The following is a 60,948-nucleotide window of genomic DNA, read 5'->3' as shown; positions in this document are numbered from 1 at the left end:
CCACATCAGTGTTTTGGAGTAACTATCTTATACTGCCAACTTGGCAGTGTTCTCTAAACCAGCTGAAATCTTCTAAATCTTCCTCATTTGTACCTAGGCAGTCAGATCTTTATTTCTAAATGTAGAAAGTTACATTCATCTCTGTTAAGTTTCATCTTAGTCTACTGCTTTAGTTTTTAAGCAACAGAAACAATCTTTAATAGAAACTTAATTTGTATTTATTTGAGACAGGGTCTTGCTCTGTCACCCATGCTGGAGTGTAGCAGTGTGATCATAACTCACTATAGCCTTGACATCCTGGGCTCAAGTGATCCTCCCACCTTAGCCTCCCAAGTAGCTGGGACTACAGACATGTGCCATCATGCCTGCCTAACTCTTGTTTTTTTTTTTGTTTTGTTTTTGTTTGTTTTTTTTTTTTTTTTTGTAGAGCTGAGGTTTTGCCATGTTGCCCAGGCTGATCTTGAACTTTTGGGCTCAAGTGTTCCTTTGGCCTCCGCCTCCTTTCAAAGTGCTGGGATTGCAGGAGTGAGCCACTGTCACAGCTGAGATTTTTTTAAAAAGATCTTTACTGTTATCCTAAGTATCTGTAGCAAGTGATAACAGCATATCCTGAGAGCTAAAATATTTTTCTTTAATTTTTCACCACTGTGGCATGACTATACATACATCACTACAATCAGACTTTTTCTCAACCTCACATACTACAGAAACATGTGCTGGAAGGATGAGGAGAGGGTGCACTGCTTGTGGCTCCTCTCTCATCTAGTAGAACTAGCTACTGATTTCAGATACAGACTCAAACGGAAATGAGTGGTAAGAGTCAGGAGTTTTAGGTATGAGGCTGACGCCAGGTAAGTTTTTATTATATTTAGAAAAAAAAAATGTAACTGGAAATAAAGGTAAGTCATTTAAAATGAATAAGAGTTTTTAAACCCCTAAAATTCTTTAATGGCAGCATTTGGATCCACTGCCCAAGCCACTTTTAACCCAACCAAGATGCTGGAAAGCAGAGCACACGGTTGTGCCCACCAAGCCCAGGAGGGCGATGGACCCCAGGGCTCCTCGACTACGTTTGCTGGGTTCTGAAAAAGAAGAAAGAACAAGTTACCAGGAGTGCTCCAGAATTACGACGCTTTCAACATTCTCAAGTCATTCTGTCATGGCATCTGAGGTTGTACATTAGACAAACTGGCCTTAGGAGGTTAACTAACTCTTTAGCCTGAAGCTGTTGGCAAGTCAGATACCACATGCCAAGTAATGTGCCACAGTAGTATTGCCTGGATCTTAGAAAATTATGGGATAATAATTACAGCAATTTGCTCCAGGACCTTTGGAAGGAGTTGCCTCTGTTTCAAAGAAATACAGCCAAAAATGGCTTTTCCTCCTCCTTACTCAGATATAGCAGGTATAGTAATGATGAGGCTCTGGAGTTGAACTGCATGGATTTGATTCCTAGTTTACTAGTTTATGCTTAGTAGCTCTGTGACCTACAGCTTTAATCATGCTGAGTCCCAGTTTCCTAATTTGTAAAATGCAGTATCTATATTACAGAATTGTTGTAAGGTTAAATAACATATGCAAAGTTCTTATAGTGGTTGGCACATAGAAAATGCTCAATCAAAGTAAGTTTTGTTACAATTGAAAGAGTAATAAAAAGAAAAAAAAAAAAAAAGAAAACAGACCTTTTACCTAAATATCAAGTGACTTCCCCTTTTCTCGAATTCTCAAGAAGAAAAATACAGTAGCATAAGATTTTATTTTATTTTTTTGAGACAGGATCTTGCTCTGTCTCCCAGGCTGGAGTATAGTAGTGTAATCATGGCTCACAGCAGCCTGAAACTTCTGGGCTGAAGCAATCATTCCATCTCAGTCTCCCAAATAGCTGGGACTACAGGTGTGCACCACCAGATCCGGCTAATTTTTGTATTTTTTGTAGAGACAGGGTTTCACCACATTGCAGAGGCTGGTACCCAACTCCTGAGCTCAAACAATCTGCCTGCCTTGGCCTCCCAAAGTGCTGGGATTACAGGTGTAAGCCACTGTGCCTGGCCAGCATAGGATTTAAAATTTAAAATTTGTTTCCTTGGCAAATGTCAATATATACTAACCTCCTGTGTAATAGCCATAAGCATAAAGAACTCGTCCAACAATCCAGGCCAAGCCCAGGCCGGAAGCTATACGCTAAGAAAAAAGGGCTACATTAGTATTTGCCTGAAACAAACAAGCAAACCTTTATTAACATCTAGGGTTGATTACACAATACGTTAGCAAAAAGTTAGTAATTTCATGGTTTGGCTAACCACTCCCCACCCAAACTAGGTAGAATTAACTTAGTTTCAGTCAGGAAAATAAAATATCTGTGATTCTTCTATGACTGGCTTGGCTTGTGGACCTCAGAGATGAGTACTGGCCTTCTCCTAGACAGGTGGGATGGAAGGAATCCCCCCACTTGCCCTGGGCATCTTGGGGAACTTGTGCTAGAGCAAGAGAAGGACATGTGGGCCAGGCGGTCTCAGGGCAAGCCAGAAAAGGGAACTGCCCCAAAGTCAGGACTAGGGGAAATGCCGTTTTCTCAAATGGGCCTCTGAGCATGAGACTGACTGAAGACTCAGCTGCTGTTCTATGTAAAGTCAGTCACTGGCAGGGATGGGTACAGCTGGTTCTGCAGGCTACACTAGGGGTGTAGCTCCACTAGAAAGAGGGGGAGAGCTTCTTGTATTGTGAACCCCAGAATACATGGTCTTTGAGAGAAAAGTCTTCCTGTTTCCAATGCCCTTGAGCAGAGAGAATAAAAACTTAGAAGAAAAATCCATCCCTTTGGCTGCCATGCTGGGGTGACTTCTTTGGTTAAGAAAAGCAAGGAGAGAACACAGAAGAGAGCGTGTGAGAAGGCCGCCTTCCCCAGTGTCTTTCCCACTCAGCAGTGCTACTGGTAGGGAAAAGGTTACTGCATCCGGGTCTTTGTTTGTTTGAGTTGACTTTGGGTAACGTTAAATATCAACAGGAGGGTAAAACAAATGAAAACAAACGCCAGTCCCTCAAGTCACGATGTAGCAGCTCTAGCCTCTGCCGGGCCCTTCTTTACTATAATGTTGCCTAATGACTGGCAACCTAGGAACAATTGTTAGGTGCTTGTCCCCAGACTAGCTCTTATTTTTCAGAACGACCCACAAGGAATGGGGTCCAGGGATGTGAGCTAGGAATGGGGATGGAGTGGGGACACCAAATGAGGCCTAATCTAGAGACCTGGGCTATTCAGATCAGCTAGTCTAGTCACTTGCTAGGAATGGGGGTCTTGAGAGGCACCAGAAAGATACCCTTTCCTAAGAGACACAAGAGCAGTAGATGTTTCTTTGAAAAAAAATGCCTTCAAGGTCATGAGCAGTAGATGTGCCACTCTGGCAGCTTTTTAAAAAAAGTGCCAGGCATTCAGGTATGGACCAGATGGTTAGGAAAGGCTTAGCACCAGAAGTCTGAAGGGCCACCACTCTGGTCAGGACTCAATTTCAGGAGATAATCTGGCCTCGGAAAAGGGAACACTTCTGTCCAAGACAAGACCCAAATGACAATTAATTAGAGGCAGATAAACGTGCTTTATTTGGATATGTTTAAGTGCAGACTACATCTCCAGCCCACAGGGCCATCTATACCGCAGAGGCCTGCAAGGCCCTGGTGATCTGCCTCCTCACCCCTCTGCCCTCTGTTGCTGACCCTCTCCTGGCTCCACTGGCTTCTCACTGCTCACCAAACAAACCAGACAGGTGCCTGCCTCGGGCCTTGCTTGTCTTCTGGCTGGAGGTTGGGAGACACGTGCAGCACCTGCTCCCTCACCTCCTTTTACACTTGCTTAACTATCATCTCAGCAAAGCCCCCCTCCCTGACCACCCTATTCAAAATTATCCCACCCCACACCCCCTTTCCACCTTTGCTACTTTGTTTTCTTCTCTGCACTCACCACCTCCTAACACATGATGTCATTTACTTAGGTTTTGCTTTTTGTCTGCGACCACCCCATCCCCTACAACAAAAAGGCAAGCTCTACGAAACCAGGGGTCTTTGTCTCCTTTGATCACTGCTTTACCCCAGGTGGTGAGTGACAGTTTGCTGTGTGAATGAATTAATATAACAAATGAACTCTTACAGACATGAAACTTAGAACCAGACAGACCTGGGTTCAAATTCTAATCCTTCTACTCTGTAGCTCTTTGACCTCGTGAAGTTTAAATAGTATCTGAGAGGCTTTACCTTATCTGTAAAATATGAGGAAAATCCCACCTACTTTAAAGAACTCTGTAAAAAATAATTGAATAAAATCCTTTTAAATATATGGTGCCTAGACACTGAAGATATTCATTGCATGTTTATTTCCTCCTTCTGTCCCCGATAATAGCTCAGTGAACTACATCCAAACAGATGGACACCTCCTGGAAAACTTACCGGGTGGTAAACACCTCCAACAGCTAGAAAAAATAAGAAGGGAGGATACACTTCCAACCTGGAATTGACAGAAAGAAACTTTTAAAAAGTGCCCTTTTTAAGTATGCCTGTGTAGAATTGTGAATCTTTTTTTTTGTTTGTTTAGAAAAGACGGAGTCTCTCTGTCGCCCAGGCTGGAGTGCAGTGGCGCAATCTTGGCTCACTGCAACCTCTGCCTCCCGGGTTCAAGTGATTCTCGTGCCTCAGCTTCCTGAGTAGCCGGGATTACAAGTGCCTGCCACCACGCCTGGCTAAGTTTTGTAGAGATGGGGTTTTGCCATGCTGGCCAAGCTGGTCTCCAACTCCTGACCTCAAGTGATCCACCCACCTCAGCCTCCCAAAGTGCTGGGATTACAGATGTGAGCCCACCTCACCCGGCCAGCACTATGAATCTTTATATCTTCCTTGCCAAGTTAGAAGCTTGGGGTAAAATAAACATTGACTGCAGGGAGAACACCTGGTCACTAACATCCACCCTCCTTTGCTCTGGATGGGATTAGAGGTCACTTGGAACATGCTGAGTAAAAGGACCTCACATCTAACCAATGGAAGTGGAAGGTCCTGGTGAGTCACAGTGGGTTTCCTTACAGCATTCAAAACCTCTTTACTCCCCTGGGAGAGTCAACATCAGTTTAGATGGGTCATGCTGCAAAACTGTAGCAGGTAATGCAACCATGAAGACACTTTTTGAAAAGAATATCCAGAAATCCCACCATTCCAACCACTCTTCAGTTTGCTTAATAGTCAATGTGTTCACATACATAATTTGTGAAGACTTTTAATGAGGTGCCCATGATTATCACCGTCACTATGACTCAGCAGATACAGCGCACTAAGGGCTGACCCACTCTGCAGATGTCTTTGGTGCCCGGCAGGGCCGACACTCACGTGTTCTGGTGGGCTCGCTGAATGCAGTTGAAGAGGTGCCCATTTTCAGGGTCCGTGCTGTACATGGTAGGATACTGTCACAACAAAGCACATACTGATTAGATGGTCAAGAGTAGCATTCAGTGTTGCAAGTTAAAATCAACCTTAAAAATAATATATTCCAAAGTATCTTCTTTCACACCCTTGATAGATGACCAGTCGATTTCTGCTTAAATATTTGCAGTGACAAGGGTCTCACTTCTCAGACGCAGATTCAATGTTTCTATTAAATATCCAGGAATAAGAATGTATGTCTGCGCTGTAGCTGCACAAGGGAAAGAGGCAGCTTTGTGCCAAACTCTGCTTTTCATTGACGTTAAGCATCAACGGTGGATTTCAGATGCATTACAAAGATACCGTAGGGAAATAGAGCCCTCCTAAGAGTCATCAAATACCACATCCTTTTAAGATTTCCCTTAATAGAAGAACAGAAATTGAGTGTGTGAGAATCTTAATGGAAGTGTCCATTGGAAGGAAAAAAAAAAAAGAAACTAAATATAAAAACGTAAAAGAAGCTCTAGTAAGGGAGTTTAATTATTAAGTTGCGAAACAGAAACAGACATTTAAAATTGCTCACCAGGGACAACCTTAGTAATTATCCCTTGTACATCACCTAAAACTAAAGGAAGTATTTAATAGACCACCTTCCTATGTCTAAGTCCAGGCTAATCTCAACACCACATACCTCTTTTCTACTTGGAAAACAGGAAAATCATCTTACAACATCATTTTTAAAGTGGCACACCATGAAACAATGTTGCTATTTAGCCCACTGTAGAAAATACAGTGACTTCCTAGCAAATAGCTCCAGCCAAAAGTGTACTATTGGAATCCCAGCATACCTGGTCTTTCTACAGAAGAGACAAAGTCAAACAAGATGGAAACTACTCCCTAGCAGGGCCCCATCACGAAGAAGCAGAATCGCTAATAGATCCAGTCCTGAAACTGCCACTTTTCACAACTAACTCCTTGCCTCTCCCTCCATGGCTGAAAACAAGTTCTTGGCTAAGCCTGTGGCCCCCAGACAAACCTACAAGGGTACCAGCTTGTGTTCCCACTTACCTCCACTTTGTACTTCTTGCGGGCCTTGGAAACATTGATGGCTAGGTGGGCCACCATTATAAAGCTGGCAGCACCAGTTAGAAGCACAAAACCATATTCCTTAGAGAGGACAGCCATCTTGCGTCTGTGGAAGAAAGAACATGTTGGGACAGCCCCCAGCACTGTGGCTATTTCATGGTGTGAAGCCTTAGGGAGCAGGATGCTTTATTAATAGGAAATGCATAAATAGAGACCAAAAAAAAGGTGTGAGCCAATCTGATGTTTCTAAGAAGTCATCAGAGACAGTACTATATAAAATAATTTAAAAATTACTCAACTATGCAGTCTATACACAGAAAAGTATACAATCATGTATCTTTTTTTCTCTTTTGTGCCTGGGAGATTCTGATCAACATTATGAGATTTATCTACATCACTGCAGTAGTCATTGCTGTAGAAAAATATAGCCAACAAAAATCACATGATTGAAAAAATATTTAACCTGGTAAAATGCTAAAGTGTACATTACATTGGGAGGGGGGGGAGGGAGTGAGGGGAGCAGAGCTTGGTGGGGAAGAGGGATGGAGAAGGAAAGAGAGGGAGGGGAGAGAGAGAGAGGGAAGGGGAAAGGTGGAGGGGGGAGAGAGAGAGAGAGAAAAAGAAAGCAAGAAACCAAGCATCCAAAATAGTATATGCATAAGTGATTCCAAGTTTTTTGCCTTCAGGCATGGGGGACACTGTGAGGGCAGGACCCCCGAGGCCTCCCTTCGACCCTGGGGCATGTGCAGGTGCAGGAGCAGACATCTCACACAGGTAGGGGAAGGCCCAGGCTGAGTACTTTGAAAGCAGAGCATGGCTCCTGAGCCTATGAGGCTTTGGATAGCTCCTAAGAACTCAGATTGCCCAACAAATCATCACTTCAAAACTAGCCCCATGTAGAGTTCTGATGGCTGCGACTGATTTTGAAATGCATTTTAAAAGGATGATGCAAATCCATACAGCAAAGTATCAGTTGTAGATTCTAGGTGTTAGCTATACGGACAGTCAATGTCCGATTCTTTCAACTTTTCTGTATGTTTGAAATGTTTCATGGTAAAATGTTTGGAGAAAAAGCTAATCCCAGCTCATTTCCCATTGTTCAGCGTTTTTAGCTAAGTTATTGTCCTGCCCCTGGAGGAAAGGAGAGAAAGAAAGAAAGGGACTGGGCAGCAAGAACAGAACTTGGCAGGTGGGAGTGAAAACAATCCCATGGTAAATTGGTGCTGCCCCTCCAACCGCTCTGAGCTCTGACCACCAGATGGAAGAAGGGCCAGAGCATGACGGGGCCCAAAGGAGCGGGGAGCATGTTTCAAGGGATCGCTCGTGGGCTGCCTATGGTGGGCAAGGCCTCCACGAGCCCGCAGCTCCGGTGTGTGTTCTGCCTTCAGCTCCACAATTTCCATCCCTGGTAACTGCCTGGCTTCAATCCCTGCTTTTTTTTTTTTTTTTTTTTTGAGACGGAGTCTCGCTCTGTCGCCCAGGCTGGAGTGCAGTGGCGCGATGTCGGCTCACTGCAAGCTCCGCCTCCCAGGTTCACGCCATTCTCCTGCCTCAGCCTCCCGAGTAGCTGGGACTACAGGCGCCCACAACCGCACCCGGCTAATTTTTTGTATTTTTAGTAGAGACGGGGTTTCACCGTGGTCTCGATCTCCTGACCTTGTGATCCGCCCGCCTCGGCCTCCCAAAGTGCTGGGATTACAGGCGTGAGCCACCGCGCCCGGCCCAATCCCTGCTTTTAACTTAGGAGGGTTACCCTGCTCTGGAATGTATCTAATCGTCCTAGCAAACCAACCAACAAGATGGTAAATCCTTATTTTCAAAAGAGGTTAAGTAATGTTTCCAAGGTATAAAACAGACAGTGACAGACCTGGGACCCCCATTCAGATTCATTTGGTTCCAATATTCCCTTTCAGTATCACTTGAAAATTTAGAGCCAAACTGACACTGTGGTCAGAGCATCTTCCTTAAAACAGAATTTGGGTAGGCATGCAGCTCAGTTCATTAAAAGTAAGTTTCTCTTAGCTCAGCAAAATAGGCCTAACTTCCTTTTTTTTTTTTTTTTTTTTTGAGATAGAGTTTCGCTCTTGTCACCCAGGCGGGAGTGCAGTGGCATGATCTCAACTCACTGCAACCGCCATCTCCCGAATTCAAGTGATTCTCCTGCCTCAGCCTCCCGAATAGCTGGGATTACAGACGCGCGCCACCACACCCACCTAATTTTTGTATTTTTAGTAGAGACAGGGTTTCGCCATGTTGGCCAGGCTATTCTTGAACTCCTGAGCTCAGATGATCCACCCACCTCGGCCTCCCAAAATGCTGGGATTACAGGCGTGAGCCACCGCACCCAGCCTAACAGGCCTAACTTCTAAAAACCCCTCCACCTCACCATGGTTCACAATAATTCTCATCAGTTTTCCCCTCCTACAGTCTTCACTCTGAGCTGCTCTCTGAGGCAGGCCTGCTGCTCCTCCCGGGGCTGGGGGCACTCACTGCAGCGGGCTGGCTCCACAGGTCAGCAGATGCTGGCCTGTCTGGGCAGCTGCACAGAGCAAGGAGTCTCTGGCTTCCCTCCAAGCTTCCTTGTCCACATTCTCTTCCCAAGTGTAGAAAGTCAGCATGAGGAGGAAGCCACAGTAGTTAGTAAAAGAAATACAGAGTGTGAATTCCGAACACCTCTTTGAAAATAAATAAAAATGACTGAACCTCCAGCCTACCCTTAAATTCAACACATTTGGGGCAAACAGGTCATTTAAAATAAAGCTGCCACCTGGGCACGGTGGATCACACCTGTAATCCCAACAATTTGGGAGGCCAAGGTGGAAGGAACACTTTGAGGCCAGGAGTTTGAGACCAGCCTGGGCCACACAGGGAGACTCTCATGTCTACTCAGGAGGCTGAGGTGGAAGGATCGCCCGAGCCCAGGAGGCTGAGGCTGCAGTTAGCTATGATTGCATCACTGCATTGAAGCATGGGGCAACAGAGCAAGACCCTGCCTTAAAAGAAAAGGTGCCTCTGTCAGAAGCAATAAAATTTAAGGACAATAAAATTAAGCATATTTGCTTTAGGTCAAAGTTTGCAAATCAACAGAGTCAACTTTCAGACTCTAATCTTTGGACAGGATGCTGGGCTCCCTGGCTACGTGCAGGGCTACCTTGTGTCAGTCCAGCACTTTTCAGCTCACTTTTACTCTTCACAAAAATCCTGTTTGCTCCACTTGATAGAAAAGGAAATAGAGGCTCATTAAATGAGGGCAGAGCTAAGACCAGAGCAGGTTTTAGAATTCTCCCCCAAAACACTCCAGCTAGCCCAGGCAACACATTCAAATGTGGTGGCTTAGTCACTGACTTCTATTTTTCTTAATTTTAAGAGGTTAAGGTAGGTAGGTGGCAAGATAGAGAAGTGCCTCTTGCATAGATGTCACAGCAAAGCGACTGCTCTACAATCTACAGTTAGAATCTACAATTAGAAATCAATATTTACTACTGAGCCCCTCTTTTAAAGTATAAATGCCATCTGTGAGGTTAAACCTGATGGGCCTTTGCACCCTAGTGAAAGTTACTCTCCTCAGACTTTGTTAAGGTATGTATGGCGTATGAATCTGGACGAGGACAAGCAGAGCCGGGAACAGTTAGGACCTTGGAAAGGCAATGAATTCACAGTAAGGGTACCCAGCTACAGCAATGGTTTGCAGAGGATGCATACTCAGTCACAGGGACAGTGTAAGTGCCTGGGGCAGCAGCGTGCCTGTTCTCCCTGAGGGTCCCCCGCACGAGCCACAGACACATCTGCATAGGTGCAGAAGCAATGCCTGAAAAGCTGCCTGCGTGAAGGGCAGCAGCGGCCCTCCCTGACACTGCCTTGCAATCCTACCAAGTGAGGTGTCCTGCTTTATACGCCATAACAACCTTCACTTAAAACAGAGCAGGACCATGTTTGTCTGCATCTTCCATGCCAAGCACAGTGTGCACGCTCGTAGATACTTACGGAATAAATGATTTGAGCTGCAACTCCAGGTGTCTTTCAGAATGACCACCACCACACGCCCCCTCCCCTGAACACACACCCTGAGATCATCTCTATCATCTGGCACAGTGTCTGGTATAAAGTACGCACCTAACCAATTTAAGTTTCCGTGTCTTCCCTCAAAAGTATCTGCTGAAACCACGGGAGAAACTGAATGTATTTAGGAAAGACTGGCTTATGACTAATCCAGAAAGAGAAATCTTAAGAAAGAGGAATTCAGAACACAGAGAAAACTCTGTCATAGTTGCTGAAAAATTGTTAAATCTTCTCTTTCAAGGAAAGAATCAGCTGAATTAAATCAACATTCAAAAAAACCATCATTTGCTAAATCATTATTTTCTGAAGATACCAAGGCGAAGAGGCAGATATTCCCATTCCTTAGAGAGTAGCTTGTGTGTGTGTGGGTGTGCACCAGGAAGGGGATGCAGCTCAGTTCACAGTGGCCACACCCTAGGCAGCCGCAGCCACACCCTGGGTTGTGCCAGCCCCAGAGGTAGCAGATTGCTTCCAGGGACAGGGTGGAAGAACTGATAGCTGGCACCCCACTCATCTCTGGCACGAGCACTCATTTGAACTGCACACCACATTTTGCTGATTATATATCTGCTCTGTGTCACCAGAAACCCTTTTATGGACCTAACAAGATAAGGTTCTTGAGAGTGGGAACTTTGCCCTTGGCTTTCTCTTCTACATAGGGCTACAGACACAGTCCAACAGTCCTTTCTGAGTTGAACTTTAATACAGGTGTAGATGACTTTGCAATTCACTTGGTTATATCGTAGCATTTGTTAATCATTATGCAGTTTCCTGGATTAGTCACAAACCAGCAGTATAAATTAGTATTTATGAACTGAAACCTTCTACCACACACAGCCATGGGTTTCAGTGATGGACTGCATATTTAACAATGGCCCCACAAGACTGTAACGGAGCTAAAAAATTCCTGTTGCTTAGTGACATCATAGCCACTGTGCCATTGTAACATCATAGTACACTGCATCATTCACATGTTTGTGGTGATGCTGGCGTAAACAAACCTACTGCGCTGCCAGTCATATAAAAGTATAGCATGTATAATTATGTACAGCACTTAATATTTGATAATGATCATAAATAACAGTTACTGGTTTATGTAGTTACTATACTATGCTTTTTAGCATTATAATCTATTCCTTCTACTTATTACAAAAAAAAAATGTTAACTGTCAAACAGGTGCAGGCAGGTCCTCCCTGAGGCATTCCAGAAGGCCTTGTGACCATAGGAGAGGACAGCTCCACACATGGCAGGTATGTCCATGTGACCTTCCACTGGGCAAGATGTGGAGGCAGAAGATGGATACTGATGATCCTGACCCTGTATAGGCCTAGGCTAATGTGTGTGTTTGTGTCTTAATTTTTAACAAAAAAGCTTAAAAAGTAACTATGAAATAAAAAGTTTTAAAAATAGAAAAAATTTCACTTCCAATTAGAAACCTACAGACAGAGGCCATCAGCTCAAAGTCAGTACAGGCGTTCTGAACTGAATGGTGTTGCTTCTTTAAAAATAAAAAAAGTATTTAAAACATAGAAAAAAAATCTTATAGAATAAGGATATGAAGAAACAATTTTTGGCCAGGCATGGTGGCTCATGCCTGTAATCCTAGCACTTTGGGAGGCCAGGGCGGGCAGATCACTTGAGGTCAGGAGTTCAAAACCAGCCTGGCCAACATGGTGAAACCCCGTCTCTACCAAAAATATAAAAAAATTAGCCAGGCAAGGTGGTGAGCGCCTGTAATCCCAGCTAGTTGGGAGGCTGAGGCAGGAGAATTGCTTGAATCCGGGAGGTGGAGGTTGCAGTGAGCCGAGACTGCACCACTGCACTCCAGCCTGGGAGACCCAGCGAGACTCTTGTCTCAAGAAAAAAACATAACAAAACAAAAAACAAAGAAACAATTTTTATGCAGTTACAATGTGTTTGTGTTTTAATCTAAGTGTTGTCACAAAAGATTCAAAAGTTTAAAAATTATAGTAAAAAAGCTTCAGTAAGCTAAGGTTAACTTATGGAAGAAAAAAGTATTAAAAAATGAAGGTAGTGTAGCCTAAGTATACAGTGTAGGCAAGGTCTGCAGTAGTGTAGAGAAGTGCCCTAGGCCTTCACACTCACCACTCACTCACTGACTCATCCAGAGCCACTTCCAGTCTTGCAGGCTCCATTCATGGTAAGTGCCTTCTACAGGTGTACCATTTTTTGTCTTTTATACCATATTGTTACTGGATCTTTTCGAAGTTTTTAGATATGTTTAGACAAACAAATCCATACCACTATGTTACAATCGCCTATGGTATTCAGTATAGTAACATTACAGGTTTGCAGCCTAGGAGCAATAGGCCATACTATATAGCCTGGGTGTGTAGTAGGTTATACTGTCTAGGTCTGTGTGAATACACTGTACGACGTTCCCACAATGACAAAATCATCTTTCTCAGAACATATCTCCATCATGAGTGAACACATAACTGTAGTTAAAAGTACCTAGCTTTCCTCTTCTACACTGTTGGGGGAAGCATAAGATAGAACCATCTAGAGGATAGCCTGGCAATAGGTAATTTTTTTTTTTTTTTTTTTTTTTTAAGACAGGGTCTGTGTTGCCAAGGCTGGAGTGTGGTGGTGCTATCACAGCTCACTGCAGCCTTGATCTTCTGGGCTCAGGTGATCCTCCCAACTCAGCCTCCCAAGTAGCTGGAGCTACAGGCACACATTGACATGCCCAGCTAATTTCTGTATTTTTAAATTTTATTTAATTTTAATTTTATTTATTTGAGACAGTCTCGCTGTGTCGGCCAGGTTGAAGTGCAGTGGCGCAATCTCAGCTAACTGCAGTCTCTGCCTCCCAGATTCAATCAATTCTCATGCCTCATCCTCCCAAATAGTTGGGATCACAGGCACCTGCCACCACACCTGGCTAATTTTTTTATTTTTTAGTGGAGACGGAGGTTTTGCCGTGTTGGCCAGGCTGGTCTCAAACTCCTGGCCTCAAGTGATACGGCTGCCTCAGCCTCTCAAAGTGCTGGGATTACAGATGTGAGCCATCAGGCCCAGCCTATATATATTTTTTCTTTCTTTCTTTTTTTTTTTTTTTTTTAAGAGATAGGATCTTCCTATGTTGCTTAGGCTGGTCTCGAACTCCTGGGCTCAAGTGATTCTCCCATCTCAGCCTCCCAGAATGCTGGGAATACAGGCATGAGCCACAGCACTTGGCCAGTAATATTCTTTTTAATATTCATATTCTTTGGCCCATTAATCCTACTAGAAATCTATCCTGAGGTAACAATCAGAAATGCAAACAAATTTGGTTCAAAGATACTTACTTCAGCAATATTTATGATGGCAAAACCAGAAATACTACATATGTCCAATAATAGAGGGCCAGGTAAATAAATAATATACCTGTTAAACAGAACATTATACAACTGTTAAAAGTGGTGTGTACAAATATTAAAGAGGTTAAAACAGGCTCAATATACAGCAGGTTAAGTGGGGAAAAAAGAAAAGTCTACGTAGAATAATCTTGGTTTTCTTAATAACGGAAAAAAATTAAGAAGTTTAAAACTCATAAGCATAGTTATTTCTAGATGGCTAGATTATAGATTTTCTTTGTAATTTTCTGTAATTTTCAAAATGAGCAAATACGTATTTTTAAAAATTATATAAAGAGTGGCTTGACAATAATTATTCATTGAGAAGACAGAGGAACAGGCAGTTTGGAATGATGGAACCGAAAGATCAGACCTGACTTCTGGCTTGAGTTCCGCCACTTATCTGCTAAGTGCAGTTCACGAGACAGCTTTGCAGTTGAATACAGTTTTGGAATCAAACTGTCTGCATTCAGAACCTGGTTCTCATATTTCCTAGCTAAGTGTCCTTGGGAATATTACTCAACACCTTTCAGCAGCCTCAGTTTCCTCACTTGTTAAATGGAGATAATAATATAACCTTGAAAGGTTGGTGAGAGGATCAGATGGACATACTGTCTATATATAAACATTCATCATGATGCCTGACATATAGGAAGGACTCAGTAAATGTTATATATAATGTTACGTTACATATGTTAATGTTTGGTTAACTGTCTTTGACCTGCTCAATGGAGATGTTTGGCTAAATGATAATGAATATACATTTTATAATTTACAACTGCCATTTTAAAATAGCAAAGCTTAGAACCACATATATCCTCCTCCTTTTCTGAACTCTCAGCAGCCGGCCATGTCAAAATATATACTATTATGGGAAAGGCAGAAGCAGCCAGAAGGAAGCAGGATTTTAGCACTGACTATGGACATCCAGAAACTGCAGTCATTCAAACCCTTGCTGCAGCCAGACACTGCTCAGCACTGCATGAGGGTGACTGTGCATTCATTTACTTATTCCGGGTTACTGAGTGCCCACTATGCGCCACTCACTGGGCTACTGCTGGAGACCAACAGGGCAGAGGTTGGTTCTTTATGACACTCATTTTCTAGCAGGGGACACAGGCAAATAAGTAAACAAGTACCCAATTCCAGATTTTTCCCTACCTAGCAATGATCACAAACGAGGTATAACACAATAAACAAAAACAAAATAAATGGGTAGGGAAAGACAGAAATGGGATGAAAGAGTTTCTACTCTCACTTTCCTTATTAGCAATTGCAGAGGTAGCCACTCCTAGTTAACTGTTTGTTGGCAGTCTTAAGTCAAAATAGATCAGTCAATAGAACATTAAAGATTTAAAAGGAATTTGAATTATCTATTTTTTTTTTAATTAGAAAGTTTTTGTCACTTACTTAAGAGTAGAGATCCTAAATGTTTTTACTCCTAGTGGACTTCAATACTGTTTTACGATTCATCTTTTCCTTGGGAAATCTACAAGACTAGAGATAGGAGGAATTGAGGAGTCAGACAGACCTGTACTCATACATCACCTCTGCAAGCTTTAGGATGTATCTAATTTCTCTACAAAACAGGGAAAATACTACCCACTTATATCACAGTGTGGTTTGCAGAATTAAATTCGATAAACTAGATATGTACCTGGTATAAACAATAAATGTTGGTCCAAATATGAAGAAATAAATACTGGTAAGTGTACATGTCTGTCCACTTGTATGTAACAGTTCCTGAATGAGGAGATACTGGTTTTTCTACAAATCAGTTGTATGCTCTTACACATTTGTTCTGATTTTGTTTAAAATAATTCAAATTTGGCAAAAGGCTGGTCTAATCAGATTGCAAAACAGAGTTTCCTACCATAGACAGCATAATGAATCAAAGAACACTTAATTCATTTGTTCAACCAGAACATCATGCACTTGCTATCTATGCCAGGAACTGCTGAGGGGTGGGGATGCAGCAGTGAACAAGAAAGGGTCCTGCCCTCAAGGCCCTGACCTTCGAATGATGACAGGAGACTGACAACAAACATGCAAACAAAAGACAGCTTCAGAGAGTTTTTTTTGAGACGGAGTCTCGCTCTGTCGCCCAGGCTGGAGTGCAGTGGCGTGATCTTGGCTCACTGCAACCTCTGCCCCTCCAGGTTTAAGCAATTCTCTGCCTCAGCCTCCTGAGTAGCTGGGATTACAGGCGTGTGCCACCATGCCTGGCTAATTTTTTTGTATTTTTAGTAGAGACGGGGTTTCACCATCTTGGCCAGGCTGGTCTTGAACTCCTGACCTCGTGATCCACCCACCTCAGCCTCCCAAAGTGCTGGGATTACAGGCATGAACCACCGCGCCCGGCCAGGAATTCTTTTTTTGTTTTGAGACAAAGTTTTGCTCTTTTGCCCAGGCTGGAGTGAAGTGGCATGATCTTGGCTCACTGCAACCTCCGCCCCCTGGGTTCAAGTGATTTTCCTTCCTCAGCCTCCTGAGTAGCAGGGATTACAGGCGCCCACCAACACGCCTGGCTAATTTTTGTATTTTTAGTAGAGACAGGGTTTCACCACATAGGCCAGGCTGGTCTCGAACTCCTGACCTCAGGTGATCCACCCGCCTCAGCCTCCCAAAGTGCTAGGATTACAGGCACCTGGCCAAGAGTGGGAACTCTTCTGGGGAAAACACACGGCAATGGCGTAGAGACTGGGCAGGGTTGTTTCATCAGGATCCCGGCTGGGAAGGCCTCCTTTGTGTGGCAATGAATATAGTATACCTCTCCAAATGGGCTATGTGTTCTTTGAGGACAGAGAGCACGTCTCCTTGCTTATATTTTTTATAGCAACTTGCATGAAGACAGAAACTCAATAGAGTGCTGCTGTTCTATATCCTAGATCAGTGGTTCTCAAACTTCAGTGGCATTAAAATCACCTGGAGAGTTTGTTAAACCATACCTCGGTCCCAGAGTTTCCGGTTCAGTCATGTTAGGTGGGGCCTGTGTATTTTCATATCTAACTAGTTCCTAGGTGATGCTGATGATGCTGGTCAAGGACCACATTTTAAGAACCACTGTTCTGAGCAAAAACAAAATCTGCAGGAGGTGGTGACTCTATCTGATTCAAAACCACAGTCATAGTTTTCTCTTGGTAGTCTATATTCTACCACTATCTTTGGAGGCTCCTGAGGTGCTCCTTCTGCACCACCCCTGAGAGCAGAACGAGACGATGAGATCAGAGGCTGTTGTGAAGAGCAAGCTCCAGCTAAGCTCTTCACAATTACACACTAACAGTGTGCCCAGCAGAAGACTGATTTCTTCTTTCAGCTTTAACAGAGGCTCGAGACAACAAAGCAAGTATGTAAGCCAGCTCAGTATCTTCAGAGTCTCTATCCTGTGACCACCACTGGGTTCCCAGATCTCACTTCATGGTCATGGTCACTCACCAGATCAGATTTTCCCATAGTCAAATATTTAAGTCAGAGTTCTAGGTTCTCCATCTTTCAAAAGTAATGCTCATTATGCTACAGAATGACCTCTCTGGGATCATCACTTCTAATACCATGGATCAGGCACACCTCAACTTCTGAACGATCAGAAACACGACTTTAAATGAAAGGCCTATTTAATGAATCAGTGGGACTTGCAACCAACTTCTCAAGGAATTTTTCATCCCATCTGGCAGAAATAGCAAAACTGAAAATATCGCTGCTACATACGTAACACCTAACTATAAGACCTGGTACCCATAGAGTGCTGCTTTTTTTGTTTTTTCTTTTTTTGTTTTTTTTTTTTTGAGACAGGGTCTCACTCTGTCACCCAGGCTGGTGTGCAGCGGCATGATCTCAGCTCACTGCAGCCTCTGCCTCCCGGGTTCAAGCAATTCTCATGCGTCAACCTCCAGAGTAGCTGAGATCACAAGCTCATGTCACCACACCTGGCTAATTTTTGTATTTTTAATAGAGACGGGGTTTTGCCACATTGGCCAGGCTGGTCTCGAACTCCTGACCTCAAGCAGTCCACCTGCCTCAGCCTCCCAAAGTGCTGGGCTTACAGGCATGGGCTACTGTGCCAGGCCTAGAGTGCTTCTTTTACGGCAGGCACTGTAATAGAGTTTAGATAAATTAACGCTTTCCATCCTTACACAATCCCATATGGTAGTTACTATTATCATCCCCATTCTACAGATGAGGAAACTGAGGCAAAGAGAAGGTCAACAATTTGCCTAAGGTCCCACAGCTGGTGAGTGCACAGCTGGGGTCTGAATGCAGGCAGACTGATGCCAGTGTCCATGCTTGTTGCAACTAACACACTGCTGGGTTTGTCCCTTACTCAGAAGTTAAATCACCTCTTCCCTCAGCATGGGAAGCACTGAGGGTAAGCCCTCCGCAACGTTCAATGGAAGGCAATTGAATCCTGCAGCACCCTGGGCTTCTACTCTAGGAGCAAAGGGAAAGAAACAGAGTCAGGGCACAAAAGCATAGGGGAGGGAGAGACAGATCCACTATCTTTGGAATACTTTACATATAGGATCATACCATCTGCAAAGAGAGACAGTTTTACTTCTTCCTTTCCAATGTGGATGTCTTTTATTTTTTTTCTTGACTGATTGCCCGGGTTAGGGGCAATGCAATGTTGAATACCAGTGTCAAGTGCCGACATCCTTGCCTTGTTCCTCAGCTTAGGGGGAAGTATTTGTGTCTCACCTTAAAGTATGTTATTAGTGGGTGGTTTCCACAGATGCCCCTTTTAAGAACACTTTAGAAACCTAATTTATTTCTCTAATGTGGGCTTTTTTTTTTTTTTTTTTTTTTTGAGACAGAGTATCTCTCTGTCCCACAGGCTGGAGTGCAGTGGCACGATCTTGGCTCACTGCAACCTCCACCTCCCGCGTTCAAGTGATTCTCCTGCCTCAGCCTCCTAAGTAGCTGAGATTACAGACATACACCACCACGTCCAGCTAATTTTTGTATTTTAGTAGAGATGGGGTTTCGCCATGTTGGCCAGGCTGGTCTTGAACTCCTGACCTCAGGTGATCCACGCTCCTTGGCCTCCCAAAGTGCTGGGATTACAGGCATGAGCCACTGTGCCTGGCTGGGTTTTTGTTTTGTGTTTTGAGACAGGGTCCCCCTCTGTCATCTGGGCTGGAGTGGAAGTGGCACAATCAGGGCTCACTGCAGCCTTGACCTATGGACTCAAGTAATCCTCCTGCCTCAAAGTAGCTGAGATTACAGGTGTGTGCCACCATGCCCAGCTAATTTTTTGTATTTTTAGTACAGACGGGGTTTCACTATGTTGGCTAGGCTGGTCTCGAACTCCTGAGCTCAAGCAATTTGCCTGCCTCAGCCTCCCAAAGTGCTGGGATAATAGGCATGAGCCACTGTTCCTGGTCCTATGATGTTTTAAAAACACAGCAGCACTTCTATTTGTAACTTTTAAATTTATCAGTGTATTACTTGCCAAACATGATTGTTTTGGAGGACATTATCAAGTTAGGGGAAGACAAGTAGGAATAGTATTTTGAAGCAAGCAGGGTATAGGACATGGGGGGCAGCAGAAAAGCCCCAGGCCATGGTGGGTTTTCAGGGGTAGATTAGGAAACTAATATGCCCTGGTAAGCAGCAGGGCCCCGAGGTCTGTGGGTGGCAGAATAGCACTCAGGGCAAAAACTTTTCAGTGTAGCCAGAGTCAGTAGATGCCCAATGGGTTTTAAGTAAGCTACAACACACTCTTGAAGTTTCAGTTTCGGAGTGCTCAAACTTGGGCTTAAGATGAGGCAGTGTTGGTCTAACTCCTAAAACATATGCTTCATTCCAGCATTTGAGTTAGCAACACAGGGGTTCATTATGACATCTGGCTAAGATACTTAGCTCTAGAAATTTTACCGACAGAGTTTCCTGGGAACATAGCTATTCTAATACCAAAACTTTGCTCAACCTTTCCTCTTATTCTTGCTTCTGCCACCATTTGCCATGTCTCACTGGGGCAGGGTTCCTTTGGTTACAAGGCTTACCCAGAAAGCTTCCTGAACTACATCCAATAGAACACTCCTGGGGTAAAGTTCTCCTTCGCTACTCTCCAAATTCCTCTTGGCTGCCCACCAGAAATTCCCCAGCATACAATCAGTATTCCACAAACAAAAGGCACGTTTTATGGATTTGGGTACTTGCCTCAAATAATTTACCACTTCTGAGCCATGAAGTGACACTACCTTTTATTTTACTAAATGACAATGAGATTCTTAAGGGAGAGAAGATTATGTCTTTCAGCTCTCTCTCTTTGCTCCCAAATAAATAAAATCCAGCTTCGACAATGGTAGTCCCTACTTCTGTGTATGATATTGCTCTCCTCAAATTGTACTGCAATTTCTCAACTGCTCTTTTTTTTTCTTTTTAATGTATCCAGGGATGGGACAATGACAAAGCATTCACAGATTAACTTGAAGCCATTCTTCAATGTTTCATTCAAATCCTTATTTGGCTGCCTGTGCTATTCCAATCTTCCTTACACAGCAAAAATCAACATTTTGATGAGAGTAACACACAAGGATGGTCACATAAAGGGCTAGTCTGTTCATACCAAATGGACTTCCCTGAGTCCCAAACACCAGACGGTAGCTTGGAACACTCTGAGGTGGTACTGAGGGTCCACTTGGCTCGCTTAAAGCTCCCCTGGCTAGTTGTCCAGCCTAACTTCTGCATCCAGATGTTTCCACGAAGGAACAGGCCTCAAAATGATCTCCAGCCAGGGCAGCTGACCCTCCACACAATGCTCAATGGAGCTCATACAATGCTCAGTGGAGAAATTAAAGAGCCTAGAGGGAAGTAACATAAAAACTCTTTTTTTTTTTTTTTTTGAGACGGAGTCTCACTCTGTTGCCCAGGCTGGAGTTCAGTGGTGCCACCTCAACTCACTGCAACCTCTGCCTCCCAGGTTCAAATGATTCTCCTGCCTCAGCCTCCCAAGTAGCTGGAACTACAGGTGTGTGCTACCACGCCCTGGTTAATTTTTGTATTTTTAGTAGAGATGGGTTTGTTGTACAATGTTGACCAGACTGCTCTCGAACTCCTGACCTTAGGTGATCCACCCACCTTGGCTTCTCAAAGTGCTGGGATTATAGGCATAAGCCACCACGCCTGGCCCAGAAAAGCAATCCTCTTGATCATTACACAATGTATATACATGCTAAAACATCACACTGTACCTCATGAATATGTCCGATATTATATGTCTATTAGAAACAAAGTAAAACTTAAGCTGGGTGCAGTAGTGCATGCCTGTAATCCCAGCTACTTGGCAGGCTCAGGTGGGAGGGCTGCTTCAGCCCAGGAGTTTGAGACTAGCCTGGGCAACATGGCGAAACCCCACCTCAAAATGACAACACACACACCCACACACAAGAATTTTAAAAATGTAATGATCTGTTTCTATGATAGGAGAGAAAAGGAGAGTCATGGGATTTCTTTGGGTTCAGACTACATTTTCAGAATGCTAGTTCCAGTTCACTTCTACATTAGACAGATGCTAAAATCTGTTTCAGCATCCAACCTTCACATGACAGCCAGATTAAATTACACTTAAAAGAAGGAATAGAAACCTAGGTAATGAAAAGTAACTATCCCCCTACAATTGCATTGCATATTCAGTAGATTGTTCCCTAAGGGCTAAAAAAAACTTGAACAGAAATCATATTATTTATCCAGCACTTGATTTCTGGTTCAAGTGAGGCAAATAGCAGCAAGCGAGTCATAGACTGGGTCTTTCCCAGTACCTCATAGTCCATGGTCTTCAATATTCATCAATGTTGCTGTCGGAATATTTGGAGAGTGGAAGCTAACTCTATGTTAGGTAGATGGAAGATCTGTCCCTTTAAGAGATAAATGTGTTATAATCCAAATATATTCAACTGTATAGTTAAATAGCCGTAGTTTGACCATATAAAATATTCAAGTTTCAGATGTCATTTTTAGTCCAACACTTTGGTAAACTGTTGGTACTGAAAACAATTGCTTAATACATGGCTGCACTGGCTGGGAGTGGGGGAGGGAAGATCAGCAGGACGCTCAAGTTCCAGTGAATGGTTCCTGGTTATAGAGCACAAGCTTGCACTCATACAAACTCTGTTAAAACTCTGTTAAAGCCAAATAAGCAAATTACCTGCTTTCTGCTTCTCTGCAGTGTGCCTTCTGTGTAATAAGGCACTAAACACACATGCTTGAATGGAACTGAAATCTCCTCTGAGAAAAAAACTGGTAATTCTGTTCTTCAGGAATCTAAGAATACCAGATTTATAACAAGACAGAATAAATCCCAGGTTCCCCTGCAGGTGTGAGGACAAACTTTCCCAGATTCTTGACACAGAAGGTTCTATGGGAGACACCTAACCTATAAGCCCTGGTTTGCTAGACCCTTTGGAGCTGAGCTTCCCAAGAGATATGATCCCAGGGACAGTCCACTGGATGTTTCCCATGGTCTGCAGGCAGCAACTTCAGAGGGCAGGGAGGGGAATGGGGAGAAGCCATGGGATACAGAAAGAAAAATAAAGACAACATCTCATAATGCATTAAATGAAGCTGACATGATAAATTCAATGTAGGACAAAGCATTTTACATAAATGGGATGCTTGCCTCAAGTCCATAGCTATCATCTTCAGTATTTTCTCAGAATGATTCCTTCCCTTATTCATCCTTTACTAAATGCCATGTACCACTCAAGGGGCAGGGCTACTAAGAGGATGATCAAGACTGAGAAGGAAGGTCCTGAGTCTAGAATACACAGTTGAAAGTGGGAGGGAGGGAGAGAGGGAGAGAGAGAGTGCATGATTGAGAACGCCAGTGAGCATGTGGTCAGGGAAGACAAAAACACAGGAGGACCATAAAACATGAGGGTAACATTGTGATAAAGGATCTGAAGAGGAAAAAGTGATACGTGAGAGAGAACACAGGTAAAGAAAACAGCAAGAGCAGAGACTTTGAGACAGAAAAAGGTTTGACTTGTATGAAGAAGAGAAAGAAGTCCAGTGTGTCTGAAGGGTAGTGATATAGACTCAAGGAAGAAAAGTACGAGAAATCAATTATTATTACTTATTACCACCATGCACATTATTTAGTATGGGGCAAACCCTGTTGTAAGCAGTTCATCAATATTAACTCATTTAGATCCTCACAGCATCCCTATGATATTACTCCCATTTTGCACATGAAGAAACTCAGTATCAGAAAGATGAAGTGACCTGCTCAAGGTCACACAGTGAACACAGAGCACAGTCAGATCCCCACACCCCCAAGCAGTCTGGCTCATTTGTGCTCTCAGCCTTTTGCTCTATTGTCTCTCAGTGAGGTTGAAAAGCATGCTTGACCACACCTGACATCTTCTGAATCATTTCTACCTCCCCAGACCCTCTCCTGAGTACAAAATACATTAACAGGAAGAGAGAGCAAATAATTAACTTCAATTTTGCCACTGATTAAAGCCCGAGATGTTTCTAATTGGAAAGAGAAAAAAAAAAAAAAACACTTTGGGAAAGGTACAAACAAGGAACATTTTCTTTTTAATGAGTGTCAGCACCGCAGTATGACAAAAGAAGTAGAGATTACGGGAAGGAAAAAACGTCCCCCAATCTTTCAGGCATATAGGTTTGCAAGAGCAAAGTAACACAGAAACTGGCACTTCATTTATATATCATGATTCCCATATAGCTGTCCCTTAACTGGCATTACACAGGAACCAACAGTCATTGAGAAACTAAGCTATGATTTCCAGAAGGAAAAAAACATCTCGAATGAGTCACATTGACACCACTTGGTAATTTTCTATGACAAGAAATGCAGGCAGACTGTAGTTAATTTGTAGCAGCTGCTGAATGCCTGTTAGGGTACCAACCACTCCAAAGGAAGGAACCACCTAGGCTGCTGGCTTTTGCCTGAAACAGGGGTTCGACCATTTCAGGCCTGTCTACAATTAGAATGAAGCTGTGGTACAACCGCTCACATTGCTTGCTTATTTATTTATTTATAAAATAAAATTTCACTTATTTTTAAAGGGTGGAATAAGACAACTAAATCTTAGAACGCAAGTTCCAGTTAATGAACAGATCAACACTAGAAAGAAGTCAGAGGGGAACAGCAAGATCTATGATTCTAAAGAATAAAATCCTTACAGGCATTTGCAAATGCATTTGAAAGATAGTACAATTTTCCTGTTGCCTAATTAGTGTTTCTCCTCAGAGACAGGTAAGTAGGTAAGCACTGTAAGAGAGAGTGAGGGAAACTCAGGAATTTTATTTTACATAGCGATAATCTACCTGCTGCTAACTGCTAAATTCTTTTTATTCAGGAAGATGGTAAGCTTTCAGTAGCATTAATAAATTGAGTTGCAAAAACAGTAGCAGTATATTCTTCGAAACAAATACTGCTTTAAAATGCTAAATGGTCCGTGGTCAATTGTGGTCGGTAACGGTGTTCTAAATATAGATTCAGAAGATTTAAGTATAAACATAGGGCACAATATGTTTAACTACAGATAGATGTGCAGTAGGCACTAAATTGCTTTTGACAGATTGATTTGACATCCACCTCATTCCAGACTGCTCCAGGGGCTTTTCAGCTTTTCCCTGAATAGTGGGTACAGCCCTTCTTTCCTGTACGTTCCTTCTCAGGGCTAACCTCCAGGCGAGGAGGTAGGTTCTCTTCCAGGATTGTGTCTTTTCAGAACTCTAAGCCAACAGGAGGAAATCTAAATAAAGGGGAAGGCTGCCCTTCTCCAGTTTTGTTCCTTAATCTAAGGAGGCCCCTGTAGCGCAGTTTCTGTGGTTGGCGACAGTCTCCCTGCCGATTTATATATAGTAACATTGGTTAAAAAAAAAATCACTTGACAAAGTTTTCTATTTCCGTAACATTGTGTCAGGAGGGAAGCTTAACGGAAAGTCTTCCCGGGATGAAAGTATTTGTTTCTATTTTATATGTTAAACTCCTTAAATTCATCTCCTAGGGAAATAAGCATTCTTGATCTGACTCAAGGTGCTCTCTGAATTCACTGAAATAAAATATAGCCTGTAACTCTGGCCAATAACCTTGGGTGCCACCCAGAACTGCAGGCTGCAGGTGATCTACAGATTTCCCAAGACAAGCCCTGGCTGCAGCTCCTACCCGTGAGCAATCTAAAATCTGCAGCAATTCCGCAGGACCACACCTAGGCCCACAGCACATATCTGCAAAGCCGGAAGCGCCTTCCCCTCCAGGGCACCTCCTGTCCCCAGTGAAGGAATTAAAGTTCTAACCCCTGCCTCTCCTACTCATCCTAATCTCTGCTTTTCCTTTACCTCCTTTCCCACACTCACTTGCCCCCGACGCTACAATGTAGCTTGTAAACTCGTGACTCTCAAGGAAAGTATCAGCAGAAGCCACAACTTCGGGGAATGACTCACTAAGGAGTCTCCAGCGCCTTCCACCGCCCTGCAACTGCCCCACTACTGCAGCCCTGAGGCTCAGTGCTGCCAACCCAGATAAGGAGGGGCATTTTCTGAAATCCAAGGAAGAACCTGAAGAGTCCCCCACCCGCCCAGAGGCGTCTCTTGCTCTAAGTCAGCGGTAGGAAATGACCCCCTTTCCAATACAAATGGACAGACGATTCTAAGAGGCAGGAGGAAAACAAACACAATTCCCTCAGAGGCTCTCCCGACCGTCCCTAGCAACACATCCCCATCCGCAGCGAGTGCAGCGCTCACAGGCCACTTCTGAAACCAGTGTTACTGATCAGGCCTGCACAACCACTCCCCCTGCAGTGTCCCGCTCGCTTATCTTCTGCGCCGGAGCAGCAGAGGGCAAGGTCGGGTGGTCTCCGGAAGGTAGAAAGAAGGGGCTCTCAGACTGCACAGCCCGGGGAGAGGAAAGGAAGGAATTGAGGAAGGGATGACCTTGAGAATTTTCCTGAATTACAGATAAATAGGTCGGGCCTCGCTTAGAAGCTCCCAACCCACTCCACCAGGGAGAATATGCAAGGCAAGAGGAGAGCAAAGGGGGTGGAAATTCAGATCGCTAATCTACTGATAAGGGTGGGGGGAGGTTAGAGACAGCGGGTCTCTATTCAGCTCGGAGAGGCTGAAATGGGAGTGCCCTGCGCAAAGGCTGAAACACCGCCGGCGGCCCAGTGCTCGTAGCTGCCCGCAGGTGCTAGCACTCACCTGGATCACCTTCGAACGGCTGGTGCAGACCAAAACTGCGCAGCGCAGTGTGGGTGCGGCGCCCTCGCCTGGGGCGGCGCTAGATGGGGCCAGAAGCAGGTCCCGCCCCAGCTGGCCAGCGCGCGGCCACGCCCCCAAGGCGGGGCTCCCAGCGCTGGCGCGCGCTCTCTAAGTTGCCGACTTCGGGCCACTGGTTGGGAGGTGGACGTTGCATTTTCTTCCTGCTCATGGTGGCCCAGAGATTTACTCCTCCCATTCTCAAATACATATATCCACTATCCCCAGTGCCTTCGTGGCCGTCTTCCTACACTGTCCCAGCCAGGTCATACCTCCCGGATTGGGTTTGCACAACAGTGGGACGTGAATAATTTATCCCCAGCAGAGCCACCGTAGCGGTTTTAGGCTCTCTGCGGTAAGGGCGAAGCACGGCCATGCATGGCGCGTGCGCGAAAGTAGCCGCGCCCCAATTGGTGTGTCCCGGAGGCGCGTAGCTGGGGCGTGGGAGACGCTGGGTGTCCCAGGTTGCAACACTCCCGACGTGAATGGATGTAGCGCTGTTAGCGCCTTTTTGTTTAGGGCCTAACAGATATTGTTAGTTTTGCAGAGAGCTGGGACCGAGCCCTGCCCGCGTGGTGGGCCGTACCCACGCCCCCTGCGCGCGGAGTAGCGTGGTCCCGGAGTTTTGTTTTTTTAAAGGGAGTCTCCCAATTGTCTACGTAGAGTTTTTTTCTGCGGCACATGGAGTCTCTGCTTTCGCGACCCAGACCTTTGATGTGATACGCCCTCGGGTCCAGCGTCCGGGGCGGGGCTCGAGGCCGGGGGAGGAGGGGTAGGGGTCTTGGGCTTGCGTGAGACCTGCAGATACAGTCGGGCTGAAGGAGTAGAACTTGCTTCTGAATGCCGGAAAAGCCGAAGGAACTGACTGCAGAAGGCACGATTCCAGTTTCCGCGCGTCTTAAGTGCGCCCTCCGGCCACCTCTCCTCTGGACATCCCTCATCCTTCCGAAGATTGCCACACCTGTCCCTCCCCTATCTCCTCTTTGGAGGATTCGTCACCTCCAAGAGAGTGTGCTTAGGAACCCACCCGAATGATTCCAAGTTTAGGTGTGGAAAGGCAGAAATCTAGATTTTTGAAGGCTAGGTTGTGTGTGTGTTTCTTTGTATTGGGTTGTCATATTTGCACATCTAGAAGTACTTTGAGAGCTCATTAAATCTTTACTGTTGCTGTTTCAGCAATTTCCAACCATTCTCATACTTTCTTCTTAAATACAAGAAAGGTTTCTGTCATGTTGGATGTAGAGAGGGTTTTGTTTTGCTTGAACATTGAAAGGAAGTAAGTTAGGGAGACAGTTTGGCATTACTGAGGTAAGTTTCTCCACTTGCTGGCTGTTCTACGTAAGAAAAGTCATTCCGAAGTGGCGGAAGGGATGATTCAAAAACCAGGAGCGGGGATGCACCTTGCACCCTCATTTTACACCAAAGACTGCAATCTCAAAAAAAAAAAAAAAAAAAAAAAAAGAATTTGGCCTCTCCTTTGCCAGTTATCTCGGACCACAGACAAATATTTAATCACTCAGGACCTTCTTTTAGAAATCTTATTACAAAAGCAGTATTCCTTTATAGTAGAATTTTTTGAAATACAGAAAAGCCCACAAAAAAAATTGCATACACACAATGGAATCATACTGTATATTCTGTTTTGTGGTCTGTTTACTTCGTAAAATGTAAACCATTTTTTTGCTTTTCATTTCTTTTCGGTTTTTTTTTTTTTAATACATAGACCAGAATGTCACTTTATTGATTTGCAACTGGAAACCTAAATATGTTGTGGACTAGAAAGCTCCTGTCATCCACTCTGTATTTTTTTCACATAGGACGCTTTTCATTTCTTGAATGGTTCATGCTGCAACATTATTTGGCAATCAGTGCGTGTCTTTTCATAGCATGGATGCACCAATCCTCTCTTGTTGGAGTTAGCTTGCTTTCACTTCTCCCTATTGCAGTGTACAACCTTGTAGATAAATATGTGTACATGCTTATGACTTTTTTTTTCTTTCACTGAATTCCTTTGCAGAGGAATTTCTAGGTTTTGATCTCTATCAACAAGATGCATTCCAGGAAGAGAGTTACAGTCGTCTCCCACACTGAATATTGGATATCATTTTCCTCTATCTCACTAAGTGGGAATAAGACCTTTCTCACAAAGTTATTGTGAAGTTGAAGTGAAGTGAGGACAAAGTGCTACACAAAAGTCCTGCCCTTTTGTCTTAGGATAATATATTTTGCAAGTCCTATTGAGGCGGGAAATTAAAGAAAGAAAAATAAAATTAAAAAGAGAAATAAGCTTTCCTGCATTAGGCTGACTTGTTCTAGAGGCAGCAACAGGCACAGCCCAGACCCAGGTAAAGTCTTGGTAATACTATCTGAGGAGCCAGGACACAAAGGAATGTGCTCTGGAAACTCTCCCAGCACTCCCTCCCTGCAGGGAGAAGAAAAACAAATTTTCCTTTGTTTTATGATATGAGTTTATAAATTCCTGTTCTTTGTAACTGGTGACTTCAAGTCTTCTGTTTTATCTAATCAGTGGAGTGAAGTTCATAAACTGAGCAGATCTCCTGGATGCCATAGTGAAGGCCATGGAATAAGCTGTGCTAGGCACTAGGCAAACTTAGATAATGGACATCTGGGTTGCATAGCCATGGTCATGTGTAATCCTGAGTTATGAACCTGTTAAAATTTGATTAACTGTCTTTGTCTTGCCTCTGTATCCCTGCTTTCACACCACTGTAAGCCTGCTTCAAGCTAGCCCACCCCTTTCTGAAGTGTGTATAAAAGTCAAGTGCTGTCTTTGTTCTGGGCCCAATCTTTGGATGTTAAGTCCGCTGGGTCTGAATGCACGTAGATATCCTCTTGTATACACCCCAAGGTCTCTCTCTGGTCCTCCTGATTCCGCAACACTATTACAACAATATAAGTTATGGATGTGTAACACTGGCTCAGAAATTACTCTGTACTTAACTTCACTCACCATTAATTCCTTTTCCATTTACAATCTGGCTTGTGCTTCCACACGTCATCTCACACTGCTCTCTCAAAGGTCACCATTTGCCTTGTAAACGCTTTCTATCCTTGGATTCTCAGACGTTGCTATGTCCTGATTGTTTTCTTTCTTGCCTTCTTTGCTGGTCCCTTTTTGCCTCCCTGCCTCTTAAAATGTTTTCAAGGCTCTCCAGAGTCCTAGCCTCTATTTTTTCCCCCTCATTCTTCTATGAGTCTTTTCTTTGACTCTCCCTTAATGATTTCCCCCATTTACGTGATTGTTTTGGTTGTCTAGAGTCCAAATGTCCTTCTGTTTTTAGGAAAATCTCTTATTTTAAAATATGTTGTTTGAAAGTAGGTACCTACTGTAAAAAAGTTAAAGGGCTAGTTCTCCCTCTCCTTCACTTCAGAGGAACTAAGGGGGTGGGCATGTGCCTTCAGCTTTGCCAGTCAAATGCTTGCTCCCAGGACTCACTCAGATTCTTGAGAGAATTAACAGCAACATGGGGACATTTGGAGATCTCCATTCATTATGGTGGCAGCAGTGGGAAGACCAGATCCCTCTCAGAGTCTTTTCTGATTACTCCATTAAAAATTACAGCCTCCCTCTTCTCAAGGTACTCTTTATTCCCCTTCCTTGTTTTATTTACTACCATTTTTGGTAATAAGTAAAATTTACTACTATTTTGTATTTTTTATTTAATTTATTTGTTTTATTATCTGGCTTTCCTATTCAATAGTAAGTTACATGAAGATGGACATATAGTGTTTATTACTGTATCCCTATTGCTCTTAAATGCCTGGCATACAGTAGACACTGTATTAGTCAGGGTTCTCTTAGAAGGACAGAACTAGGGGAGTTTATTAAGTATTAATTTACACCATCACAAGGTCCCTCAATAGGCTGTCTGCAAGCTGAGGAGCAAGGAGAGGAGAGCCAGTCCGAGTCCCAAAACTGAAGAACTTGGAGTCCAGTGTTCAAGGGCAGGAAGCATCCAGCACGGGAGAAAGATGTAGGCTGGGAGGCTAGGCCTGTCTCCTCTCTTCACGTTTTTCTGCCTACTTCATATTCTCTGGCAGCTGATTAGATGGTGCCCACCTGATTAAGGGTAGGTCTGCCTTCCCCAGCCCACAGACTCAAATGTTCATCTCTTTTGGCAACACCCTCACAGGCACACCCAGGATCAATATTGCATCCTTCAATCCAGTCAAGTTGACACTCAGTATTAACCATCACAGACACTCAGTAGCTATTTGTGAAATGAATACATATGTGACTTCTTTCCGTTGCCTAGCCATCTGGAACTCTCTGACTTCTTGGCCTTTTTATGAAGCCTGTACCTCCAGCCTGACTGACTGTGTGAGCCCTGATAGCCTTCCAAGAGTTATCCTATTCCGCAAGGTAGCCAGAGTCAGTTTCTGTTTCATGCAGAAACACCTACTGTATTACAGGATTCTCATACACAGCATGTCCAAAGCCACATTCATTACAATTCCAATAAAACCTTTACATATTTCAGTGAAGGAAATAATCTGAGTAATTACATTAGCTGGAAACTTAGCATCACTCCTTTTCCTTCATTCCCTGGACTTGGGAATGAGATAGCCCTGCAGTGGAATCCAGAAGAGCCACTTACTTAGCTGTGTGACTTTGGGGGAACTTAAGTTCTCTGCAACTTGTTTTGCCTTTTTATTTGCAAAATTGGTATATTAACACCAATCTTACTTGGCCATTGTGAAGATAGTACAGAGTCTGGGCCTACTATAGGCACTTAATAAATAGAGGTTTTAGTTATTACCAGTTTGTGTTGATAGCACATCAAAACAGTTTCTCTTCTAGTCCCTTTGCCCTAGTTCAGGCTGAAGTCTCCTCTGACCTGAGCAATTACCAAAACTTTTTTTTTTTTTTTCGAGACAGGGTCTTGCTCTGTTGCCCAGGTTGGAGTGCAGTGATGTGATCATGGCTCACTGAAGCTTTGACCTCCCAGGCTGAAGTGATCATCCTGCATCAGCTTCCTGAGTAGCCGGGACTATAGTTGTGTACCACCACATTTCGCTAGTTTTTTAAATGTTAATTTTTGTAGAGATTGGGTCTTACCACGTTGGGCAGGCTGGTCTCTTAACTCCTGGGCTCAAGCAATCCACCTGCCTCAGCCTCCCAAAGTGCTGGGACGACAGACATGAGCCACCATGCCTGGCCATAGTAACCTTTTAACTGGCTCTCCCTTTAAAATTCATCACCAACCACCATTACAGTTATTTTTCTAGAGCAGATATCTTCTTTGATGACTGTGACCAATGCCTTTAGAATGAAGTCCAAACTCTCAAATAATGGCATTTCAAGATCCTTACTAGTCTAGCCTCAAACTACTTTTCCAGGATCCTCTCATTTAACATTAATTTAATAAACATTTTTTAAGTGCTCTTGGGTGCCAGGTACTAATATAACTTATATTTTAACAAGGGAGCCTGTCAATAAAAACAAAAAGATTATCACAGATTGTGACTCTTTCAGCCTGTTTTGTGCTGCTATAATGTAATACCTTAGACTGTGTAATTTATTTTTTAATTTTATTTATTTTTGTTGTTGTTGAGACAGTTTCACTCCATCACCCAGGCTGGAGTGCAGTGGTACGATCTTGGCTTACTGCAACCTCCGCCTCCTGGGCTTAAGCGAGTCTCCTGCCTCAGCCTCCTGAGTAGCTGAGACTACAGGCATGAGCCACCATGCCTGGCTAATTTTTGTGTTTTTAGTAGAGATGGGGTTTTGCTACATTGGCCAGGCTGGTCTCAAACTCCTAGCCTCAAGTGATCTGCCTGCCTCGGCCTTCCAAAGTGCTGGGATTATCGGCATAAGCCACTGTGCCTGACCAGACTGTGTATAAGGAACAGAAGTTTACTGGCATTTTGCATTTGTTATTTGAGTTTATCTGTTACTTGGTTTACCAGTATAAAACTTTGTGTAAATTACGGACATTAGTTGTTTGCTTTCCTGTACTGAAAATGTCTTTCTCCAATTTGTCGATGATTTTTTGGCTTTATTGATTTATTTTTGGTCAAAGAGAAAATAAATTTTGTGTGATTCAATGTGTCAAATTTCTGTCTTGGTGTTCTTCTTGGAAAGGCCTTTTTCATTCCAGAATCTTAAATAAATTAATTCATGCTTTATTCAGAAATTGTATGGATTTATTTTATACAAAATTTTTGATACAATTATAATTAATTTCAGTGTAAATAGTGCTACACATTCATCTTTTCTTTCCCTAACAATCTTTCAGTTAACCCCACACTATTTTATTTACCCCACCGATTAGATTACATATAAATCCACTGGTTGGAAATGGTGCCTTTATTATGAACTGAAATGCCATGCATATTTAGGTCTATTTCTGGATTCTCTATTCTGTTCCACTGATGTCTTTTCCTTCTTTTGTAATAGACTATTTTAATTATGGCAAGACTATTTGGGTTTTAAAAACCTAGTTTTTGGATTGGTGCAGTCAACATGGTCAGCAGAGTTGGGGCTGAGCCTTCAGCTGGCATGATTGGTGGCTCCAGTGCCACAGAATCAGCCAGTGTGGCCAGGACTGCTGGGCTGAGGATTGAACTGTTGAGTTAGTGTGTTTGGTGGGATTGGGGCTGATGGTGCAGCCAGTATAATTGGGGTTAGCTAAAGGGACACGCTGAGAGGCCAAGAGGTTAGTTACATACTAGAGGATTGACTGAAAAAGTAAATATATTGAGAGTAAAAGGAATCCAGATTTCTCACCATCTGAGAAAGGATTACAAACATGAAAAAGCAAAGGCTGGAAAAAACCCTGGAGTGTTAGTTAAGGATTGGAAATATTGGTGTGAGCTCATGGTTTTGAAAATGGCTTTGACAGACTGACATAAAAAAAAATCTAGGCTGTGTGTGTGTTCATATATTTCTAGTTCTGTCTCTTGTGAAGGCCTAGAAGCAATAATATCCCAGTAGCCATGAGCATGTGTAGTGCCCAGATCTTGGTTTCTAAATACTATTTTCTACTAAAAGGAGCCAAGGATCCTTGAATAAATTGCTGATTCCAGATATGGAACAAACAAGTACAAGATGAGCCTGAAGGATATTTTTAGTGCCAGAAAGTAAAAATTGCTTGAAGAATAATAAGGGGTATTATTATTCCTTTTATTCATAAGAACACAGAAACCAACTTAATGAAGTTTCCACTGACCAAATCTGGGATAATTTAAGCATCAAAACAAATAATGCTAATAACAGATACAATCCACTGAATAAAATAGAAATCCACAAGTCCATGCTGATATGAATAAATGCATGAATAAATAAATAACTGGGGCAGCACGGAAAACTCTACCTTGTAGTGAGATGCCAACTAATAAGCATGGAAGAAATGATAGAGCTAGGATCATTTTGCAATCATTATAGTAAAAACTGATTCAAGAAAGACTCGCCAGTGGATCCTAAAACTCGTAGGTGAACATTTGATAAGGAATAGAATATTTACGTAATTCCAAAGTTATCTCCACAGACTACATATTAATACGAAAACTTAATAGTTAATTTTACAATAGAGGAGTCAGACACTATCTTATAAAAGTTAAAACATCACAGCATAAATGGATATTGTGTATGTCCTAATAGGATGGCATTAGAACATAGCATCACTTTTGGGGTATTTCTGCCAAAAATTGTATAACTTAAATGTAATTATGAAGAAATACTAAACAAACCCAAATTGATGGACTTTCTACAAAGTGAGTAACCTGCTCTTTTTAAAAATATCAAGATCATAGAAATAAGGTAAGACTCAGGAACTGGTCCAGGTTGAAGGAAACTAAAGAGAGCTGACAACTATACATTATGTATGATCCTGAACCTATAATAGCTATTAGGACAATTGACAAATTTGAATGTGGTCTGTTAATTTGATTGAAGTTCTTATGGAAGCCAAGTTGGACAGGAACACCCTGTATATAGAATAATGCACAGCTTTGAAAGTTAGGCAATAAATATCTTAGAGCTATTGTCCCAGGTGGAAGCCTGATTTCATAAAAAATGGTGGTGTACTTAGGGGTTGATTGAGTACCTACTCTTTATGTAAATAAAGTGCAATTGAGGTACAGGAATCCAATTTTCAGTGTCTATAAAGAGTGGTTCAGCTTCAGAGTGAAAGGGAAACTGGGTGGATTAAGATCTTGGTGTTCTTACATACTCAAGGAGTGGGTATGTAATAACTCCATTTTCTGAAAAGCCAAATGCCTTTATGCATCCAAATATTCTTTCTTTTAATTATTTTGAATTTGCAGTCACTTTCACATCCTTTCTGTTTTTATTTTTACAATTTCTTTTTTTTTTTTTTTTTTTTTTTTGAGACGGAGTCTCGCTCTGTAGCCCAGGCTGGAGTGCAGTGGCCGGATCTCAGCTCACTGCAAGCTCCGCCTCCCTGGTTCACGCCATTCTCCGGCCTCAGCCTCCCGAGTAGCTGGGACTACAGGCGCCCGCCACCTCGCCCGGCTAGTTTTTTGTATTTCTTAGTAGAGACGGGGTTTCACCGTGTTATCCAGGATGGTCTCGATCTCCTGACCTCGTGATCCGCCAGTCTCGGCCTCCCAAAGTGCTGGGATTACAGGCTTGAGCCACCGCGCCCGGCCTATTTTTACAATTTCATAAATAGAATTAATGCATATGTTTAAAATCAGATGAGAGAGAGACAAGGAGAGAGAAAGGGAGGGAGATGTGATGTCTCTCCATCCCTCCCTCTCCCTCCCTTTCTCCCCTTTCTCTCTCTCTCTCTCTCTCTGTGTCTCTCTCATCTGATTTTCCCACCCTCCAAAATGGTTCTATTACCCTTCTCAGTTTCTCCACTTGGAATTAGGGCATCTTTAAGCAACACAATTCAACTTCAACTTCTTATTCCGCGAACAAGAGACTGCATTTCTTAATTCCCCATGTTGGCTCTTGATGCTTCTACTGTTTTTGTCCTTCTTTATCCCATTTCCACTTTGCTACCTCTGTCAACTATAGCTGTACTTTCACAATATACAGATTAATAATATTTACACTATGTTCTGAAACTATTGTTAATTTCTCCATAATTTGTCTATAATTCAATTCTATAACTTGTAATTCAATAACTAGTGTAGCTATTGTTGCAGTGTAAATACTATTTATAGTAGGACCAAATATTGTGTTGAGCTTCCTCTCCTTATTTCATGCCTAATATCATGACTCCCACACATCTTAATGGATAATATTGCTATACAGGAATATAACAGTCATAGTTTAATGTTCTTTAGTAACTCAAGATCATAATTGTGAACTCTAATTTTTTTGTTTTTGAGATGGAGTCTCACTCTGTTGCCCAAGCTGGAGTGCAGTGGCGCCATCATCTCTGCTCACTGCAACCTCTGCCTCCTGGGTTCAAGCAATTCTCTTGCCTCAGGCTGCTGAGTAGCTGGAACTATAGGCACATGCTACCATGCCTGGCTAATTTTTGTATTTTTAGTAGAGACGGGGTTTCACCATGTTGGCCAGGCTGGTCTTGAACTCCTGACCTCCAGTGATCTGCCTGCCTTGGCCTCCTAGCCTATGCTGGGATTACCGGTGTGAGACACTGTGCCAGGCCAATATTTTGCTTGCCATAATCCAATGGTGTCCATAGGGTGTACCGAGGTACACAGAGTACTTTTCTTCTAATAATAGCCATAATTTATTGAGCACCTACTAAGTAAGTGTCAGGCATTCTGATGGGCAATTTTCTTTCTTTCTTTTCTTTTCTTTTATTTTATTTTATTTTTGAGACGGAGTCTCACTCTGTTGCCCAGGCTGGAGTGTAGTGGCCGGATCTCAGCTCACTGCAAGCCTCGCCTCCCGGGTTCATGCCATTCTCCTGCCTCAGCCTCCCGAGTGGCTGGGACTACAGGTGACCACCACCTCGCCCGGCTAGTTTTTTTTGTATTTTAGTAGAGACGGGGTTTCACCGTGTTAGCCAGGATGGTCTCGATCTCCTGACCTCGTGATCCGCCCGTCTCGGCCTCCCAAAGTGCTGGGATTACAGGCTTGAGCCACCGCGCCTGGCCCCTTTATTTTATTTTAATAACAACTCTGTGTCACTCCTACTTTTATGGATGAGAAAATACAAGTTAATTAACTGAGAGGGCTAGATTTGAGTGAAGGACTGACATTAAATTGGATTGACCAACTCATTCCAGTTTGCCTATGCCTTACCTGGTTTAGCACTGACAGCCCTGCGTCCTAGGAATCCCCTTCTTGGATAAACCAGCATTGTTGGTCACCCCATAAGTCTAGCCTTTCTCTCTGTTATAAAAAAATTAATCATCATCATCATCATCATCATATCATCACAATTTTCATGACTTGGGCTTCATTGCTCTTCTGCTAGCCAGTTACAAGATCTGCTAATGAGTTGTTCGAATTGGGAGCTCTGAGCAAAGCCTGGGCTGATGTCAAAACTGTATGCGTTTGTAGTGCTGTATGTCTCTTATTTTTCAATATATCAAAAAATGTTCTCAATTAGTCTACATTAGGATGGTAACTTTTCTATATAAAGCATACCTTTGGAGCCTTCCCTTGCTGGTCCCCCCCATGTTCATCCTCTACTATGGTGTATCTCAGAACTCAGACCTTGACCTTCTTTTCTGTCTACATACTTGCATGATGATTCATTTACTGCCATGACTTTAGATATCATCTGTGTGAGCTAATGACCCCTATATACGTATTGTCAATACAGACTTCCCCCACAAACTCATGACACAGATTCTCAATTACTTATTGGACATCTCCTCTTAGAGGTGAAATAGTTTATCTTAAACTTAAAAATTCAAAAATAAATTTCTCATCTTCGCTGAAAAACTTCCTTCTCTCACAGTCTTCTGCGTTTCAAAATAGCAACTCGCGCCTACCAGTTCCTCAGGCCAACATTAGAGCCATCCTTGACTCTTCTTTTACTCTCTTAGCCTATAGAAGAATCTCTCTTAGCCTATAGAAGAATCTGGCAAATCCTGTCAACCGTGCCTTCTGATTGCATCCAGAATTTGACCACCTCTCATTGCCTTCACTCAACACCTGGGGCTGAGCTGGGTCTCATTTGGATTATTTCATCAGCCTCTTAATTGATTTCCTTGATTTCATTCTTCCCCACCTGGAGCCTATTCTCAAGAAAAATCCAGAGTGGTCCTTTTAAAACATATGTAGGATCACTCCTGTTTTCACAGCTTGTTTTGCATCTCACCCAGGGAAGCCCAGCCTGAGGATGGCCTTATGCTGTGTGCACATCACCCGCCTTACTGTCCTAACCCCACCAACAGGTATGTTCACGCTGTTCCTTTTGCCTGAAAGGCTCATCCCTGAGTTATCAGAAATTAGGGCCGGCTACAGAATATGCAGGACCCAGTGTATAGTGAAAATGTGGGGCTTCTTGTTAAAAAATCATTAGGAATGTCAAGATAGTGACAGCAAAGAATCAAACCAAGTGTAGGTCTCTTCTGAGTATGAGGCCCTGTGTGCAAGTCCGAAAATCCTCAGCACCTTCAGGAGTTTGTTCAACAGTCACCTTCTTATTTTTTATTCTTATTTTATTTTTCTATTTAGCATTTCTCACTCTCTCACTGTGTAATTTACTTATTCTGCATTTTCTGTCCTCTCCCTGCATTGGAATGTGTGAAGGCCAGGGGTTTTGTTTTGGTCACTGCTGTATCCTCAGCTCCTGGGACAGTGCTTGGCACATAGTGCGCATTTGAATACTGAAAGAGAGAGAGAGACAGAGACAGAGAGAGAAAGAGAGAGAGAGAAAGGAAGGAAGGAATGAAGGGAGGGAGGGAGGGAAAGAGAGAGAGAGGCAGGGAGAGAGGGAAGGAGGTGAAGGAAGGAGGGAGGGAGGGAGGGAAGGAGGGAAGGAAGCAAGAAGGGAAGGGAAGGAGGGAGGGAGGACATTGATTTTGTAGCTGTCAGGTAGGAATAATCAGTTTTTAAATCGATTCTTCAGAGGCAGAATCTCACAGACCTGAGGTATCTGTATAACAATTACACAAATTGTTTTTATCTGCTTCAGTTTTTAACCTCAGGACAGTCTTGGGCCACAGAGCAGCTGGACCTTCTTGCCTTCTAATAATAAATAAAGCCCATATGGGCTTTTTTCGTATGCAATCCTGCCCCTCCTTACAAGGTCCTAAAACTGGGGTTTCTTTCCTTCTTTCTTTTATTTTTTTGAATTATTGGCTCTTTTTATCTTTTAAAGGTAAAATGGTTTCAAATTCAAAAGTTATAAAAGTGAAAAGTCTATCTTTGCTTGTCCAGTCACCTAGAAAAAAATACCTCAGAAAAAAAAAAAACAAATATTATCATTCAAGACTCTTGTGAGTCTTCCCAAAGATGCTCTATGCAGAGACTGTACTAGCAAATACATATGTGATATGTATGTATGCCCCTGTTTCTCTTTCACAAAAAATGATAGCATAATAGATGAGAGAATGGGATAATTTATGTCTCAGTTTTGATTGAGGTGCCAGAACTCCAGGTTCCAAATACTCTCATGTTTCCCACGGAGATGGCAGGGGTCTGTTCTAGTATTGGAAAAAGGGCTTTTGAAAGCAGGTATTGCAACCCTTGAGCCTTTGCCACGTGAGGGTATAAAAGATGTTGGAAAGCCCAAGGTGGAATTAGAGATTGATGAGGAGGAAGCTGTTGCCTTGAGCTTTGAGCTCCATACCCCATTCCCACAGGGAAGCAGGATTTCCTTAATGGACTTGTCCATTAAGGTGATTTTTTTTTTTTGCCTCACAGGGGACAGTTGGCAATGTCTGGAGACATTTTGGGTTGTCCCAGCTCGGGGGCTGCTGCTGGCATCTATTGGCTAGTGGCCAGAAATCCTGCTTGTCTTAGTCTGTTTGGGCTGCTGCAACAAAAAATCTTGAAATGGGTAGTTTCTTTTTTTTTTTTTTTTTTTTTTGAGACGGAGTCTCGCTCTGTCACCCAGGCTGGAGTGCAGTGGCGCGATCTCGGCTCACTGCAAGCTCCGCCTCCCAGGTTCACGCCATTCTCCTGCCTCAGCCTCCCGAGTAACTGGGACTACAGTCTCCTGCCACCACGCTCGGCTAATTTTTTGTATTTTTAGTAGAGACGGGGTTTCACCGTGTTAGCCAAGATGGTCTTGATCCCCTGACCTCGTGATCCGCCCACCTCGGCCTCCCAAAGTGCTGGGATTACAGGCTTGAGCCACCACGCCTGGCCGAAATGGGTAATTTCTAAAAACCAGAAATTTACTGTTCACAGTTCTGGAGGCTGGAAAGTCCGAGATCAAGGTGCTGGCAGGTTTGGTGTCTGGTGAGGACTGCTCTATGCCTCAGAGTTGGTGCCTTGCTGCTGCATCCTCATGTGGTGAAAGGGACAAGCATGCTCCCTCAAGCCTCTTTTATAAAGGCATGAATCCCATTCATAAGGGTAGAGCCCTCACGACCTAATCACTTCCCAAAGACCCCACTCTTAGTACTAAACATTGGGTATTAGGTTCCAACATACGAATTTTGGGCGGACACCAACATTCAGACCACAGTGCTGCTAAACATCCTCAAATGCATGTGATAGTCCCCTGCAATAACAAAATAAATGCCCCAAATGTCAATATTGTTGAGCTGAGAAACATTGGCTCAAGGAAAGAGGCTTTTTAGTCTCTCTGTGAGCTGGTTAAATGTCTTTTGCAGTTGGTGGATGCAGGGGCACCCATATTTAGAGGCTGGGGCTGGTTCTCTGTTCTAGTGGAGGAGAGAGGCGAAGGTGCTGAATAGGGAGCCATCTCCATCTGCTGATAGAGGATGCTGAACAATTGCTGTGACCCAGATAAGGATGGTGAGTGAGAGAGTGTGTACACATGCAGAAATGTGCGTGCGCGCGAGAAAGAGAGAAAGAGAAAAGAAAAGAACAGAGAGATCAAGGGAGCACTGCATGGAGAGGTGAGCTCAGGTGAAAGAGGCAGGAGGGATACTGAGAAGCTCTGGGAGAAGGGAGCAGTCAGGAGTACTAACCTACACCAAGGGAGATACAGGCGAGATATCTCCAGTTGGGGGAAGATGTGGTGCATAGGGAGGTGCCTCCAAAGAACTTCCCAAAGTACTTCAGGAGACAATGAGTCTGCATCAAACACCTGGAAAGCCCAGAGAGCTGATAGCAGTTCTCAACACGATCAAGCAAGTTAGAGCCTGGCTGGCACTCCAGTGGCACACAGAGAATAAAATCCATAGCTCACAAGATCCTACTGGATTTGACCACTGCTGGCCTCTCTAATTTCACCTTCCCTTCATTACTTTGCTCTGGCCACAGTGGATCTCTAGCTGATCCTTGAACACACCAAGCTTGCTCTGACCTCAGGGCCTTCGTGCTTGCTTTTTCTACCTCGCATCTCTGTTGCCTCTCTTCATACAAGTCTCTGCCCAAATGCCACCATCTCAGAGAGGTCTTTCCTGATCAGTCCATCTAAAATAGGCGAGCAACTGGTCACTATCTCCTTGCCTTTATTTCTCTTCAGACCACTTACTATCTAACCTTTTGTTATAATGTATTCACTTACTGTGTCATTCCTCCGTTATAAAGTAATATCCCTCCAGGAAAAAAACTTCACCTTTATATTCCCAGGGCCTATGGCAAATTTAACATCCGATAAGTGTCCAATAAATATTTGTTTAATAAAGGAAAGAACAAGTATCTGAGCAAGCTGCTGTGATTTGCCAAGCTGTTTGATTTGGCTTCACCTTTGTGAATGAGTGGAGTCTTAGCTCACTTCGGCCTCCTCTCATGCTGAGCTGTTTGCTCAGGTAGTGTTATGAGCACACCTTATGTCCAGTGTCTCCTCAGCTCTGACCCTGACCATCCACTGACATTCTCCTGTCAAATTCCCTGGTCCCGGAGCAAAAGGCATGGATGGCAAGGGAAAAGATGGCAGGGCCAAACACTTCACACAGCTGTTCAGATAAAAAGCTCTCTAGGACCTTCCTGTTTAAGCACTTCAGGTTAAAAGCTGTAAATTAAAAAATTAAAAGAGCACAATGACTGCCTGTGCTCTATTATTTTTCTAAGTCAAGTATGGCTGTGCTTTATTTATATTCTAATTTAAGAAATAGATCTTTTTACCTTTTTTTTTTTTTTTTTTTTTTTTAATAGACTATCACTCTGTCTCCCAGGCTGGAGTGCAGTGGCACAATCTTGGCTCACTGCAACCTCTGACTCCCGGGTTCACGTGATTCTTGTGCTTTAGCCTCCAAATAGCTGGGACTACAGGCACCCACCACCATGTCCAGCTAATATTTGTATTTTTAGTAGAGATGGGGTTTCACCATGTTGGCCAGCTGGTCACAAACTCCTGACCTCAAGTGATTTGCCCGCCTCAGCCTCCCAAAGTGCTGCGATTGCAAGTGTGAACCACGGCATCTGGCCCTATTTCTTTTGTTCTTCTTTTATTGTGCTATACAATGTACCTAAAGTGCTAAAACACACACACACACACACACACAATCATTTCAGTACTGCCTAGGTCAAGAAACAGAACATTGCTACCACCCAAAGGGCAAAAGTGGGGGCTCCTACTTGTGAACCCCAAATATCTGAGATAGGTCTCAGTCAATTTAGGAAGTTTATTTTGCCAAAATTAAGGATACACAACCCTGACACAGCCTCAGGACGTTCTGACAATATGTGCCTAAGGTGGTCAGGGTATAGCTTGATTTTATATAATTTAGAGAGATGTGACACATCAATCAATATATGTAAGATGTATAGGCCGGGCGTGGTGGCTCAAGCCTGTAATCCCAGCACTTTGGGAGGCCGAGACGGGTAGATCACGTGGTCAGGAGATCGAGACCATCCTGGCCAACACGGTGAAACCCCATCTCTACTAAAATACAAAAAACTAGCCGGGCGAGGTGGCGGGCGCCTGTAGTCCCAGCTACTCAGGAGGCTGAGGCAGGAGAATGGCGTAAACCCAGGAGGCGGAGCTTGTAGTGAGCTGAGATCTGGCCACTGCACTCCAGCCTGGGTGACTGAGCGAGACTCCGTCTCAAAAAAAAAAAAAAAAAAAAAAGATATATATTGGTTCAGTCCAGAATCATGGGACAACTCTAAGCAGGGAGGGGGCTTCCAGGTCATAGGTAGATAAGAGAAAAAGGATTGCATTTTTTTGAGTTTCTGATTAGCCTTTCCAAAGGAAGCAATCAGATATGCATTTGTCTCAGTGAGCAGGGGGATGACTTGGAATAGAATGGGAGGCAGGTTTTTCCCTAAGCAGTTCTCAGCTTGACTTTTCCCTTTAGTTTAGTGATTTTGGGGTCCCAAGATTTATTTTCCTTTCACATACTTAATTACTGCTGCCTCCCTACCTATTAGAAGTCATTCATTCTGACTTTTGTAACAGTTTATTTGCATTTAAAAAAATTTTATCATCTGTGGATACATTTCCAAATAAGATAGTTTATTTTCCTATTTATGAACACTATTTGAATGAAGTCATACTTTATGAATTTTGTTGTTTCTTCTTTTGCTCAATGTTATATTTATGGGAGTCATCCAAATTGTGGCACATAGCTGAGTTTGTTCATTTTCATTACTGTACAGTATTCCATTATAGGACTAAATCACACTTGGAAAAATCAGTTCTAATATTGGTGGACATTTGGGTTGTTTCCAGTTTGGGCCTATTGCGGAAAATGCTTTTATGAACATACATACTTATAGATGTATTTTGGTGCTGGTGTGCACCATTCTTTTTTCCTTTGAGTGAGCACAGTTAACACAATGTACACCATTTCTCAAAGACATATTCTGGCCGCTCATGGTGTAATTACACCTGTAATCCCAGCACTTTGCGAGGCCGAGGCGAGTGGATCATCTGAGGTCAGGAGTTCGAGACCAGCCTGGCCAACATGGTGAAACCCCGTCTCTACTAAAAATACAAAAAATTAGCCGGATGCGGTGATGGGTGCCTGTAATCCCAGTTACTTGGGAGACTGAGGCAGGAGAATTGCTTGAACCCAGAAGGCAGAGGTTGAAGTGAGCCAAGATTGCACCATTGCACTCCAGCCTGGGAAACAAGAGTTAAAAAAAAAAAAAAAAGATGTATTCTTAGGCCTGGGTTTGTTAGGTCATATGTATGTCAACTTCCTAGATGGTATCAAACTGTTTCTAAAGATTGGTACCCATCAACCCCCATCCACACAGCAAGCAATGGAGGAGACTTCCCATTGCTCAGCAACTTTACCAACAATTGGTGTTGTCAAGTTATTCAATTATTTTTTAGATTTTCTATTTTTTAGAGACAGGATCATGCTCTGTCACCCAGGCTGGAGTACAGTGGCATGATCATAGTCCACCGCGTCCTTGAACTTCTGGGCTCAAGGGATCCTCCCATTTCAGCCTCCTGAGTTGCTGGGACTACAGGTGCATACCACCATGCCTGGCTCATTTTTAATTTTTTTTGTACAGAAGGGGGTCTGTGCTGTGTTGCCTAGGCTGGTCTCAAATTCCTGGTCTCAAGTGATCCTCCCACTTTGGCCTCCCAAAGTTCTGGGATTACAAGCATAACCACCATGCCTGTTTAAATTATTTTTTAGGTTAGAAAAAATGGACCTGGCATGGTGGCTCACGCTTGTAATCCCAGCACTTTGGGAGGCCGAGGCGGGTGGATCATCTGAGGTCAGGAGTTCGAGACCAGCCTGGCCAACATGGTGAAACCCCGTCTCTACTAAAAAAAAAAAAAAGAAAAATACAATAAATTAGCCAGGTGTGGTGATGCATGCCTGTAATCCCAGCTACTCAGGAGGCTGAGGCAGGAGAATCACTTAAACCCGGGAGGCTGAGGTTGCAGTGAGCCAAGATCCCGCCATTGTACTCCAGCCTGAGCAACAAGACCGAAACTCCATCTCAAAAATAAATAAATAAATAAATAAATAAAATAAAGAAAAAAAGAAAAAATGACGGGTAGGAGTCAGGACTGACTTGCAGCTCCCACTTGGACAGACAGCAAAATGTGAGAAGACTCACATTGAAACCTTATTTGCAAAATTATAACTGAAGAAATTATGACAGTGAAATAAATTAGTCCTGACTGACTCTATCTTGCTTCTAACCCTTCAGCTGTTCTTGTCCATTCCTGGGCATAGGCTGAACCAACTTGGGGAAGGAAGTCAGTTCATGGTTTGACTCTGAAACAAAATTGATAACACCCCTTTCCTGAAAAGACCCCCTTCTTACCTGGGGTCCAGTCTGCCTTTGCAGGACTAACAAATTAGCTATAAGATTAGAAATTACAGTTTAGGGGTCATGCAGCCTCTGGCTCCAAGGGTCCGAACCTCCCCAAATTGCTCCTGGGGGTAACATCACTATTGTGAAACCTAACATCATTGCTTAAGATATTTTGCAGACCCTGAACTCGATGGATCAGCTGACACCGCCCAGACCGGTAATCTGGCCCAACCAGTTCTGCCATCCCACTCAGGAACAGAATACATTCAGAAAACTTATCTTCGACCCCCTATGATTCCATTTCTAACCTGACCAATCAGCACTCCTCACTTTCCAAGCACCTACCCACCAAAGCATCTTTAAAAACTCTGATCCCTGAATGCTCAGGGAGACTGATTTGAGTAATAATGAAACTCCGGTCTCCCGCACAGCTCGCTCTGTATGAATTACTCTTTGTCCGTTGCAATTCCCCTGTCTTAATACATCGGTTCTGTCTAGGCAGCAAGCAAGGTGAACCCGTTGGGTGGTTACAACATCATAAACTTTCGCTTCAAGAACTACCTTAGGAACGTACCAGGAAAACTGAAAGAGATCACTGACCCCTTGTAGCTTGCTGCTGCAAACTCCATGAGACAGCTGAAAAACTGTGAGTGCCCGAAGTGTGAGAGGGAGAAAGCCCACCTCTGAATACACATCCTCACTCGGGAAACTGAAAATCCCTATCATGGGAGAAGGATTTAACGTTACCTAGAGCTGAAACAAACTTAGAGAGCTGAGAAAAATATAAAAGTAGAAGAAGCAGCGGGAAGAGACCTGTAGGCACTCCCGGTCTCCGGGGAAGTCATCTGGGACTTGATCTCACAGAGGTCCTGGGGAGGGCTGCCAGTGACATTGGGTAAGGACCTCAGGGAGAAGAAAACTTCCAGATGGATTTTGTAATAAATTCGACTAAGTGCAAATTTTCCAGGACAGAATCCAGGGGTTGGGGGGGCAAATGGGAAGTGCAGATATGAGCCCAGAAGCCGCTGTGGTGGGTGGGGAGATGGAGAAGCCTGAAAGCCCTGCTTACTTTCTCAGCTGGAAGGCTTGTAGCCTGGGCAAGATCTCAACCCTGCTTATCGGCTGCCTGGATATAAACTTGGTGCTGTCGGTGGGGCACAATGGGAGTGAGACTGGCCTTGCTGGCTGTGTGGGAGCTGGATGAGGTCTGTCACTACTGGCTCTCCCCCACTTCCCTGGTGACCTGTACAAAGCAGCAGAGGCAGCCATAATCTTCTTGAGAACGTAATTCCATTGGCCTGAGAACTACACCCCATCCACTCAGCAAGGGCGGCAGCAAACCCTGCCCAAGGAGACTCTGAGCTCAGACATGCCCAGCGCTGCCCCACCTGAAGGTCTTTCTCTACGTGCCCTGGTAGCCAAAGACAAAAGACGTAATCTCTTGGGAGCTCTATGGCCTCGCCCATCACCTGAGAAACCTGAATGTTTATCCAAGAGACCTTAGGTCAAGTTTGTATCCCCCCATGCTACCGCAGCTGATGCTTTCTTGAAAGCGCCACCTCCTGACTGATGGACAACTAACTCAGGCCAATACAGCAACTCATAAAAGAACAACGCTGCTCCAAGAAAGGAGAAAATAACAGCTAATTTCACCGCCTGAAACACCCTGGCTAACTGGAGGTCCTGCGTCTGTCCACATGATAACTTCACTGCTAGCACAACCAGCATTTGAGAAAACCAATGTACTAAACAAAACTATAACCAACGACCCTCATAGAGTGCATTTTACTCCCCTGTCAACTCCACTGGTGCTGGTGTCCACAACTGAGACATCTGAAGATGGATCACATCACAAGATTTTTTGTAGACACTCCCCAGTACCAGCCTGGAGCCTGGTAGCTCCACTGGGTGTCTAGACCCAGAAGTGCAATAACAGTCACTGCAGTCCGGCTCTCAGGAGGCCCCATCCCTGGGGGAAGGGGGAGATCACCACATCAAGGGAGCACCCCATAGGACAAAGGAATTTGAAAGCAGACCTTGAGCCCCATATCCTTCTTCTGTCATAGTCTACCCAAATGAGAAGGAAGCAGAAAAACGATTCTGGTAATATGACAAAACAAGGTTCTTTAAGATCACCCAAAAGATCACACTAGATCACCAGCAATGAATCCAAACCAAGAAGAAATCTCTGAATTGCCAGAAAAAGAATTCAGAAGGTAGATTATTAAGCTACTCAAGGAGGCACCAGAGAAAGGTGAAAAACAAAGAAAAGTTTTTAAAAATACTGGTTGTGTTAGTCCATTTTCACCCTGCTATCAAGATACTACAGAGACTGGGTAATTTATAAATAAAAGAGGTTTAATTGGCACAGTTACATATGGCTAGGGAGGCCTCAGGAAACTTACAATCATGGCAGAAGGCAAGGGAGAAGCAAGCACCTTTTTCACAAGGTGGGAGTAGAGATAGAACACACAACAGAAATGCCAGACACTTATCAAACAACAAAATCTCGTGAGAACTCCCTCACTATCATGAGAACAGCATGGAGGAAACCACCCCCATGCTCCAATCACCTCCCACCAGGTCCTTTCCTTGACATGTGGGGATTACAATTTGAGATGAGATTTGGGTGGGGACACAGAGACAAACCATATCACAGGATATGGACAAAAAACATCACCAGAAAAATAGATAGCATAAATAAACAACAGTCACAACTTCTGAAAATGAAAGGCACATTTAGAGAAATGCAAAATACACTGGAAAGTTACAATAATAGAATTGAACAAGTGGAAGAAAGAGCTCAAAGACAGGCTTTTGAATTAACCCAATCCAACGAAGAAAAAGAAAAAAGAATTTAAAAAAATGATCAAAGCCTCCAAAAAGTTTGGGATTATGTTAAATGACTAAACCTGAGAATGATTAGTGTTCCCAAGTTAGAAGAGAAATCTAGAAGTTTGAAAAACTTATTTTAGGAAATAATCAAGGAAAACTTCCCTGGCCTTGCTAGAGATCTAGACATCCTAATACAAGAAGCTCAAAGAACACCAGGAAATTAATCACAGAAAGATCATCACCTAGGCATATAGTCATCAGGTTATCTGAAGTCAAGATTAAGAATCTTAATGGCTGTAAGACAAAAGCATCAGGTTACCTATAAAGGAAAATATATCAGATTAACAGCAGATTTCTCAGCAGAAACTCTACAAGCTAGAAGGGATTAGGGTCCTATCTTTAGCCTCCTTAAACAAAACAATGACCAGCCAAGAATTTTGTATCCAGTGAAACTAAGCTTCAGAAATGAAAGAAAGATAAAGTCTTTTTCAGACAAACAAATGCTCAGAGAATTCACCATTACCAAGCCAGCACTACATGCTTGGAAATATACAACCCCCCTAGATTATATTAGGAAGAAATAGAAACTCTTAACAGATTAATAACATGCAGCAAGATTGAAATAGTAATAAAATTACCAACAAAAAAAGTCCTGGATCAGATAAATTCACAGCCTGAATTCTATCAGATATTCAAAGAAGAATCAGTACCAATCCTATTGACACTGTTGCAAAAGACAGAAAAAGAGGGAATCTTCCCTAAATTATTCTATGAAGCCAGTATTACCTTAATATTATACCAAAACCAGCAAAGGACATAATCAAAAAAGAAAACTATAGACCAATATCCCTGATGAGCCTAGATGCAAAAATCCTCAACAAAATACCAGCTAACTGGATCCAACAGCTTATCTAAAAGGTAATCCATAATAATAAGAAAAGGTTTCCTACCAGGGATGCAGGGATGGTTTAACATATGCAAGTCAATAAATGTGATACACCACATAAACAGAATTAAAAAAAAAATCACATGATCATCTCAATAAATGCAGAAAAAGCATTTGACAAAATCCAGCATCCCTTTATGATTAAAACTGTGAACAAAATTGGCATAGAAGGGACACACCTTAAGGTAATAAAGGCCATCTCTGACAGACCCACAGCTACCATTATACTAAGTGGAGAAAAGTTGAAAGCATTCCTCCTGAGAACTGGAACAAGACAAGGATGCCCACTTTCACTACTTCTATTTAATGTAATACTGGAAGTCCTAGCCAGAACAATCAGACAAGAGAAGGAAAAAAAGGGCATCTAAATTGGTAAAGAGAATGTCAAACTGTCGTTTGCTATTGATATGATTACATACTTAGAAAACCCTAAAGACTCATCCAAAAAGTTTCTAAAATGGATAAATGAATTCAGTAAGGTTTCAGGATATCAATGTACACAAATCAATGTACACAAATCAGTAGCACTGCTATATACCAACAGTGACCATTATTTTTCACAGAACTAGAAAAAAACAATCCTAAAATTTTTATGGACCCAAAAAAGAGCCTGCATAGCTAAAGTAAGACTAAGCAAAAAGAACAAATCTGGAGGCATCACATTATCTGACTTCAAACTATACTATAAGGCTATAGTCACCAAAACAGCATGGTACTTGTTTGAAACTAGGCACATAGACCAAGGAAACAGAATAGAGAACCCAGAAATAAAGCCAAACACTTACAGTCAACTGATCTTCGACAAAGCAAACAAAAACATAAAATGGGGAAAGGACACCCTATTCAACAAATGATGCTGGGATAACTGGCAAGCCACATGTAAAAGAATGAAACTGGATCCTCATCTCTCACCTTATACAAAAACTAACTCAAGATGAATCAAAGACTTGAAATCTAAGACCTGAAACCATAAAGATTCTAGAAGATAACATCAGAAAAACCCTTCTAGACATTGGCTTAGGCAAAGACTTCATCACCAAGAACCCAAAAGCAATGCAATTAAAACAAAGATAAATAGATGGAACTTAATTAAACTAAAAAGCTTCTGCACAGAAAAAAAAATCAGCAGACTAAACAGACAACCCGTAGAGTAGGAGAAAATCTTCACGATTTATTCATCTGACAGAGGACTAATATCCAAAATCTACAAGAAACTCAAACAAATTAGCAAGAAAAAGAAAAACAATTTCTTCCAAAAGTGGGCGAAAGGACATGAATACACAATTCTCAAAATAATTACATACAAATTTATTTTATATACAAATGGCCAACAAACATGAAAAAATGCTCACCATCACTAATTATCAGGAAAATGCAAACCAAAGCCACAATGTGATATTATCTTACTCCTGCAAGAATGGCCGTAATTTAAAAAATAGAAAAAAGATGTTAGTGTGGATATTGTGAAAAGGCAACACTTTTATGCTACTGGTGGGAATATACACTAGTACGACCACTGTGGAAAACAGTGTGGAGATTTTTTTTAAAGAATTAGAAGTAGATCTAGTATTTGATCCAGCAATCCCACTACTGGGTATCTACCCAGAGGAATAGAAGTCATTTTATGAAAAAGACACTTGAACATGCATGTTTAAAGCAGCACAATTCACAATTGCAAAAATATGAAACCAGCCCAAATGCCCATCAACCAACAAGTGAATAAAGAAAATGTGGTATATATATACCATGGAATACTACTCAACCATAAAAAGGAATAAAATAATGGCATTCGCAGCAACCTGGATGGAGTTGCAGACCATTATTCTAAGTGAAGTAACTCAGAAATGAAAAACCAAACATCGTATGTTCTCACTTACAAGTGGGAGCTAAGCTAGGAGGCCACAAAGGCATAAGAATAATGTAATACAATTGACTTTGCGGACCTGAGGGGAAGCATAGGAGCGGGGTGAGGGATAAAAGATTACACATTGGGTACAGTGTACACTGCTCAGGTGATGGGTGCACTAAAATCCCAGAAATCACCACTAAAGTACATTTTCATGTAACCAAACACCACCTGTTCTCCCAAAACCTATTGAAATAAAAAATATATATTTTTATAAGTTTCCTGCTAATGGTCAGTTTAGAGTTTTTTCTGTCTTAAAAGTTTTTGCAATTACAAAAACTGTAACGAAACTGACCTCATAGATTATCTTGGCAAACTTAAATTGTTTTAAAATTTTATTTTAGATTCGGGGAGTACATGTGCATGTTTATTACATGAATATATTGCATACTGGTGGGCTTCTAGTGTACCCATGACCCAAATAGGGAATATCGTATTCAATAGGAAATTTCTCAACCCTCTCTTCCCTTCCCCTCCCCCCTTTTGGAATCCTCAGTGTCTATTATTTCCATCTTTATGTCCATGTGTACCTATTGTTTAGCTCCTGCTTACAAGTGAGAGCATGTGGTATTTGATTTTCTATTCCTGCATTATTAGTTCACTTAGGATAATGGCCTTCAGCTCTATCCATGTTGCTGCAAAGGACATAATCTCGTCCTTTTTTATGACTGCTTGGCAAACTTCTATAAATCTATCCATAGTATATCTCCCTTTTAGTGGGAAAGCTGGGCCAAAGGTGCTGTAAATATGATAACCACTGCCAAATGTTCTTCCCCAAGATTCAATCAGTGTATATTCCCAAAAGCCTACTTCCTCATGTCGTCAACAACATTGGCTAGCATCAAACTTTAAAATGTTTGCTAATCTCATAGATATTTCACGTTTTGTCTTGATTTGTACTTATCTAAGTTTATTTATTTTTCATGACTATAACTTTTTTCGAAAATGCCAGTTTTTATCTTTTATCCATTTTTATATTGGGTTGTCATTTTCTTCTTATTAACTTATACAGGCTTTTTATAAATTAAGGAAATTAGCCTTTTGCTATCATATATACTGCAAATATCTTTTTAAAATTTGACACTGGTTTTTAGACTTTGTTTAGGCTACTTTCATTTCATACTGAAAAAATTTTGTGTATTCACATTTACCAGTTTTTTACTTTATGATCTTTAGATTTTACATCCTTCTTAGTAAGGCTTTTCATCTTCACTCATGCTTTCTTTTTGAAATTTTATGGTTTATTTTATGTTCAACTCCTTAATATATGTTAAATCTTTGATAATTTAAGTTTAAATCTTTGGGTCTTTTTAGAGATAGGGTCTCACTCTGTTGCCCAAGCTGGAATGCAGTGATGTATTATAACTTACTCACTGCAGCTTCAAATTCCTGGACTCAAGTGATCCTCCTGTCTTAGCCTCCAGAGTAGCTGGGACTACAGGTGCACACCACCATACTTGACTCATTAAAAAAAAATTATTTTTTAGAGGTGGGGTATTGCTATGTTGCTCCTGGGCTCAAGCAATCCTTAGCCTCCTAAAGTGCTGGGATTACAAGGCGTGAGCTCCCACACCTGGTGTATGTTTAAGTTTTTGAGGCATGAAAAGTACAGAATGCAGGAGGAATCTAGCCTTTCCCCTTAACACTTTGCCAATGAATTCATGTTTATCCTCTTTGTTTAAAATGTAGCCTTTACCGTGAACTTAAATGCTCTAGGCATTTGGTTTAATTTTGGGCTCTCCACTTTGTTTTACTGATATCTATTTTTTCTGTAGGAACTGTTTTACGTTTTGCTTACTACTTGGATTTAAAAAAGCAAAAACTTTTTTTTTTTTCCTCAATCAGAAAGTCAAAGCCATATGTAGGCACAAAGAATGCAAGCACTGGAAGCACACCTTAGCAAGGGGCTGTGGGAGACGGATTAATGTGTGGCCATCTGGTGCACAGGATAATGGATTGTTGGGGCCAGGGGTACATAGGTATAATCTTCTTGTGGATTCTTAATGGGAAGAAATGATCTGTATAAACATAGCAATGTAAAGTTAGGCAAGCAATATATATTAGTGCCAATATCTTGGGGCAAAGTCTAGTTTCATTCAAAATAGTAGTGTATCTAGTAACTAGCTGATTAGTTGTTCTTTGTTTAAGGAGTTACAGTGCAATCAAGCTGGTGTTTAGTGGCTATAAAAAGGAGATGAACAGTGGCCTACTTCAGATAGGAAGGAGAACTGGTGTAGTAAATTTCTGACTGTCTTATATCCCCAAGAAATGGCTCCGTTTTCTAAAAAGACGAAGGCCTTTAAATAATACAGCATACTTTATAGTTACTATTTTAAATGGATAAACTTCTTAGATGCATCACAATCATCCCTCTCATATTTCTAAAATTTTCATTAATATAGATCAGGCACAATTGTGAATAAATCAGGTAGCACAGCAAAACAACTCTCCTCAGTCTTACATACTCCTGGTATACTGGAGCAACTACATTTTATTTCTTTCTGTGTTTGATTTTTCTGGTGGTTTCCTCCTTACTTGTATATGTCCTCTGCATACTACTTCTTGATATGTCATCTTTAGACATTCTATTTTGCCCGTATGCTATGTATGCTATGATAGTTGGTGTTTGCTGCCCTGTACCCACACCTACCCCAGCCTATGCAGTTACATCACCTTCCTCTCTTCTTCCATGATTGCCCAGGCACTGTCAATTACTCATTCCTCTACGTTTTTTCTTTTTCTTTCTTTCTTTTTTTTTTTTTTGAGACGGAGTTTCACTCTTGTTGCCCAGGTTGGAGTGCAATGGCATGATCTCAGCTCACTGCAACCTCCGCCTCCTGGGTTCAAGCGATTCTCCTGCCTGAGCCTCCTGAACAGCTGGGATTACAGGTGCCTGCCATGATGCCTGGCTGAGTTTTTGTATTTTTAGTAGAAACGAGGTTTCGTCATATTGACCAGGTTGGTCTTGAACTCCTGACCTCAAGTGATCCACCCGCCTCTGTCTCCGAAAGTGCTGGGATTACAGGGGTGAGCCACTGCGCCCTGCCTTCTATTGCTTTTTCCATGGGCTCGAGGCACCATCCTTTGACTCTTCCACTTTTGTCCTTTGTGCTTACAGTTTATTCTCTCCTTCCTTCTCCTTTCCATTTCTCTACATTTTTCAACTATGTTTTTACTTTTACATATCAAGGTTGATAACATCTGTCTCTGTTCTAAGAACACAGTCAACTCTCCAAAGATTTGTTCAGTTATGAGGGTCAGAAGAAGGTGGTGCTGTCATAGGGCCAGAGGTAGCACCCACACTGCCTTCAAGGGGCTTACAGTTCAGGAGAGGAGAGAGACATGTAAACGAATAACAGACTGGGTGCCATGGCTCATGCCTGTAGTTCCAGCACTTTGGGAGGCTGAGGCAGGAGGATTGTTTGAGCTCAGGAGTTCGAGACCAGCCTGAGTAACATGGCGAAAACCCCTCTCTACAAAAAAAAAAAAAAATTAGTCGGGTGGCGTGACGGGCATAGTCCCAGTTACCCGGGAGGGAGGCTGAGGCAGGAGAATCATCTCAGCCCAGAGGGTCGAGGATGCAGTGAGCCAAGCGGCAGGAGAATCATCTGATCCCAGAAGGTCGAGGATGCAGTGAGCCAAGAGGCAGGAGAATCATCTGAGCCCAGAAGGTCAAGGATGTAGTGAACCAAGATTGGGCCACTGCACTCTAGCTTGGGCAACAGAGCAAGACCCTGTCTCAAAAACAAAAACAAGCAAACTAAGAAAACCACACACGCAAAACAAATAAGGACAATACAAGTATTAAATGCTCTATAAAGATGCTTTTAGCGTGCAGTGGGTCTCCAGGCACCCTAGCAGCTCCCTCCTAATCTATGCATCTCCAACTCTTTCTCCAAATTTTCATCCTTCAGGTGGTGAAAGTGCAAAGGTTGCAAAACCAGTTTTCAGGAACATTGTTTCCAGGCTCTGCTTCAAATTATGGTGGTGGTTGGCACTTAGAATTTGTGGCCTCAGCAAAACGAAACAAAAACCAACCAAATAAAAAACTAGTAATGCTTATTGTCTCTGGAGAGGAAACTGAGTGGTGCCAAGACAGGAGTGAAAGAGGAGGCTTCCCACTTTTGTATGTCTTGAATTCTAAGCCTCTGCTACCTGCCATAAATATACTTTTAAAAATATAGCCAAGAATTACGAAAAACATTTTCTGACATATCAGTCTGAGGACTTCAGAACGAGAGCACCAAGGGAGAGTTGAATTAAAAGAGAGTCTGGGTGCCTTGCAGGACTCTCGAGGAAAACGTGCATCTTCCGGTACAAACATGTCCTGAGGTGAAGAGCCAGCCAGATGAAAGGAGCTCAATGCTATTTTTGCATGTATATTGAATGTCCACGGGATGCCCCTTCTGAAAGCAGACTTTAAAACTTGAAACTCTTCTCATCCAGTGACAGTATCTAGTTTTCATAACATTTTTTACACCAGAGGTTGCAATGTAGACAAACTGGGAAAGGTACAACTGACTGTGTTTCGAGAAGAGCGGTCTGCAGTGCGGCAGGTCTACCCTGCTCTGATCCAGGCTGTTTTTTGCTCCAGGTCCCAACTTCGCAGTCATATATGTAATCAAGACTAATGAAGCTCAATTCGTGAAATCAGTGAGGGCTACATTTTCCAATTGCGGGTGGGGGGGCATTGTATCACAGTAAGAAATTGATTTCATGTTGCAAGCCAGTATATACATTCATAAAAATTCACACATTCATATATACATTGGAAATAAATAATACTTCTTTTAAATAATAATACTTTAAATAATACTTCCATTATTTCCATAAAATAATACTTCCTTTAATCACATGAGATGGACTCAATTTTCTTTATTTTTTACTGTTATTATATATGTATATCTTTTTCTTTTTCTTTTCTTTCTTTCTTTCTTTTTTTTTTTTTTTTTTTTTGAGACGGAGTCTCGCTCTGTCGCCCAGGCTGGAGTGCAGTGGCCGGATCTCAGCTCACTGCAAGCTCCGCCTCCAGGTTTGCACCATTCTCCTGCCTCAGCCTCCCGAGTAGCTGGGACTACAGGCGCCCGCCACCTCGCCCGGGGTAGTTTTTGTATTTTTTTTTTTTTAGTAGAGACGGAGTTTCACCGCATTAGCCAGGATGGTCTCGATCTCCTGACCTCGTGATCCCGCCCGTCTCGGCCTCCAAAGTGCTGGGATTACAGGCTTGAGCCACCGCGCCCGGCCTCTTTTCTTTCTTTCTTTTCTTTTCTTTTCTTTTCTTTTCTTTTCTTTTCTTTTCTTTTCTTTTCTTTTCTTTTCTTTTCTTTTCTTTTCTTTTCTTTTCTTTTCTTTTCTTTTCCTTTCTTTCTTTCTTTCTTCTTTCTTTCTTTCTTTCTTTCTTTCTTTCTTTCTTTCTTCTTTCTTTCTTTCTTTCTTTCTTTCTTTCTTTCTTTCTTTCTTTCTTTCTTTCTTTCTTCTTTCTTTCTTTCTTTCTTTCTTTCTTTCTTTCTTTCTTTCTTTCTTTCTTTCTTTCTTTCTTTCTTTCTTTCTTTCTTTCTTTCTTTCTTTCTTTCTTTCTTTCTTTCTTTCTTTCTTTCTTTCTTTCTTTCTTTCTTTCTTTCTTTCTTTCTTTCTTTCTTTCTTTCTTTCTTTCTTTCTTTCTTTCTTTCTTTCTTTCTTTCTTTCTTTCTTTCTTTCTTTCTTTCTTTCTTTCTTTCTTTCTTTCTTTCTTTCTTCTTCTTTCTTTCTTTCTTTCTTTCTTTCTTTCTTCTTCTTTCTTTCTTTCTTTCTTTCTTTCTTTCTTTCTTTCTTTCTTTCTTTCTTTCTTTCTTTCTTTCTTTCTTTCTTCTTCTTTCTTTCTTTCTTTCTTTCTTTCTTTCTTTCTTTCTTTCTTTCTTTCTTTCTTTCTTTCTTTCTTTCTTTCTTTCTTTCTTTCTTTCTTTCTTTCTTTCTTTCTTTCTTTCTTTCTTTCTTTCTTTCTTTCTTTTCTTTCTTTCTTTCTTCTTTCTTTCTCTTTCTTTCTTTCTTTCTTTCTTTCTTTCTTTCTTTCTTTCTTTGAGACAGGATCTCATGCCTTCACCCAGGCTGGAATGCAGTGGCGTGATCTTGGTTTACTGCAACCTCAATCTCCCAGGGTCAAGGGATCCTCCCACCTCAGCTTCCCAAATAGCTGGGACTACAGAAGGGCACCATCACACCTTGCTAATTTTTGTATGTTTTTGTAAATATGGGGTCTCAAACTTCTGGGTGCCAGGGATCTGCCTGCCTCGTGCTCCCAAAGTGCTGGGAATACAGGTGTAAATCTGGCCATATTTTTATGTTTATTTTTATTTTTTGAGACAGGGTCTCAATCTTGCCCAGGCTGGAGTGCAATGGTGCGAACACAGCTCACGGCAGCCTCCACCTCCTGGGCTCAAGCAATCCTCCCACCTCAGCCTCCCTAGTAGCTGGAACTACAGGCATGATTATTTTTTATTTTTTTGAGACGGTCTTGCTCTGTTGCCCAGACTGGAGTGCAGTGGTGCATTCTTGCTCACTACAGACTCAACCTCCCTGGACTCAGGTGATCCTCCCACCTCAGCCTCCTGAGTAGCTGGGACTACGGGCATGCACCACCACACCCAGCTAATTTTGTTTTATTTACTTTTTTATAGAGAGGTGGTCTCATTATGTTGCCCAGGGAGTTCTCAAACTCCTGAGCTCAAGTGATCCTCCCAACTCAGTGTCCCAAAGTGCTGGCTTGGGCCACCATGCCTACCTGGCTCTCAATTTTCTTTTTAATTCTTTCTGATTTGATTTTTTTTTCAGCTTTATGAGCTGGAAGCATCTGATTGACAAATTAAAATTGCATATATTTAGGCTGAATGATCTGATGTTATATGTATGTATGTATTGTGAAATGACTCCCACAATCAAGCTGATTAACATATCCTCTCCTCACACAGTTACCATTTATTTTTTGTGGCGAGGACACTTGAGATGTACTCACCTAGCACATTTCAAGTATGCAATACACTGTTATTAACTGTAGTCACTATATGTTGTTCATTAAGTCCTCAGTACTTATTCATCCTATTTGATTTTTTTTTTTTTTTTTGAAACAGGATCTCACTCTGTCACCCAGGCTGGTGTGCAACCTCTCACTACAGCCTCTCCTGCCTGGGCTCAACCAATCCTCCAGCCTCAGCCTCTCGAGTAGCTGGGACTATAGCCATAAACCTCTAGGCCTGGATAATTTTTATATTTTTTGTAGATACGGAGTTTTGCTATGTTGCCCAGGCTGGTCTTGAACTCCTAAACTCAAAGCAATCTGTCCACCTCAGCCTCCTAAGCTGCCTATTTGATATTTTCTAATGCTGATAACAACCCACTAAATTTATTTTAGACCTATAATTTGGAAAACCCTGAGCTAGACTACATACATGTATACTGAGTCATGATATAAGAGGCATATTTTACAATGATCACTTTAAATTAAATTTGAAAAACAAATTACTAGGCCATGTTATAAATGTTGAAATTTGCTTGTGTTGTCATTGTTAAAATCTCTTCTGTCAAGATCCCTTCTGGCCACGCACAGTGGCTCATGCCTGTAATCTCAGCACTTTGGGAGGCCGAGATGGGTGGATCACCTGAAGGTCAGGAGTTCGAGATGAGCCTGGCCAACATGGTGAAACCCCATCTCTACTAAAAATATAAAAAATTTGCCGGGTGTGGTGGCAGGTGCCTGTAATCCAAGCTACTCTACTAAAAATATAAAAATTAGCCTGGTGTGGTGGCAGGTGCCTGTAATCCCAGATACTCGGGAGGCTGAGGCATGAGAATCCCTTGAACTCGCGAGGCAGAGGTTGCAGTGAGTTAAGATTGCGCCATTGGACTCCAGCCTGGGCAACAAGAGCAAAACTCTTTCTCAAAAAAAAAAAAAAAATCCCTCCTATTTTTTGGGGGGATTTGCATTCAAGGGACTCAGTTTTAGAAATATTACAAAATAAAAACCCAGACTCTTCCAGTCCTTTAGTAATTCTTATAATGCACTAGGCTTCTTTGCTTTTAAAAAATGCTTCTCACTCCAGTGTGCATCCCTAAACACTATTTTATGTTTAAAAAATGATGTCTTTTAACTGTTTTTTAATCTACAATTCACTGTATGCTTCTTTCACCTTGCACTTTATTTGCTGAATAAACTAAATTGCTTCATTAATAGATTCCCATAGTATGGATTTTGTTAATTACATTGTATGATGTAGTTTAGCATGTTCCCTCTCATTTGTATTTTCTGTAAATTAGTAGTTGGATTTAGAGCTTTGATTAGATAGGTTTGATCTTTTTTGACAAGACTACTTTGGAGATGATATTGTGTTGTGTCCTTTTGCCAGATGGCAATAATGTCATGTATGTGTGCGTGATGTGTGTGTGTGTGTGTGAGTGTGTATGTTAGCAGCCATTGATGCTAATTGCCTAGTTCTATTAACATATTAAGGGTTTCAAATGATATTCTAATTCAACCACTCTTTCTTAATTTATTAGCTTTAATATGTATATTAAAAGACCCCTCCCCTGACTATTTGGCTACTGAATGATTCGGTTCATATACGAAAGGCAGAACAAGTGTCTGGTTCTTTCCCTTTATTTAAAAGTTCTCAAAATAGGCCGGGCGCGGTGGCTCACGCCTGTAATCCCAGCACTTTGGGAGGCCGAGGCGGGCGGATCACAAGGTCAGGAGATCGAGACCACGGTGAAACCCCGTCTCTACTAAAAATACAAAAAATTAGCCGGGCGCGGTTGTGGGCGCCTGTAGTCCCAGCTACTCGGGAGGCTGAGGCAGGAGAATGGCGTGAACCCCGGAGGCGGAGCTTGCAGTGAGCCGAGATCGCGCCACTGCACTCCAGCCTGGGCGACAGAGCGAGACTCCGTCTCAAAAAAAAAAAAAAAAAAAAAAAAAAAAGTTCTCAAAATAGTTAAGTTGCTTCCTTATCATACTCCATAGGTGATCAAATAGAGTTTTTTAAAAAGTAACATTTTAAACCCATGGATTTAAACATAATTTGGTGCATTTCAAATGATTTCAGTTTTTATTCTTCTTGATGCTTGTGCTCCAATTATTCTGTCTTTGCTAATAATTGACTCCTGAGTTCCTTTAACATGGCCCTAATTGTGGGCAAAGGATTACCCAGGTGCCGAGGCAGGAGACTGAAGGCACAAACTGTAGCGGTATAATAAAGAAAATAGTTAGAATAAAAAAAAATAATACAAATTAGATATAGAGATGATCATGGACAATTATCAATCATTATATAAACATTATTAATCATTAGGTTTTAATATTACTGTTTGTTGCATTACTAATATAATCTAGGAATAACCAGTGGCCATAGGGTCAGGTACTGAAGGGACATTGTGAGAAGTGGCCTAGAAGGCAAGAGGTGAGCCCTCTGTCATGCCCGCATAGGGGCCGCTTGAGGGCTTCGTGGTCAAGCAGTAACGCCAGTGCCTGGGAAGGCACCCTTACTTAGCAGACTGCGAAAGGGAGTCTTCCTTTCCTCGGAGGAGTCAGGGAACACTCTGTTCCACCAGCTTCTTGTGGGACGCTGGATATTATCCAGGCCTGCCCGCAGTCACCCGGAGGCCTAAACCCCTCCCTGTGATGCTGTGCTTCAATGGTCACGCGTCTTGTTCACTTTCATGTTCCTTCCATACTCCTAGTTCCTCTTTGAAGTTCATGGTAGATAGCAGTAGAAGAAATAGTGAAAGTATTAAAGTCTTTGATCTTTCATGTAAGTGCATAGAAGAAAACCTGACATATACTGCCTTCCCTCTCTGCTTCAGCTACCTAAAAGGTAAGGGCCCACTGTCCCATGATCACGTGACTTGCTTGACCTTATTAGTCACTTGGGAGACTTGCCCTCCTTACCCTGCCCCCCTTGTCTTGTATGCAATAAATATCAGCGCGCCCAGCCATTCGGGGCCACTACCGGTCTTCGCATCTTGGTGATAGTGGTCCCCCGGGCCCAGCTGTTTTCTCTTTATCTCTTTGTCTTGTGTCTTTATTTCTTACAATATCTCATCTCTGCACACGGGGAGAACATCTGCTAAGCCCCGTAAGGGCTGGACCCTACACCTAATGATCATGTGTAGCTTCCTTCCTTCCTTTCTATTATGAGATGTTCCAGACTCATCTTGTACCTTTCCTGCCCTAGATCTGGAATCAGCCCATGATTTCTTTTAATGGAAAATAGATTTCAGAATCACGATATTGGCACTAGAGATATTCATTGATACTAGGTTGATCATTATTTCTTGGCTTTTCAGTGGACAGAGCAAGGGAATTTTTAAAAGATAAAATACCTTACAAGTTAATATTGATACTTCTCTATTTCAAATTCAGCAATACAAAGTTTTAACTTAACCTCTTCTAATACTTTGTCATTGTTCTTCCTTATTGAGAATTGCCTTAACTTGCCATGATCAGTGGTCCTTTAGGGCTATAGATAGTTGTGTGAGGGTAGAAGGATTGACTGATCTTGATGGAGTGAAGACACTGGAGGTACTCTTTGGGAAAAGCTCAGTTCCAAAATGGTAAGATATTATGGTTAGTAAGTTAGACCTGAGCTTCTTCAAGTTATCACTGTACTAGAATTTAGACCATATTAGTAAACTAAACCTAGGACAGGGTCAATAGTTGGGGTTCAAGAACAGGTATAGTGCTGCAAACAGTAAGCAACCAGTAACCTACAAGAACCAGGAAGGCACAGACTGCCAGAGAGTCCAGGACAGTGGTTGGCAGAGGCTGAACAGGCAGAATGGAACATGGAAATCAACGAAATTCCCAAGGAGGCACAGCATCTTTAAACAACTTATCTAAAAAGTGAAGGTACAGAGGGGTTTGGAGTCTTGCCAAGAAGT

General features: G+C 42.4%; 1 protein-coding gene across 1 annotated transcript; it reads right to left on the bottom strand.

Annotated features, from left to right (window-relative positions):
* Positions 1–814: 814 nt before the first annotated feature.
* On the bottom strand, positions 815–26,226 carry LOC105492962 (microsomal glutathione S-transferase 3). The gene is made up of 6 exons (XM_011760354.3): positions 26,074–26,226; positions 6,466–6,589; positions 5,365–5,438; positions 4,438–4,495; positions 2,109–2,181; positions 815–1,082 (listed from the first exon to the last, which is right to left on the bottom strand). The coding sequence occupies exons 2-6, from the start codon at positions 6,580–6,582 to the stop codon at positions 946–948; spliced, it is 459 nt and encodes a 152-aa protein (XP_011758656.1). The 5' UTR covers positions 6,583–6,589; positions 26,074–26,226; the 3' UTR covers positions 815–945.
* Between the last annotated feature and the right edge of the window lie 34,722 nt (positions 26,227–60,948).

This window comes from Macaca nemestrina, chromosome 1, assembly GCF_043159975.1.
Source record: "Macaca nemestrina isolate mMacNem1 chromosome 1, mMacNem.hap1, whole genome shotgun sequence".
Lineage (NCBI taxonomy): Eukaryota > Metazoa > Chordata > Mammalia > Primates > Cercopithecidae > Macaca > Macaca nemestrina.
The sequence above is the reverse complement of the archived record's forward strand: the minus strand, read 5'-3'. Positions and strand labels throughout refer to the sequence as shown.

Excerpts from the sequence above, each read along its gene's own strand:
- LOC105492962 (XM_011760354.3), bottom strand. The coding sequence starts at position 6,582 with ATGGCTGTCCTCTCTAAGGAATATGGTTTTGTGCTTCTAACTGGTGCT. Across the intron at positions 2,182-4,437 it reads TTGGAGGTGTTTACCACCCG|CGTATAGCTTCCGGCCTGGG; the intron begins GTAAGTTTTCCA and ends CTTTTTTCTTAG. Across the intron at positions 1,083-2,108 it reads TTATGGCTATTACACAGGAG|AACCCAGCAAACGTAGTCGA; the intron begins GTTAGTATATAT and ends CTTCTTTTTCAG.